This window comes from Pimephales promelas, chromosome 8 (genome assembly GCF_988280905.1).
Source record: "Pimephales promelas chromosome 8, fPimPro1.hap1.1, whole genome shotgun sequence".
NCBI lineage: Eukaryota > Metazoa > Chordata > Actinopteri > Cypriniformes > Leuciscidae > Pimephales > Pimephales promelas.
The window spans coordinates 30518905-30590214 of record NC_142776.1 but is presented as its reverse complement, the minus strand read 5'-3'; the positions used below and the strand labels follow the sequence as shown (position 1 = coordinate 30590214).

At 36.6% G+C, this 71310-nt stretch overlaps 7 protein-coding genes across 8 annotated transcripts; 5 read left to right on the top strand and 2 right to left on the bottom strand.

Annotated features, from left to right (window-relative positions):
• Positions 1–14264: 14264 nt before the first annotated feature.
• Positions 14265–20932, top strand: glyctk (glycerate kinase). The gene is given in 6 exon segments (XM_039689270.2): positions 14265–14771; positions 16045–16453; positions 16641–16792; positions 17500–17675; positions 18034–18908; positions 18910–20932. Coding segments are annotated over 5 exon segments (1587 nt in total). The 5' UTR covers positions 14265–14771; positions 16045–16088; the 3' UTR covers positions 18929–20932.
• tcta (T cell leukemia translocation altered) lies at positions 19179–20877 on the bottom strand. The gene is made up of 3 exons (XM_039689274.2): positions 20667–20877; positions 20099–20153; positions 19179–19719 (listed from the first exon to the last, which is right to left on the bottom strand). Exons 1-3 carry the CDS (start codon positions 20875–20877, stop codon positions 19677–19679), a joined length of 309 nt encoding a protein of 102 aa, XP_039545208.1. The 3' UTR covers positions 19179–19676.
• A 9-nt stretch (positions 20933–20941) lies between the features above and the next one.
• On the top strand, positions 20942–27522 carry LOC120491433 (uncharacterized). Of its 2 annotated transcripts, XM_039689273.2 has the most exons (9): positions 20942–21078; positions 24338–24403; positions 25527–25597; positions 25702–25812; positions 25960–26088; positions 26176–26248; positions 26791–26990; positions 27077–27184; positions 27277–27522. In XM_039689273.2, the coding sequence occupies exons 1-9, from the start codon at positions 21014–21016 to the stop codon at positions 27336–27338; spliced, it is 885 nt and encodes a 294-aa protein (XP_039545207.1). In that variant the 5' UTR covers positions 20942–21013; the 3' UTR covers positions 27339–27522. The 2 variants fall into 2 exon arrangements, with proteins under 2 accessions (XP_039545207.1, XP_088990486.1); XM_089134360.1 differs by lacking the exons at positions 20942–21078; positions 24338–24403 and having other exon boundaries at positions 24470–25597; positions 27277–27521.
• Positions 27523–38508: 10986 nt separating this feature from the next.
• tnfrsf18 (tumor necrosis factor receptor superfamily, member 18) lies at positions 38509–44278 on the top strand. Its single transcript, XM_039689051.2, has 6 exons — positions 38509–38694; positions 39332–39511; positions 41143–41233; positions 41331–41389; positions 41750–41878; positions 42293–44278. The coding sequence occupies exons 1-6, from the start codon at positions 38559–38561 to the stop codon at positions 42430–42432; spliced, it is 735 nt and encodes a 244-aa protein (XP_039544985.2). The 5' UTR covers positions 38509–38558; the 3' UTR covers positions 42433–44278.
• A 966-nt stretch (positions 44279–45244) lies between these two features.
• arl8ba (ARF like GTPase 8Ba) lies at positions 45245–53558 on the top strand. Its single transcript, XM_039689570.2, has 7 exons — positions 45245–45476; positions 51346–51426; positions 51547–51620; positions 51712–51805; positions 51898–51965; positions 53041–53111; positions 53208–53558. The coding sequence occupies exons 1-7, from the start codon at positions 45354–45356 to the stop codon at positions 53255–53257; spliced, it is 561 nt and encodes a 186-aa protein (XP_039545504.1). The 5' UTR covers positions 45245–45353; the 3' UTR covers positions 53258–53558.
• Positions 53559–54853: 1295 nt separating this feature from the next.
• On the top strand, positions 54854–64573 carry edem1 (ER degradation enhancing alpha-mannosidase like protein 1). The gene is made up of 12 exons (XM_039689566.2): positions 54854–55455; positions 55938–56010; positions 58102–58205; positions 58508–58679; positions 58760–58943; positions 59593–59767; positions 60185–60305; positions 61178–61348; positions 61444–61517; positions 61603–61699; positions 61832–61993; positions 62852–64573. The coding sequence occupies exons 1-12, from the start codon at positions 54992–54994 to the stop codon at positions 62939–62941; spliced, it is 1887 nt and encodes a 628-aa protein (XP_039545500.2). The 5' UTR covers positions 54854–54991; the 3' UTR covers positions 62942–64573.
• Positions 64574–64741: 168 nt separating this feature from the next.
• gnat1 (guanine nucleotide binding protein (G protein), alpha transducing activity polypeptide 1) lies at positions 64742–70300 on the bottom strand. Its single transcript, XM_039689569.2, has 9 exons — positions 70077–70300; positions 69076–69118; positions 68808–68949; positions 66905–67062; positions 66640–66768; positions 66329–66458; positions 66080–66233; positions 65666–65877; positions 64742–65541 (listed from the first exon to the last, which is right to left on the bottom strand). The coding sequence occupies exons 1-8, from the start codon at positions 70180–70182 to the stop codon at positions 65687–65689; spliced, it is 1053 nt and encodes a 350-aa protein (XP_039545503.1). The 5' UTR covers positions 70183–70300; the 3' UTR covers positions 64742–65541; positions 65666–65686.
• Positions 70301–71310: the final 1010 nt, after the last annotated feature.

Genomic DNA, 71310 nt, shown 5'->3' with positions numbered 1-71310 from the left:
GCCGCCTTGACGCTCTTACGTCGTCATATTATATTAGCGCACATTATCTGATTTCATTATGCGAAATGATTTCCAGAGTGGAGCTCAACTCTACACTCTAAAAAATGCTGGGTTGTTTTAACCCAATTTTGGGTCAAATATGGACAAACCCAAAATGTTGGGTTAAAAATGTAATGTAAAAATTTAACCCAACGGCTGGGTTAGTCCATATTTGACCCAAAGTTGGGTTAAAACAACCCAGCATTTTTTAGAGTGTAGTCTATATTGATGGGTGGAGTAGTGGGAGTGGCCTGTGAAGCTGAGCATTGCATTGCACTATGGGGATTTTTGTCTACAATCCACAAGCACTAAAAAGTCATTTTCTGCCTTTTATCGGCCAAGAATGACCCAAATTAGAAATTTATGATACTATTTTACTACATATATGACCCACTTTCAATATATTCATGTCTCCACCGGTGGAATTACCCTTTAATACATAAGTTAATTGTTTACTGCACGATTGCTTTTCATTTTCTCTATATACATTTTTTTATTTATTTTTAGAAGATTTTTTTATTTTTGAAATAGTTAATATTCATAATAAAATAATGAAGCATATTAAATAAAAAATAATAAATGTAATTGCTGCTATCACAGGCATCTGCTTGTAACCTGAGGTAGAGTATGAGGTATAATTTTATTTTTTTATTTTTCTTCTAATTTTAAATTCTGATGAATTACTGAATACATTTAATCGAAAAGTTTGAAGCATATTTTAATCAGATTATCAGATCAACATTAAAAGACCAATATCCTACAGTGATGGCTGCAGTTGCTCTTTACAGTCAATATTTATTCTGCAGACGTGCTGAAATCCAGTCTGCAGGAATCTGCTGTATGTCCCCTCCCGGCGGTCCTGTTTCTGCGGCAACCCGCCATTTCTCTACCTGCCAAAACTGGCAGTGGTGTCTGTGAGATGCCTCTAGGCACTCAGACAGAAATATCACTGACAAGGTCAACTCCCTGCAGGGAAAGAGCTGCAAAAAACACCTTGTAGCCTCTCAGAGGTGTAAAAAAAAAAGACTTCAGTGTGAAGCGACTGAATATTGATGGCAAATAAACCATGATAGCATCTGCCGTAATCCTTTCTGCATGCATCCCGAAGAAGAATCTGACAGGCACTGCGATGTGTTTTATGTGTGAATATTGTCAGTCTATGCAGAAGCATCATGCCTATTCAATTAGGTCTTTGAACCTTGTGGAATTTAAATGCAACTTCAAAAAGATGCATCCTGTCATGTTTTTAGACTACATTTAGTGTCTCAAAAATGCTGGACTTTCTGAAGGTGTTGCAGACAGTTCGCATACCACCATATCCCGCAATGTCAATTTGTCATTTCTTTTATCCCCTAAAAGTTTCTTATCAACACCCAATTATCACCTGAGAATATAGAGATAGGGGGGGGGGGGGGGGGGAGAAGAAAAAGAATGCCTTAAAGGTGCTTTATGTAACTTTTCTTCTAAAATGAATCCTTTTTTATTGGATGTGTGTGAAGTAGTTGTTACCACACATTACAATGATCCACTTGTCGGTTTTTGATATTACCTCTGAAGGCCAGTATTCCTATGTGAAGTCTCCTGGTCGGATTTTCTGCGAAATCCATTCGCAGAATTCACACAACACAGACTCAACACAAACTCCACATAAATATAAAAAACAAAACAAAAATGATTCTGCTGAAGCTCGTCAGGCCAAACGTGAATCGGATCGACTTGGGACGACAACACGAATCAACATTGTGAGTTTCCAGCATGTTGTGTGATGCTTTCTCCGGTGTGTTGAAAGTCTCAGTGTGGTCGTGTACCATAAGTGCCCGCTTTTGTGTTTGAGCACGCGCAAGAGCACGAGTGCTCTTGTAAGAATTGGTTGCAATCTGAAACATCACCAATAGAGGCCGCTAAAAAATGCATATAGCACCTTTAAAGGGGAACTCTGGCACAAAATGAACCTTTGGTCTAATAACACATAGTCGACCGTTCTCTGAGATTTGTCTTCATGATAATCGAATGTAAAAGAGTTTTATTTCTGAAAACTGTTTAGCGTATAACGCTAGTATATGGGGGCATTTAATAAATAAAAAGAAATCGATAGTTTATACCACTAACAAGGCTAAAAATTGCCCCACAATAACACAGTTACATAATGAGTGTCCCTACATGCAAAACGAAGCATTGAGAACTTTGTAAGTGTACAGACTGTTTAATAAGAAGATACTTTATAAAGACAGTTCACTTCATGTAGACATGAGCCATCTTTGGAAAACAGTCTCGACAAGTCGAACCACGAACGTCGTTCATACAGAACTTCATACAGTTCAATCTTACAGTTCAGCTGACTTGGCACGTCATCATTCGTGGTTTGACATATCAAGACTGTTTTCATAAAAATGTAGATTAAACCACTGGAGTCATGTGGATTACTTTAAAGATGTCTTTCCTAACTTTCACGACACAAAGGACAGAATTAATGACAGAATTTCTGGTTGAACTAGCCCTTTAAAGTCAGTTATTAATGGTACTGTTGAGTAAAACTCAAGAATCATGGGTTGACCCAGGTCAGACAGAGTCGAGTGAATCTTTAGTGACCTCCCTTGTGCCATGGATCACCAACACTGCTCATCAAACTAGCCCATAGCCTCCACCTCTAGCTGTGAGAAATTAATCAAAATTTAATCTCCCCTCACAGTGTGTGGGAAGCCAAGCCTGCGTTGCCTGACATCTTCAGTTTGGCTTACTGAAATAAAAATAAAGTACTCTTGAAAGCAGCCCTGAATCCACTTTAGACCTTGCTGACCTATGCTGGAGCATAATGAATGCAGTTGGAACACAACGATCTGTGGAAACATGTTTTATCTGATAATATACTTTTTGTTCAGCTTATTTGTTTAAATTATCTCAAGCTATGTCCTCGGAATTTGGTAGAGATGTTTAAATAGAATCTGTCTTTTTTCCAAATGATGACACTGTCCTACTTTGAGAAAAAACATGTTTACCAAGCCAATCACCCACACGGTCACAGCAGCCATTTTTAGACCTCGATTAATCTTTTCTGAGGGCTTCTGAGGGTTGGGAAAAATAGTGCACTTACAATTCCCTTTTAAGTTTACAGGTACAGCAGCTCCGGCATTGTAAACCCTTTAAATGGGTTATTAGCATTAAGTGCCATAAAGATAAACTGTAAGTGGTTTCAATTTTTTGTGGCCTATTAAACAGCTGTGAGCGAGTATGTCTCTTTACAGGACAGAAATATTGTCCATAATAAAGTACAAAAGCTTTGTGCACTTGTAAGGAACATTTGCATATGTAATATAGTGAGATGTCCTGCGAAATAAGAACATTTCTATAGATAACATATATATATATATATATATATATATATATATATATATATATATATATATATATATATATATATATATATATATATATATATCCTTGCAGCCAAACAATCTTTGATTCAAATATATTTAGTATTTTTTTTTTTAACTGAGAGCTTCACTTTCAGCATCTAAGTACTTTTAAGAATCTCGACCTTTCTATTTTTCTTGTTTAATTCATCTTTTTTTTTAAGAGAGACTGAGAAGAGACAGATGGAGACAGTAACAGAGAGATGAAGTGAGGGAGTTTTCTGACCCATCATGTGTCAACACAACCTCTGCTACGATGAAAGGGTGAGGATGAAAGGGTGGGTTTGGTATTACTCAACAGCGGACACTGACTGAGAGAGTTTCATCTTTACAGAGTGATGTTTATTCTGTTGCAGTGGGACTTCGCACTCACACTGTGGACTTCCTGCAGAGACTGCACCTGTCCCTCCCTCACTGTCTTTCTGTTTTATGACAGTCCATCTGTGCTTTGTCCCTAACAACGCCCTTTAGCTGTGAACAGCACGTCATGATTGCCTATCTAACTATGTTATTAATACGTATACAGGTATTTTATAATAATAGCCTTGTAGGTGTTGGAAACCCATTTTATTTACACAGTTTAATTCACATAATCAGATTCGTTCTCTGCCTGCTCTCCTGTGATCTCCTCTGTCTCTCTGAAACTTCATGTCCTCCCAAAATATCTCGATCAGCTCATCCGTCTCGTTTTCTCTTGGCTGGTGCTGCTGGTCCCTCATTCGCGGAAAGAAGGACAGTAGTTAGGGTTGCCACTGCCAGGTCTGTGATTTTCTCCATCGGGCTGCCGAATTCTCCACAGGATTAGTGAGTGTGGGGGATGTTTTGGGGGTGTTGGAGCACAGAAATGAAATCGTACGGGGGTGGAAATCAACCCGCGAAAGAAAGTTTACCCGTGGCAACGTTTTCACACCTGAACGTCAGAACCTTCACGTTTGATGCATTTTATACTTTCAGAAAGTTTTGGTTTGGTTTCACACTGCAATTATGCGAGCGTACTAAAGAACTTTACGCGACAGCTGCGTCCTGTCGTCGTCATCTATGTGGGATAATGACATTGATTGGTTTAGAAAATGGAGGTGTAACTTTGACAACATGAATGAACAGACGCATATCGTTGCAACTATATTGTTATTTTTATGGCATAATTACCTGCAGCACCAACTCTAAACAACGCTAGTTCAAATTCGCCAAATGAATGTCCTCATTGTGCGAAAATTTTCTCGGCACAGGTGTTCTGACGGAACACCACCCATCAGAATGGGATACCTTCGGTTAATGCGCATGCCCAGCCAGCAGTGAAATTTGTGTCACAGCGCATGCGTTAGATTTAAACCATCATTTCAGCATACCAGATTACAAGCGGTAAGTGTTGGTCTTTTATATCGCATAAATTATATACGCATTACCTTTGCATGCCTTGTATAATCACAAGAAATGTTAAGAGACGTTTTCAATATATCATTTTTTGGCAAGTGGAGTCGTTAAAGTCTCATAACATCGCGTTACGTTAAATCTGGTGTTAACGAGATAGCGTTTGGCGCCATTTCATTTGACCATAGCATCTGACCGAGATGAATAGGTGACATTTTTCCTGTCACCTTCTGTTTTTTCGGCTTTTGGGGAACCACCAGAACTTCCTGTAAAAGGTCTGAAAGTCCGAACCATGCTTTCACACTAAAGAACCAAACCTTTTTTTCAGTTTGATCCGGACCGAGACTACCTCTTTTCGTTGGACCAAATTTCATCTGTTTGGTCCGGACTGTGGTCTGCGTGAGGTTTCTCAAATGTAATTTTGATTCGGACCAAACTGAAAAGGATGAAAGTCCGGACCAAACAAGGTAGGTGCGAATCAGTCATATGTCATCATAACCAATCATATCCAATCATATTCAATTATAGCGAATCATAGAGAGATTGAGCAATTGCCTTCTCTAATTTGAGAAACCAAACCCACCGTATGCTCAACCTAGGGTCCTAGGCCTTTATTTACCATGGGTTACAAATAAATAGGAGAAACAAAGTTTCACAGATCTTAAAAATATTCCAGCATTGTTGATTAACTGATAAATGTATGAATTGTGTGCTGTGATTTTGCACTGGAGGAGATTTCTCTTGGGACCTAATTAACAGTTTCAATTGGCTTGAGGAGGGATTTTAGTTTCCCAGGCAGCCCATGCTCTGACTGAGATTAATCAGGCATTTGTCTGTACTCTACCCTGTTACATGTCAAGCCCATTTTTTTCGAATGAGAATTTATTTTATTTTTTTACCATGTTTATTTGATGTTTTTTTGTTGAATATGATCAAGTCACTAAATCCATATTTAAAGGAAAGGAAAAGTTCACCCAAAATGTAAAATTCTGGGTGAGTAGATGATGACAGAAGTTTCATTTTTGGGTGAACTATCCTTTTAAGCAAAATGTTTCATTTTTACCTCCAGATTTGCACATAATGAGCGTTAAGTGAGTTACTTAGCTTGAACAGATGCTTCATCACTTTCCCTCAGTGCTGACATTTGAAGACAGCTCTGATGAATAGATGCAGTAAAAGCAGAGATGATTTGACCATGGCATCACTTCCTACTCAAACGGGACAATGATGTGGTATCTGTGGTGGGACAGCTTGATTATGGGATGAGGGGAACCTCTAGCCCTTATCAGGTGTCCCTGGACTATAAATGTGTCATGGTACAGAGAAAAGCCATCAATCCTTACCTCTTGCTTTCCAGTCACCCCTCTCCACCTTGTATCTGTTCTCACCCTCAATGCAGAATTCATGGGTTAAAGGACAGCATCAAACACCATCATATTTCTGTTGACCTAATTTCGGTGACGGTTTAAAGTTTTCTATAATGTGATGGAGAAAGGGTTCTCTTAAGGGTTTGCTTCTTCTCCTTAAACATCTCTGGCTTCGTTTTATCTTTTGTGTGTCTGAGTATGAAAATTGTTTGTGTTGTACAGACAGAGAGTGAATGCAGCTGTCCATACCTGTGTTGTAGTGCATGCTTCAGGAAACATTTGCAGAATCAGCATTTCCTGACATCACTGTAAGCATTTATGTGTGACCTTATATTGACTTTGACTCTATGGGCATGTCCCAAATGGCACCCTAAACACTCGCGGTCTTCCTCTGAGTGTGCACTTTCGTGAAGTAACGCCGTTTTGACTGTCAGGAAGAAATCTGCTCCTGCTCAGTGCAGGATCGGCAAAAGTGTGAATCGAGGGCACATATAGGCGGAAAAAAAAATTGCGAAAAAAAATTCTGAAACCTAAAACGTTTGTTACCTTGACTATTATGTAAAATAAGTAGGCCTAGTGCTGTTAACACATGCAATAAATTTTTTATTATTTAATCAAGGCTGACTCAGATTCAAATATTTAAAGGCACAATATGTAGGTTTTTTTCGCCACAAGAGGGCGCAGTTTCCAACAATAACAAAGGCATAGGTTTATGACGCAGTGATGTGCTGATTGATGGGACTTGCTGTCAAGCTGATGGATTTAATAATGAGTGAAAACATTCATGTTTTTAACATTACAGTGGTATGAAGTAGGTCGCGATTGCTAAAGAGAAATATCACACGCAAGTTCCGCGGATATAAAGGAATAAGGACATTTAATCCTACCGAACTACCTGAAAGTGCTGTATTACTCACACAGGTCAGTTTATTAGACGAATTAAACGTGTGAGGTAACGCAGCGCTGCTTCACTTGCTCTAGCGTTACACTATCACACTAAACGGCATTTAAATGTGTGTTGAAAGTTATAATGTTTTATTACGTGTTAGTTCGTTTGCTATATGAAACTAGCAGTAAGCTAGATCAACATTAGAATAACATACAGTACTGACCATATCAACATTAGAATAACATACAGTACTGACCATAACATTTCATCATGTTGAGCTAACGTAATATAACATTGATATGTTTTATGTATGTACATTTGCTTACCTGTCTAATAAAGCTGTCAAGTCGTGACTTGTGTGGTGCTAAACGTTATGTGCTACGCAGTTGTCCACGTCTGTTGCCATGGTTACGTCATGGCTATGCATCATTGACGGGCGATATTTTTTTCAGGGACGGCCGCTTAATTAAAATTGGAATTTCTCTGAAATAAAAAAAAAAATCTTTGGATAATTTTGGGATATTGCAAGTACACAACATGCAGGAAGTGATTTTTGGATATTTTATTACAAAATTCATACATATTGTACCTTTAACGCAATTACTTTTTTTTTCTGCCATCCTTTGGGATAGTGTTATATTGTTTTTATTTTTTTAATCAATTGACAGCACTAAAAATATGCTTAAATTGAAGCAGATTACTTACTGGAAATAAATAAAAACTAAAACAAGATAATAAAAATCACCCAACATAGCATTATTTAAATACAAAACGACAAAAGCTAATAGCAAAGTTAGTAAAAGCTAATTTAAAATATTAATACAAACTATAATATAAATATGACTAAAATAACACTGATGAAAATGTATAATCTGATTAATTTGTAATTAGTGAAATAATTGAGTATAGGCTACTGTGTGATATGGGTAAATAAATACTTTAGGCAGATGATCTATACGAGCAAATTTATTCATAGTTACATTTGTGCTATTGTTATGCTATTGGCATCACATTAATCGAGGAACCACAGCTGATTAAATACACAACGGTGAGGGAAAAATAACTTTGCTGTCCTGTATTTTTACACTCATTTTGAAAAGACTGCTGGTATATATATATATATATATATATATATATATATATATATATATATATTTTTTTTTTTTCTTTTTTTTTTCTGAAATCTGGAAACTGTTGCTCATATGGCAATCCATTCTGTTTTCCATAACCATTTCTATTTTCTGTAATGTACCTCAGCTTAATGAAGAAATATTTAATGAAAATATTCTAATGCACAAGCACTAAAAAATACAAGCTATTTTGGGCTCTGCTAAATGTGTTATGTTGACAAAAAAAAAAAACTTTAGGATTCACTCGCTTCCTTCAGTGGATTAAGCCATCAGTCTTGTGAAAGAAGAAGAAGGGAAGAAATGTTCCAAGTTCTTTGTAGTTTTATCACGGTTAATCCTGCCGTGTTAATCAAAGATGGAGGGGGATAAAGCTGTGGAATCCTTGAGACATTCAGAATAAGGAACGAGATTTAAGAGGAACAGACAATCAGTGAATGTTTTAACCAATGATTTGCTATATATACCCTTAAGAGCAAACGGTGTGTGTGTGCGCTGCAGATTTAATATTTTTTTCTGATTGTGCACCCCTGGGTTTGTTTCGCACTCGACCCGGAGAGGGGTCCCTGATAACAGTAATTATGCTGCCACAGCATTGGACCCCTCTGGTGAAGATGATGTTGAATTATTACATGTGTCAGCAGGAAACATCCTTAAAAACCTCCATTGACCAATAGCAGTTCATATTTCAGAGAAAATACAATACTTTATGTCCTGCAAGAGATCAATGAAAACCATTTTATTTGTTTGACTGAAACAGAAAACAAAGTTTGATATTGCGATTTTATGTTTTACAGTGTTAAGATTTGCATTCACTTGATACTGCAGTCACATATATTCACACACAGATATAATTTACATTATTTGTAAATACAGATGGGCGCTCTGGGGATACTTCTAGAGTGAAGGGGATGCTCTTTAACGTCATTATGGCCTGAGTTATTTCAGTTTCTGTTTGCCTAGACATGATTTAGATCCCATTGAATTATTAAAAGACAGAAAAACTGTCAAAGAGGAGACAGTCTCTGAGTAAAGGGGTGCGTGTGATTGGTTTCAACCCATGAGGAGTGTACCGTATGTGGGCTGATTTTCTATCTGGTCAAAGGTCATAGGAAGCTTACGTTCATCTTCTCTTAGCTTAAAAAGGCTGGAATCCCTGAAACAGATGCCTTACAATGAGAGATTTTTATGCATTGTCAACTTCAAGCATATCAGTGACAGGTCAAAGCACTGTCCCGGGAGTCATTCTGATAATAAATAGCATTTTAGCATCCACTTTTCTTTTTTGTTTACCTTGAAACTGACAGTCAGTTTTGTACACTGTAAAAATGAATACAACATTTGAATACAAATGTGATTACAAGAAATATTATTAATTAAATTTAACAAATTAGAACTGAGTAATAATTAATACAATTAATTCCTTAAAAGTTAAACATTTAAAATGAGTAAAATAAAAATAAATAAATAAATAAACTAAAATATCTGAATAACAGATAGACGTCAACGATGACGTCAAAGAACTCTTTATTTTATTTTGCCAATATTGAAGACATTTGATGTTAACAAGCAGAATCACTGAAGGAGGAAACCATAATTTTAAGTCACCATTATGGTGATCAATGTTTGTTTTAGTTGGACTCTTGACACCTTAAGTCATTCACTTTAAGTTTTTTTTTGGCTGATATACCTGAGTTATAACAGTCAGATGAACAGACAGTGGTGTTGGTTAAGTTAACAATCATTTTTTTTTTACAATCATTTGGTTAACTTTTACTCATTACTGGTTAACTTTTAAGGAATTAATTTGATTATTTATTACTCAACTGTAATTAGTCAAATTTAATTAATAATATTGCTTGTAATCTGTTGCCACAATTTTATTGCTTAGATATAGCATATTCATGTTTACAGTGTAGCAGCAAACACCTTTGAACAAATTATGCATATAAATCAAATAAGCTTAAGCAGTTTGCTTATAAAGGTCCATAAATGGGCAACACTCTTCCTGCGCTGGTATAATCTCTACATATCTCTGTTTCTGTTACTCAAATGTGCAGAGTAATGGAATTGTCCATTCTTAGAAGATATCAAGAGTTCTGCTTAAGCAAACTAACTGAACAGGAAGCAGGATGTGGTTGGTGCTCAGAGGATTCATGCTATCGTCATGATTGAAAGGTCACTTCTCATTCAAAACCATGCAAAAAGTTCCTGCATTTACAGTAAAAATACAGCAGTGAACTAAATTATTAAAGTTTAAAAGAAAAGTACCTTCATTAGCTCCAATTCAGAATATTACAATAAAGGATTACGTGATGCTGAAAATTCATCTATCACAGGATTATTCACGTTACACAAAATTGGTCTTTTTGCTGGATTGAATAAATACAGCATTGGTGAGCGTAAGAACTAAAAAACTTTTGAATGGTAGTGTATTTTATTTATATCTTAATCGTCATAAATAATGATAATAATTGACAAAATGGCAGTCCAAAATGATTTTAAGCATTTCTTTCATGGTGTGATACAGAAAACTGCACTTGTGGAGATGTGGTATTCAAACCAATTTTGCTAATTTTGTTCACTGCTATTAACACAGATCAGTGCCTGTAATTTTTAATGTTGGCTATCAATGGATGTACGGAATTGCAGAACCAAGGCTGAAAGGAAATTAGCTCATTGGGATTCTTTTTGTCTGCATTAGCAGATTTAAGATAAAAAATAAAAATAAAAATAGGCTACTGGGCACTTAAAAAGCTGAATGTTCTGAATTCGTCCTAATTGCTTCAGAAGAAATGTTGTCGTGTGAAGAGTCGCACAGTGCCCAAGCAGTTGCCTAGCAGCAGAGCACTGGAAGCTGCCCAATGGAGATTTACCTGCATCCTGCCCAATATATTCATTATATTTCCTTCATAAAGATTCAGCTTTACTATTTAAAGAGTAACTAAAATTTCAATTAGATCACCATTGTGTTTGTTTTCGTTCCTTCTTCCTTCAGCTTCTCCTTTTTTCCAAATTATCCACATATTTCTCTTTTGTCTCTGTCCATCTGTCTCTTTCATTACGTGACACATGGATTCTTCTATTCAGTCTATTTATTGTAAAAACTCTAAGCTGTCAGAAGACCCGAGCCCTTTTGAGGAACTTTGGGAGAGTCACTGTAGGTGGCCTTTCTGAGAAGTTGGCAAAGGCATAGTCACAATAATAATCAGCCTTTTATGAAGGTAATGAAGAGAGACAGGAAGTCTGTGAAATCTCTTTTGTTCTGTGAGGCCCTGCAAAAACAGCTAACTGAAGGGGAACAGCATGATGTGGTTTGTGTTTTATTTCTTTTTTTATTTGCGGGTTCATGTGTAATATGTTGACATATCCTCTCGTCCAGACACCCCAGATATATGTTAACCCTGAGAATTTCTGAGCCATGTGGATATTGAGAGCAATTCAAAAAAGCAAAAAAAGAAATATAATGATAAAATGGGTTTATTTATTTTTATACAGTTTTAGGGTAACACATTACAAGTAATGCAAGTGATGTAATCAGATTACTTTTCAATTAACTAAAGTAATGCATTACTTTGACATGTAAAAATTATATCTGAGATACTTTTTTTTTAAAGTAAAATGTTTTTCCATGTATTGACTGATACCTCTCCAGTCCCATAGAGAGAAATCAAAAGTAGGCTATAGTGCAGAAGCGCTGTGCGAACATGATGGTTATTGTTGTAGACTAAATGTGATCATGGATTTATTCATCTTGCACAAACAAAGATTCAGTATTCCTCAAAATGAATAAAAACAGTGAAATGCAAACCTGCAATAATTAAATTACACAAATATACTTTATGTATTTAATCTCACTTGAGAGTTAAGAGAGTTAAGAGTTAAGTTACTGCTGACCTTAGATGATCCAAATCAATCATATTAATAGGCAAAAAAGTCTAGATAAACATCACATTTGTCAATTTTTTATTTTTTATTGCTGAGTGTTGAACCAGAGATGGTCTTATTATTGGGAGATAAGAGGGTCTGTGATTGGTTGAACTTTTTTCTCCTGCTCCTATTCTTCTGCGATCCAGAATATGAGGTTTGTTTGAGCTGCGCCCTCTAATGGTATGAATTTATATTTCCTTTAGACTGAAGCAAATTCATTTCACTTCAGGTGTAAAAAGGTCTTTAAATTAGCCAAAGCATTTTTAAAAGATCATTTTCTGCAGATCATATGCTTTAAATCGGAAGATTCTGTCATCATCAACACACTATAATGTTATATATATATAACACAACATTAGTTAAGGCTAATTTATTTAAATAATAAAGCTATAATATGTTATTAAAGCGAAAATATTAAAACTCTTTTTAATTAAAATAAAATAATTATTAAAATGGGTGCATGGTGCCCCTGCTCTCACCCCAAGGTTTATTTATTTTATCTTTGTCATGGTGAAATCTCTACATAATCCTCAGTGCATGCATGATGATTGTTTTGAGCATTTGACTTTATGAGCTGTTATTCAAATGAACATATTCCACAATCTGAACCCCAGATAAAGCATCACAGAACTTTGCTTCATGCATATTCTGCATTATAAATGAATCACAGCCAAGACTGCATGATATTTAAAGCACAAAAGCAATAAGATAGCCACTCACAAGGCAAATACAGTTATAAGAAAGAGTGATTTCTCTTTGTTTTTGCTGTAATTGAATAACAAGAGCGATGGTGCAATCGGGGAAAAGCCTTGGCGATGAATGTGCAATGGAATATGATAAAGTATTCGGGCCTGCTAATTCTGTTTCCATCTTCTCCATTTACCATTATTCCCTATATTGGCTTTAATGAAAAAGTGAGAAGAACTAATTGCACACAGTAAAGTGATTCATCTTAGTCACTTACTGGAAGTGAGAGTTCAGCCACCTCAGAGAGTTAAGCTTGTCCCCTGCACTGATGCCAGATACCCTCTGGTCATGCAGATTATGCTGCTTATTGCTGAGTATTCATAAATCGCAGCCTCTCTTAGTATCCACTGAAAGTCACCTGCCAACTCTTTGCCATCTGCACAGTTGTCGTTCCATCATTCTCTCACACCAGGCCTCAGGTGAATAAGTGATCACTTGTGGAAAACTTCCAATGGCTTGATACAATCTACCCAACACATTAGCCAAATCTGAGCCCTTTATAAAACAACGGAGAATATGATTGCCACAAGGACGGAAGGGACGAAGGGGATGCAAATAGAGTGTACGCATAGAGGATGACAAAGGGTCACTGGTGCTGCAGAATGGAAATATCAGCCAGCACAGTGACCTCTTCCCATCTGCTGTGGAGCCACCTGAGAATTACATAGCCTTCTGCACATCAATTATCCATGACAACACAATAGATAGTAGGCCTACAACAAACAAACATGACAGAACAGCAACACAAACAAACAAGAACAGCACTTTTAACTAGCTTTGCGTCTGCAAGGCTTTAAATATGTCCATTTAATTTAGTTGCAAATACTTAAAAAAATAAAACATTATAAAATGACAAAATTATGACATGATAAGTATGGCAAATTAGCTTAAACCATTAAAACTTATATTTATTTAATACTTTTATATTAATTCCTCAAATAATGTCTTTACATAAAGTCTGCATGAAACGGAAGTTGCCATAGCCTTTACCATATTGTGAGTGAAATGGCTTCTCAAACAAAACAAAAGTAGGGCGAGATTTGATTTTGTCCATTAGGAATTGATTGGATGTGGGTTTCAAGCCTCGTGTGAATGACAGGTTGAAAAAAAAAAAATTCCATTTTGATTTCATGTTGACTTTGGCTATTCTGATTCTGGCCCATAGAGATGGTTTTTGAGTCATGGTTTTAGTTTAGTTTGGCTGACTTATTGAATACTGCCACCCTCTGAAGAAAAGATGTCATTGCTTCTTCAAAACACTAGCATGATTTGTTTCATGATTCAACTTGAATTTGCAACTTTATTAGTTTGTAATAGAAGGTCACTTGACTTTAAACTCGGAAGCTCCGCTGTGTGACGCAATGCCATGTTATCATGTTTGTTAGAAAACGAATAATTTATGCAAACGATTCGTTTTCCTGACTTAAAAGATTGCCTCAAGATCCAGCCAATGGCATTCCAGTGTGGGTATGAACGGAGCATTTGGTTCTGTTTTACATTGGTCGGTGTCGGACCTACCAAACGAACTCTCCTCCTTCACAGAACGAGTCGACACTTAACGATTTGTTTACAAACGATTCGTTCAAAACCCCTGCCCTGAAAATGAAATTGTAGCGACACTGAACAAGACATTTCGTTCGTGAACGAGGATGTGTTGTCTGACCGATGGAGAGGGTATTTTATTGCGTTAATTAATTCGTCATGTGAGTCAATCTTATTCACAACAAGGAGAGAAAAAGTGGACGGAGGAATCATGAACGTGTAAACGTCTGACGAATACAGGAATTAAAATGACGTCAAGACGTAGTTTATTTACTCCAGATGTATTCTTTAATTTGCTGTTTTCTATTGCTGAAGTGACCAGAAGTTTGCGAATGGAAAAATAATTGAGGTAAAAACGATTCTTTGTTGTCATTTGTGTGGGGAAATGCTTATGTTTTCAATGCAGTCTGGGATGGTCCACAGACACTGACCCCTCAGCACTTTAACTGGACGGACTTAGCCTAAAACTTGAGTTGTAACTTAGTCAACTAGTGTCAAAGGCTATTATTGTCCTACCTCCCCCTCTACGTTTTTTAGGATTGAAAACTACTTTGAAACTACTCTCTGCCCTATGGTCTTCTGTAGTCAATCATTAGCCTACTCGTTCAGTACACAGGCCCGTCAGTGTAAAGCAGTTATCTCAAAAGTTTTGTCAGTTCATAAAAAAGCTTCAGAATTCCCAGGAACAGTGCAGGTACGTTTTCCTTAAATCACGATCTGACTGTCAGTATGATGGGACAGGAAATGTATTCTATGAATTCACTTCTGTTTCTAGTTGACTATACATGGTAATTTAGTTGTAGTTTAGATATTTTTTGTTATTGAGAGAATTATCTGCATTTGATAACTGTCCCTGCTTGGCAAAATTTTGTTAATGAGTAAAAATTGGGGGGAAAGTATGTATAGCCTACTGAAAATATGAAATATAATAGGGTTTCCAAATCTGACAAGGCACAATTAGAGGTTTCCACAATCTGTTACCTGTTATTTCAAACATAACGGCTTTGATGTAATGTTGTATGCAAATTTGCTCTGGTGATGTTTAAATGATCTATTTTTGCACACAGCAGGGCCACCAAATCCAACAATTTAGCATTAGATAGATTTGGTGACCCTATGTATACTGAAATGCAACTATTCACATCAGAGCAAAGCCTATTTGAATGTATGTTTATAGATGGGAATAGATTTCAGTAACCTCTAATGCCTGGTTGGTGACCCTGGCCTGCATATCTATGTCTGTTCACATAAGAGATGCTTTTTAGGATCAGAAATTATTGCTTAATGCTAAATGCTAACCTCTAATGCTACCTTGTCAGTTTTGATAACCGCAGCAGTTCACATCCATCCAACCAAAATGTTTTTGGTGTATGAAACGAGAGATTCGACCTCACCAGAGTGAATATGGGTAACATTAAAGAGATAGTATGTGAAATAAAAGAGGTTACAGATTTCGGTACCCTTTAATACTACCTGGACATCAACAGAGTGAATTTCGATAACAATAACTTAATTGTGAGTGAAATAGAGATAAATAAATAAGATACAAATCAATGCTAATTAAAATCTGTGTAATTGGTTATTAATAATCTGCCTGGTTTTAATCTCTTTGTCTTCCTCAGGTGTTAAGTGACTCTTTATCTGATGTGGATAGTTTGAGTGGTACATGGCTCAGATTCTTGCTCTCTCACGTTCTCTTCACCTGCAGCACCCACTGCGGGTGGGCTTAGCATCATTGTACTCTCGCAGTATGTCGTCATTAGACACGCGAGCCCGGGCTGTTTTTTCTGCTGCGGTTGAAGCTGTGCAGCCAGACATAGTGGTTCGCAAGGGTCTGGAGCGACATGGAGACAAACTACTTGTGGGTGGACAGAGTTTCACGCTTACCAATAACCTTTATTTGGTGGGGTTTGGTAAGGCGGTGCTGGGCATGGCCGCAGAAGCAGAGAGGATTGTAGGGGACCATCTAGTTAAAGGAGTGGTCAGTGTGCCTCACGGTATCCAGAATACACTGCGAAATCATGGAAAAGCGTAAGTATTTTAGTGTTCTGTTAAATTAGATTTATAGGAAGTTTATATAGCAATAAACTGGGATTTGTGACTTGCCATCAAAATGCTTAGTGGTTAGACAGAAATGCCCAGGTATTATATTTCATTTTAAAACTAAAGGATAAATGTAATCTTTCACTGAGAAACTCTTGTTTGTATGTCTGCTCAGGAATATGCTGCTTGAAAGTCACAGCAGAATTACAGTGATGGAAGGAGCAAAGCACAATTTACCAGATAGAGATGCCCTGAAGTCAGCAGAGTGTATACGAGAACTGGCCAGCGGTCTGACTGAGAAAGATGTGCTGCTTGTGCTCATCTCTGGTAAGGTGACTTATTTCCTGTATAATTAATATTTTTCCAAGGCTGCATTTATTTGATCCAACATACAGTACAAACAGTAATATTGTGAATTGTTTACTCCCATAGCTGCCAACTTTTGAGTTTAGCTTGGCTGGAGACTCATGCAAGGTCTCTCGCTTACCTCTCTGCTGTGCTCGCGCACGTGGTTTGGAGCACAATATCTGTTTGTAATCTAGCTCGCTTTAGATTACAGCAGTGGTTCCCAATCTTTTTTTGTCTGAGACCCCCTTTTTCCCAAGAAAATATTTTAGGGCCCCCTTCACATTTACTGATAGTATCGCTCTTGTAAGCTTGCAGCAAAGATGACAAAATATGTTGTTTTCAAACAAACAGAATGTTCACTATAACCAGATATGTTTATGCACAAATAAAAGCCTATAATATTGAACATACAATAACAAAAACATCAGTAGGCCATTTGTAATTTAAAAATGTAAGCCTTGGAGAAGCCTATATATTGGCCCTATTTGAAATGCAAAAACAAAAATATTCACACTGGTGTTTAGGCAAAAAACAAAACAAAACAAAAAACAAAGAATATAGGCTATTACTAAATGACTGCTATCTGGGGCCTCAATACTTGCAAGTTATTTGTGAGGCTTTATAAAGCTTTTATAACATTGTGTATTTGTTGAAAAGTTCATGTTTTTACATGCATCTATGCACAGGTGGTGGTTCTGCTCTTTTACCTGCTCCAGCCCCACCCATGTCCTTGCAGGAGAAACAGGATGTGACACGAAAACTTGCAGCAGCAGGTGCAACAATTCAGGAGTTAAATACAGTGAGACGAGCCCTGTCATTGTTAAAGGGTGGAGGTCTTGCCCAATGTGCCAACCCAGCCAAGGTAACACACATAATCAAAAAATAGGTGTACACTCCCAAATCCCAGAATTGGGCTTATGTGAGGCCAAAAGAAGAAAAAAAAAATTCACGAAAAAAGATAAATGTCCACACACTGACCTTCAGCTCTCGAAAATGTATTAATAAAACCGCTCTTTTTACATAAAAACACAACAACCCAATTACATAACAAAGAAAGGATATTTTTAAAGAATCCATTCAGCAGAATTGCACATTGCCTGTACTGTTGTATTGTTTTTTAATAGCTTTCCCCTTATTCGTCAAAGAAAAATGTTAAGCAATACCCCACAATGTCAGTGAAGCATAATATTTATTCTCTCTGACATCACACTGTCTTGAAGGTGGTGGCACTGATTCTGTCAGATGTTATTGGAGATCCTCTGGATTTGATAGCCAGCGGTCCAACAGTCAGGAGTGACTCCCGGCCTGAGGAGGTCTGGGCTATCTTGGATCGTTATAAGCTCTCCGACTCTATTCCTTCCTCTGTAAAAGAGGTGCTTAGCAAAGCTAGGCCTTGTGAATTGCAGGGGCAAGAACAGCCACATGAAGTCAAAGACCATGTTTCAAACGTTGTAATTGGCTCAAACACCATTGCTCTTGAATGTGCAAGCCGCAAGGCCATTGAATTTGGACTTCGACCTGTCATTCTAGCTCCAGGAGTGTGTGGTGACGTTCGTTCCGTTGCACGACTATACGGGCTGCTCTCAAGTTTTGCATCCTCCCCAGGAAAGGAACCTCCTCCAGAGCTTGCCGCAGAGATCCTTCAGCTAGGGCCAGATGTTGGGATAGAAAGCTGGGATTTGTGTCGCACCATGAACGTGCTTGTAGAGGAGAGGAAAGAAGGCTGGGGTGCGACCTGTCTGCTAGCTGGAGGAGAACCCACTGTGCAACTGACAGGAAAGGGCAGGGGAGGGAGGAACCAGGAGTTGGCTCTGCGGGTGGGCCTTGAGCTCAGTGGTAGTGAAGTGAAGAGTGGTGCAGTGTTTCTCAGCGGAGGAACCGATGGACAGGACGGCCCGACTGAGGCAGCTGGTGCCGTCACAGATGGGGAACTGATGGAAGAGGCCATGTCTCAAGGTCTGGACGTTGATGGCTTCCTCACCAATAATGATTCGTTCACATTTTTCTCACAGCTCTCTGAAGGACGACGGTTACTCATGCCTGGACTGACTGGAACCAATGTGATGGATGTGCATGTTATGTTGCTGCCACAATCACCCCAGAGACTTCCAATAATTTGACTTTAGGTTGATTTGTGTTTGGAAGCCACAAAATTAAGGTAAAAAAAATCCCTTCAAGGTAGTCTACCAGAAGTGATATCGCTTATTTTTTATGATATCGCTTATTTTAACCACTTTTAATGTCTTATTTTTTTCCCCATTAATGAGTCCTGAAACAAAGTAAGGTGCTTTTTAATGTGTACTGCAATACATTGAAATATAATTTTCTCATGAAATAAATAACAAAAAAAAAACAATACACAAAATTAGGTACAAATTGTATTTATTATTTTCACTGCAAAAAGACAGCTGTAACCTTTCGGACACAGAGGTACTAAATGTCTTATTTCTGTACAATCAAGTCCATTTTTTATGTAATCGAAATCAGTTTGATTTCTACAAACAGACCAAATAACTGTGCACATCTGGGACCTGCATTTTGACTAATATTCCTGTCAGTATTCAGTCCAATGATATGGTGTGAGAGTTAAGTCTTGCTATCTACTAGCTTCAAGAATTCAATCCAAACAAACCTCCTAAAAGAGACAGAGCTGCTATATATCACAGTATCCTCCTTTTTCAGTGCACAGCACCATTCAGTTATGTATTTTCGAGCACATATTCATCCATCACAGACATCTTCACAAGTTAAAATGATTTAATAGCACAAATTCTGATGTAGTTAATGTTCTTGAAGGAATGCAATTGCTTTTCTCCATCGTGTGTGTGTGTGTGTGTGCGCTCTTAGTCCAGTTGCAGGTACATCACTCACGGTGGGTCTTCTTAGCATCACCAGCTGGACTTTCCCTAGGAATAAATGGAAAACATTGGATTTAACAGGTGTTTTCATAAAAGGGCCATGCACAAATTAGCCTACATACTAAAACACAATACTGATGTTTGTAATATCAAGCTACTTTTAATGAGACTCTTCAGTGAATTAAGCTCTTAGAACGTTTCGATTTGTTTTGTCAGTGAATTGTTCAGTCCATTTGAGTTAAAATGTTATATTTTTCAATATTTTAAAATTTCAACATTCTAATTTTCCACACACAACATTGTTGATCAAATTCCAAATTAGAATTAGGAAATCATCATCATAATGCAGCCAAAGATCAATTAAATCCTTTAACTTAAGGTCAACAAATCTTTCATGAAGAGAACAACAGAAAGGGGGGTCAACTACCATCCGCTCAGGTGAGGCGCTGTGTCAGGGGTCCCACCATTCTGTCCTCCAGTCCCTGAGAAATTATCACATACATATTTAGTCCGAGTAACGTAGAAAAAGTACTACTTTTTTAAAATGCACAATATACACTGAAAGGCCCCCAAAAATCTGATTTAAATAGGCAAATGCTTAAGAGTCTATGATTGGATCATTATTGCAGTGATATGTATCTAGCATGTTATATGTCTGGCAACAGTTCTTCTAGTTCTAACCCTACCTGATGGAGTGTGTAGCTTTTCATTTCTAAACCATGTAGGAAGACACATCATGGCCATATTCCAGGATGATAATGTCAAGATTCAAGAACAAGTGATGAACCTTGATGGAAATATATGTTGTGAAGTTATTTCCATCAAGTGATGCATCAGTTTATGGTTGGTTGTTCAGACAAATGAAAAGCTACATACTCGATCAATTAGTGTTAGAAGAACTGTTTCCAAATACATAATGATAACATGCTAGAAACTAGGATATACATTAGGACTTATAATTATGGATTACGCGGAACACCTCAGAAAATACTCACCCTGTCGGTAGTACATATCGTTGACGGTGTTCCCGTACACTTTCCATGCAAAGTGGATAGAAACGAGACTGATGACAAGCCAGCTGAACAGGATTTTAAACACGGTAACTCTCATGTCGTTGGCCAGCCAATCGTCCACAAATTCGGACAGAAAGGAAACCAGACTATCAACCATACGGGACAAGAATTCAAAATCCCACGATTCTTCCATGCTGTGTTTTTTCTACCTTACATTCTAATGTCGGTTGTTAAATCAGATATCATTGCTTTCAGGAGAAAAATGTGATTTGAACATCCATCTGTAAAAGTAAACAAAGCGGAGCGACAGTCTTCTTCTTCGGATAGAGATGTCGTCATCATATGGAGGTTGGAAAATATTGGCTGTATCATCACCGCCATCTTTCGGCCTGGAGTGAGTATTTGATTGTCCAATTATTTTAATTAATTGTTTGTTCAACTTCAGTTACTTTTATGTCCAAGTGACACATTTTTGTAGAATCAAACATATCTTTTTTCCCCATTTTTATGACATTAAAAGTTATTATTCATAATTTATTCTGCTGCAAATATGTTTTATAGCCTACAGTTTGATATTGTTTTATCCATATCCAAGACCCAGACTTTATAGACTATGAATATCCATTATAACATTAATGTTGTTATTATATGTTTAAAACCATGATGACAAACTATTTAAATTTACATTGCGTGAAAGTTATTTCAACAATTTTTAAAAACATGATTGCCCCACAATTGTCATTCCCACCATAGAATAAAACACGTATTAAATATATGGAACCCAATACATTATTTGAGTTGTAGAGGTGTCATTTGAGATGTCAATACATTAGTTGGCATTCTGTGATGCATTTATAGGCCTAGACTCAGATATTGATAGAGGACAAATTAATTAAAATTACAGCATGTGAGAGTATTTAGTATGTTTCAAGAGAAATTGTAAGCCCATAGTTTCAAGAAACACCTATGCATGCAATGATTTACTTATACTTATCTGAATGGAGTTGATTATTTTTTTCAAATTTAGAAGAAAAGGTTTATTGAAATATTTTATGAATTTAGTCTTAATTAAATATTTTTAATTACATTATGAATTAAACAGCTTGCAATACTTTATCACTTGAAATAATTTAAATTGCCTATTGAAAAGTATTGAAAGTACAGTATATGGAATCATTTAAGACATTTCTCCTTAGAACCTTTTTTTTTTCCAAAAAGGCTTCTGTAAAATTGAGTCAAGAACCCATAGGGTCCATTGTTTGGACCGTGTTTTTTATTTTTTATTTTTTATAAGAGTATGACATTTGACTGAAAGCATTTGATGACATTTGACTGAAATAAGATAAGATCTCTTCATTCAAGAATCTGAAGTGGGGAAAGTCCTGATATGACATGCACCCATGATGAAATGAAACTTCACCATGGTAATAATCTTTAGCATTGTTTACATGTTTTGGAGTTGAGAACTCCATGTGAACATTTGGCTGGAGGTGTATCGGCATTAGAGAGCATTAACATGTGAGTTCAAACATGCCAAAGTTTGAGATATGGATGTTTGGTTGACCAATGCCGAAAAAAAAAAGTTACAGTTACAAACTACAGTAATTCAATATCAGTGCACGGACTCTAATGAATTTTTTGTCCCCTCATGAAGAAAAATGTAAAAGTGCTGGTAAACATTTTGGTTGAAAAATGAAACCATTTCAGTGAGCAGAGATGCAGAGTTCGTATCTATAGCACGAATGTCATTTCTCGTGGCATTTATACGGCGAAAACAGTTTTTGCGTGTATGGTACGCGTTTTCGCAGTAGGGGTTCAATCTTCAACTGGCTGGCAGGAGCTGCCACTGGCAGGTCACGTGACCTGTCAGTGGCTGACTGGCAGCTGCCAGTGGCTGGCTTGCAGTTGCCAGTGGTTGTCTGTCAGTCTGCCTTTGGCAAGTTTCAGAAACCATTGTTTTTTTGACAGTTTTTGTGTTTTGTGTTCCTCCCTTTATAGCTCATTTATTATGTATCTGTTGAAATTATTGTTATTAGTAGTAGGATCGCAATTTAATAGTCAAATGGCCGTGATCAGACTGGCAGTACAGACGCTGCTGGACGCTCATCCAGCCAGCCGCGGGTGATCAGCGAATATAACGCGTTGCCTGACACTCTCGCTAAAAGGAAATAAATTGTTTTCTTATTATGAATATAATGTCATGCCTTTATTCTTGTGTACGATTGGTATTTTGGGGCCGTTTATCCCGATTAAACCAGTCAAATGTCCGTGATCAGGCACATTTGACTGGTTTAATCGGGATAAACGGCCCCAAAAATACCTGACATTATGGCATGACATTATATTCATAATAAGAAAACAATTTATTTCCTTTTAGAGAGAGTGTCAGGCAACGCGTTAGACTCGCAGTCTCAGCCTCGGCTGACTGGATGAGCGTCTGTAAGCTGCCAGTCATATGACGGCCATTTGACTGGTTTAATCGGGACAACAGTACCCAAAACACCAATCATACACAAGAATAAAGGCATGACATTATATTCATAATAAGAATTTTTTTTTATTTCCTTTCAGCGAGAGTGTCAGGCAACGCATTATATTCGCTGATCACCCGCGGCTGACTGGATGAGCGTCCAGCAGCGCCTGTACTGCCAGTCTGATCACGGCCATTTGACTATTAAATTGGGATCATCCTACTACTAATAACAATAATTTCAACAGATACATAATAAATGAGCTATAAAGGGAGGAACACAAAACACAAAAACTGTCAAAAATCAATGGTTTCTGAAACTTGCCAAAGGCAGATAGACAGACAACCACTGGCAGCTGCCAGCCAGCCAGGCGATAACCTACATGCTCATCATCACAACATTTACAGATAATCCACTTCAACCACCATCATTCAGGAAGTCAACATCCTCTCACCATCGTCTGCATGGTTCCCGCTGTTTCTGCTTTAAAAAACACTCTGCTCTTACCGTATACTCATGAATCTGGTGGTTTGAGGTACGGTAGCCGAGAAGTGCAAAACAAACCTCAATTCCCTAAAGCAAAAAAGAAATTTGCACTTTAACACCTGTCCGTCTCCTGTGTTGCGACAACTGGGTTGTTGCAAGTAATCTCACTACGAGGGAGAAGGAAAAGTCACTTTAATATAATCCACAAACATGTAACTCCAACAAGGAAAAGGAACTGAAGAAAACTCACATGGGGAGTAATGATGATTCTGATTAATCAACGGGTGAACAAAATCATTAACTATCGGGACAAACTGAATGAGTAATCAAGGGAACTAATAAGAACAGGCAAACGGGAACGGAACAAATTAACAGAGAAAATTAAACTTAAACAGAACACGTTACAGGTAGGTCAGGAGATGTTTCAGTCAAGTATTTGACCCCTACACAGAGTAAATACTCCAAACACTGTGTCATTTCCCACCATCTCTTTTATTTCATTTTTTTTTGGAGCTGAGAAAGTTGTGTAATAAAGAGCCTATTAGCACAGTCATTTTGTTTTCAGTGATCAGTAAAATAGGGAAAACACCCAGTTTAGTCAAAGTATCTTTTCAGTTATGTTTTTTTTCTCTTTATGGTGTCTGGCATAACTCTTTCCATATTTATAAGGAGTTTTTAAATCCTCTTTTTTTATAGAGGATCACAGACTTCTCTGTTTGACGACCGGAAACAAGCCGAAGATAAAATCTACACCATGTCATGGTAAATGGAAGCTCTGCACTTTCTGCAAAAATAAAGGTGCAGTTCGTTGCAGTTTTTTTCTCTTTACACCGACTAATTTCCCAGTGTTTTCATTGTTGGTGTCGCCTTGTCAACTCCATTGTTTGTTAATATTATAATTATTTTGTACTAAATGACCCAATTTATATATTTTTTCTAAACTGATGATTAAAAGTAGAACAGAACACACTTATTCTCCACACACATGTTACATAACCTTTTTTTTCCTGTACAGCGAACCAGTAAAAGGAACCTACTCTGTGCTAAATGTGTCAGACCTCACCTGTTTTTTTCCTACGTAAAACATCTCTGAGTCATTAGAATAGAGAGCACCCTCACATATTGTACTTGAGAGTGTCATGTCATTTAAAACTAGAGATGCTAACATTTAGAAAGAAAAAAAAGAAATGACAAAAAAGTACTTTTTGAAAACTTGAAAACTGACTTAATGCCAAAGGTTATTACTCCGAATTTGGCATGTTAGAAATATTAAATGGCTGTCCAGAGAGATAATAATTCGATTTGACTAATTGTAATGTTCCTTTGGTTTCTCTCTATCTATTCTATCACGAAAACATTTATATGTTAGAACATTGAATATGAATATAATATTGAGATTAGCAACCTGAATTCTGAAAGTTATTACAGTAGATTTAATTTCCTATTCCATTTCAGAGAAAAATAAAGAAGAAAAAATAAACAATCCAGTTCCAGAGATTTCAGAGTGAAGTGTGTGTTTTTAAGCATGTATGTTGATAATTAAAATAATGGTAAATCTGTAATAAATGTATATGGCAATTCCTAAATTTTTTAATTTAAAGTATTTTTATGTGTCAGGGTTTATTCTATTTATTTTAATTCAACAGTTGAATAATGTCTGTTTTTAAATATTAATATAAATATTTTGAAATTATTAAGAAACAGGAAGCACATACTGTAATATAATAATCCTACAAGTTTCCACCGTTAGATAGTGGGGGAGTTGCCTGTTATATGTTAAATGTCATCTTGTTGGTTTCATTCTATTTCCTCTTGTTTGAGGGTTACACGCAGTTCTTCCAGCAATATACTACAGTGTCACTACTGCTGCTATGTTCTTCTACAGGAAAATCCTCTCAACTCTCCTGTGTTTGCTTTTACTTCACCAAAATGCAAGCGCTAAAGATTGCTCTGCAGGTATGTATGATTATGGTTAAGAACTGGGATTTGGGATCCACTGTTGTGTCTAAATGGATATTTGCCACACGAATCACCTCATAAATGATGTCTGTTAATTGTAGGTGAGAAGCTAGATTACATAACACGGGTTTGTGTGGCCTGTCAAGATAAATATTACAACCCCAAAAGTGGATCAAATGTTCACTGTAAACCATGCGGTGAATGTGGAAACGGTAAGTGCCAGGCACATATTCAATAACTGAGAATGTAATGCTATAAGATACCTGTATTGAATGTATGGAAACTAAAGTAAAGCAATGGGAAAAAGCCATTCCAGTCCAATATTTTGATTTTCAACATGTATTGTTTTTTCCCCTCAGGTAGTAAGGAAGTTGAAAAATGTACAGCTACAAAAGATGTTCGCTGCCAATGTAAGGAAGGTTTTACACCCAAAAATCCGAAACAAGAAGATTGCATATGTAAAAAAGGTTCTGAACTGGATAAAAGAGGTAAACATAAAATCCTACCTTATTGAATCACATCAACTATATAACTAAGGTGAATCTTATGAAACTTAGACTTTGTTTCTCTTCTAGGAGAGACTTGCACTGAATGTCGCAAAGGCTACTTCTCAGACAAAGATGACTCAACTTGTCAAAAATGGAGAGAGTAAGTTTTTATGATAAAATAGCCTACTGGAAATGAATGTCAAAAGTTATACGGTTTGATATCCTCGTACAAAAATCCCAGGCAACAGAACAATGTTCCGGAGACCCTACTCTATGGGATGAGGGGAAGCTAACACTTAACAATTCCCCAGTAAAAAGACTCAAATGAATTTAATTGATGACGCTGAACCACATTAATCATCTCAGCAGCTTAATTTAAATATACGATCAGCGCCCTCTTGTGCAATTTTGATGATTCAGCAGTAAAACTTCAAAAGGGAAAGCTCACTTTACTCACACACTCACGTCATTCCAAACCTGTATGACTCTTTCTTTGTATGGAACATAAAATATCATTTCTTTCCACAAAATTAAACTTTCATTTTATGGACAAGAAAAATATTATTCATCAAAATGACATCGTTGTGTTCTAAAGAAGAAAGGAAGTTACAGGTTTGTTATGACATCAGCAGGAGTAAATGATGACAGAATTTCATCAGAATGTTTTTGTTCTTTGAATTGCAAAAAATGTTTCATCTGTAGATGCAAAAGTGGGATTAAGATCCAAGGCACCAGCACTTCTGATACCGTATGCAAAAATGCATCAGAAGAGGTGACAGAAGCTCCCAAAGTGTATACAACCTCACTGAAGACAACCTCACTGAAGACATCAACCATCTCGTCTGCAGCCCCTTTAAGAACTACGGCTACCTCTCCAACCAAAGACCGCTTCTACAGCTTATGTACTCTTTCTTCATTGCTTCCAGGTTTATTAATCAATTACAATTTGAATTTTTCTTGCTAAGCATGAATTCATATTTTATTCCAGGGCTGGTCATCCTATGCGCTGGCATTCTTCTTCTGTCTGGACTCCTGTACTACAAGTGTAAAGTGACTTACTGCATTCATAACCACAAGAAAGTGGATTCTCGAAAAGGTGAAGTACCCTTAGATGACGTTATGGCCATGTTTGTGTATGTGTGTGTGGCTATACTCTATTCATCCTTTCATTACATTTATTCTCTTTAGAAAGCGTATGCAGAAAGCCTGTTGAAGAATCTGGGGAGAAGTGCCTGTCTTTACTTGTCTAACGCAAATTTCAGTGGTTTCCATGTTTCTTTTTGTGAAATATTTTATATGCAAGTAATAGTAGTTGTTATATAACTAGTTTATTGTCAATTGTTGTCAACTGTTATCGACTATGTTGAACTTCTACTTAAAGGGATACTCTACTTTTTTGGGAAATAGGCTCATTTTACAACTCCTCCAGAGTTAAACTGGTGAGTTTTACCGTTTTCAAATGTATTCAGCCGATGTATTCTGCTATTTAGAAGAATATCAGTAACCAGACAGTTTCTGGTCTCATTGACTTCCATAGTATATTTGTTTTCCTATATGGAAGTCAATGAGACCAGAAACTGTCTGGTTACTGATATTCTTCAAATTATCAAAAAATCAGCTGAATGCATTCGAAAACGGTAAAACTCAAATGTTTAACTTTGGGGGAGTTGTAAAATGAGCCTATTTCCAAAAAAGTGGAGTATCCCTTTATGGTAATATGCTACTTTATTTGGTAACACTTTATTTTAAGGTGACATAGTTACTGTACATGTTACTAGCCTACTTACTATAGTCATAACAGTAAATAACCCTAACCATAACTCTATGGTAAGTACATGTAGTTCATAAATATTACTATAGCAAATAGTACTTATTTGAGAGAGTATGTGAACTTAAAATAAAGTGCAACCCTTTATTTTAAGGCTTGTTTCCACCAAGTAGTACTTACCGTAAGCTTCGGGACGGGATCTTGATCCGGCTTGCGTTTCCACCTTCACAAGTCGTAATGTTCTGTACTGCTCGATGGAAACGAGACTTTAACGTATACAGTACTGGACTATGGTCCAAGGTGCCCCAACAGATGGGTCCCAAAAAAGTGGTACGGTTCAGTACTTTGGTACTATTCACAACCTCTGACAATCGAAAAGGAAATAATTGTGTACCATATACTATACTGTGCTTTTACACATATTACATATAGTAAAAACAGTCAATTATGCATTATTACTAATTCAAAGAATTAACCTGAAACCAAACCCAGACCCTAATTATATAGTAAGTACATGTTGTCAGTATTACTCAAGTGTACATAATAACACCACTTAAAACATAAAAATAATCTGTGCATAGTTGTAATTAAAAAAAAAAAAAACTTTTTTTTATATTATTATTGTTTATATTTTTAATCGCTTCAGTAGATAGTTGTGAGACTGAACAGTCAATCAGAAAACTTCTTATGTTAGAGGTTGTTTAGGACCGTTTACGCCTGTTTTGAGCAACTGGTTTGAAATGGGACAGTGTTAAATACGAATGTATTTGGGGTCCAAAACAAAAGTGAGATTCACCAATGTGTGAAAGTGGTAGTTCACTTTAAAAGAAAAAACTTTTACTGATAATTTACTCACCCCTATGTCATCCAAGATGTCCATGTATTTCTTTCTTCAGTCAAAAAGAAATTAAGGTTTTTGATGAAAACATTCCAGCATTTTTCTCCATATAATGGACTTCAATGGGAACCAAACAGTTCAAGGTCCAAATGAGAGTATCAGTGCAGCTTCAAAGGGCTTTAAACGACACCAGACAATGAATTATCAAGCGAAACGATTGGTCATTTGTAAAATAAATAAAAAAGTTTAGGTTTTATAAGCACAAATGCTCGCCTTGCTCTATTCTGCGATGCGCGTTCGTGACTCTCCTGTTCAAACTCGTTCATCAAAATGAACGAATCTTTTTTAGAGTCATGACTCGAAGGGTCCTAGATAAGAACCTTATTCATCGTCTGGTGTCGTTTAAAGCCCTTTGAAGCTGCACTGAAACTCTCTTTTGGACCTTAAACCGTTTGGTTCCCAATGAAGTCCATTATATGGAGAGAATCCTGGAATATTTTCATCAAAAACCTTAATTTCTTTTCAACTGAAGAAAGAAAGTCGTGGACATCTTGGATGACGGGGGTGAGTAAATTATCAGGAAAAGTTTTTTTTTTTTTTTTTTTTTTAAGTGAACTACTCCTTTAAAAATCACTTTTGTTCTTATTACACTTGAGTGTAAATGCTCATCCATTTGAATTCAGATGGCTAATTTAATTTAAGCCGCGAATTGATTTCAATTCATACCTTTGAGATCTACTTTGAAATCTGCTGATTGGTGAATTTGAATAGCAAATTTCACATCGCCTGAACTTGAATTGCAGTTGTTGTAGATCGTTGGATGCTGTAACCTTATAGAGTCATTTCCATGTCGCCGCAGTTGTTTACCACAAACATGTCCTGTAGCCTACTGACTCATGCATTCCTGAGAAAAATGCGATGAATTAGTTTATTAATTTACCATAGCCTATTTAAGTGGGCAAAGGACAACTTCTGAGAATCTTACCTTTATTTATTCAATTTTGTTTCAGTGAAATGGAAATAAATGGGCTGCATAAACAAATGGCAGTAATATTTTTATTGTATCGTATTTTATGTAGTGTTTCTCTATTTCTTGTTGTTTTCAGTCAGTGGAATGTGTCTGCAATTTTAAATAAAGGACTGAATCTGTTTATGATATTCTCCAATATAAATATCAGAAAAACCGTATTGTTCCTATATATTGTTCACATGTAATAATAATAATAATAAAATAATCATTGGGTCTCAAATGTCTCCGCAAAGTTAATATTTGGTTGATTTCATAAAAACTAGGACTAACATTTAGAATAGATCATGCATTTTCATGCGCACTTAGCAACGTCAGAGATGGTATTGTCCCCTCCTACATGTATGTTTTTTTCCGATATGTTCCCTTCCCTGTGTCTACAGAAACGCAGAACACTCTGAGGTTTTGGGGAGGCGACAGCTTTCGATTGAAAATTTCCATCCACGCACAAGCACTCACGTTCCTGCCCGTAAAGCTAAATGGCGCCCTGCACCTTCCACTTATGAAACCACAAGCAGGTGCTTTACACTGAGGGCTGTGTACGGTTTAATTCTTAACCTTTTATCTGGTTATTTGGTTTTAAGTTAAAATAAAAGCAAAGTTTGACTGCTTAGAAAGGAGTCTTTACCAATTTCTTCAGCAATTATAGATTGTACAAGTTAGTACAATCCCCCTACAGTTTATCAATAATGTTACGATTAGAATAAAAAATGAAAAAGTTGAAGTCTTTAGAGTTTCATTTATTTCAAACAAGTTTTTTTTTTATATATAATTCTTCAAATTTAAGCATGCCACTGATTTTAAGGATGAATTTTGTCAATTTTCTGGTTCTGACAAAAATGGACAACATTAATTTGATTCTAAGCATAATGTAGCCTAACTATTGAAAAACATTGTTTTAAATACAAAAAAATGCTATTCTTATAAATGTGATTTCGGTAACACTTTACAGTAAGGTTCTTTAGTTAACTAGCATGAACCTAATGAACTGCACTTAGCCTATACAGCATTTATTAACATTTTTGAACCTTTGGTCTCATAAAACATCGATACTTAGTCAATCGTTGTCTGAGATTTGTTTTCATGATAATCGAATGTAAAGACTTTTAAAGTCAAACCACGAACGTCGTGCTGAGTGATCTGAACTGTATGAAGTTCAGCGAACTACTGAACTGTATGAACCATAGATATATACACTACCTAACCTTGGGGTTCTAAGCATGCGTCAAAACCGCCGCCATCTTGGAACAGGGGTCTTGTCATAGGAAATAGCTAGGTAACGCTGCTATCTCTGCTTTTACTTTGAATTCATTGATGGTGGCGGACTTTTGTGCAGCGTATGATGTTCACGGATGAAATCTGAACTAGGAAGAATGTTTAAAAAAAAAAAAATCTTTCTGGAATCAATGAAAAATACATGTCTGACATTTGGAACAAACCAAAAAAACAAGAAAAATCTCATTCATGATGATTTATGGTGATTTTATTTCCGTTTGACCTGTGTCTACTACTTTGACGCTGATGCATTAAAGTGGAGGGGCTCCCCTGTTTCAAGATGGCGGCTCTATTGACGCATTCGTTTCAATGAACTGCCGTAGCCAAGGTGAGGTCTAGTGTACATGTCTATGTGTATGAACGGCGTTCGGGGATCGACTTATCGAGACTATTTTCTAAGATGGCTTCTGTCTGTATACGCGAAGTGAACTGTCTTCATAAAGTGTCTTCTTATTAAACGGTCTGTACACTTACAAAGTTCTCAATGCTTCGTTTTGCATGTATGGACCCTCATTATATTACTGTGTTAGTGTGGGGCTATTTTGAGCCTTGTTAGTGGTATAAACTAGCAATTTCTTTTTACTTAGTCAATGCCTCCATTGCTAGCATTATATGCTAAACAGTTTTTAGAGATAAAACTCTTTACATTCGATTATCATGAAAACAAATTTTAGAGAATGATTGACTAGGTACTGATGTTTTATTAGACCAAAGGTTTATTGTTCGCCGGAGTTCTCCTTTAACGTTAATTTCAACATGTACTAATGCTTTAACAAAATCTTGTTAACATTAGTTATTTCACCGTGAACTAATATGAGCAAACAATGAACAGCTTTATTTTGATTAACTAATGCTATCAAAGATTGATAAATACTGTAGGAAATGTATGGAAAGTTCATGTTAGTTAATAGGCAAGGCAAGGCAAGGCAAGTATTACCATGATTTCATTAGATATAAATCCAAATAGATAAACTTGTGTAAAGATGTCTCTCAGTTAGTCAAATAGCAAATAGTGGAGCTCTGTGAGTTAAAGTGAGATTGTTTTACTGGCATTTTACAAAAATTTGTCATGTCAAATTATCCATGTTATCCCCATGAAAGGGGGAAATGTGGGTCCTTTATAAAGTTAATTTTACATAAAAAGCTGTTTTTGTATTTCAAAAACCACTAAAATTACTTATTAAAAAGAAATTATTAATTCGTTACAAAATTACATTTTGTTGCCTGGGGTCTTTTTGACGCCAAACAGTGCAAATGTGACTTTTTTCCACACTAAAAAAAACCCCACATTATTCCAATTATTATTAAATTCCAATTAATAGAAAGTGTTGACAACTTTACAAAGTCTCATGTCAAAAAGTACCCGGACAGCGCACAGGAGGTTATAAAATGTGACGCTTTACAGCGCTTTTTTTTTCCGGATTGCTCATAGCATCTCATTTTACATCAGAGAGTGACCACCTCTGCGCAGAAACGTTTTGCAAAAGGATTTGAAACGAGAAGTCAGATTTGGTAACAACCACAAAAGTCACAGACAGACCGTGCAGCTCCAAAGAATTGAGCCCTTTTGTGAGAGTAGAAAGCATGTGAATGCTTGAAAATATATTTTCATATGTTGTTCATAGCAGAATGTTCATATAGCTAAAATAGTCTGATATTAATTTCCTCTCTGTTTGAAGTAGGAGCCCCATCTGTGGGTTGCAGACGTCAAGAAAAAGCTGAGCAGACCAAAGTCATGATACTTCCTGATCTAAAGGCCTGTTTGTTTTTATTTGTATTTGATCTAATCTGCCCAATGTGCCCAGATAACTGCTCTGCCATGCTTTTGTGAAGAACAGCACATTTTTGATGCAATCTTGTAGCATAGTGGTCTGAGAGCTTGGTAATCTTGGTACTTGTTCATTTCCTTACTTCATCTGTTGTTCAAGAAAATGAACCACATCCCTTTCTTGTCATAGAGCCTTGTCAATGTCACGACTCACGAGATCAGCGCTTTCCTTACATTCTTCAGTTGAATTCTTGTTACAGAAAGTATAGGCCGTTGCAAACTAATGACAAAATTAGCTGAAATAATGTGTTTAGAGAGTCATTTTGAATTTTTCACAGTCCCTCTAAATCTAAATCTTAAAGTTGCAAACGAGAACTTACACTCAAGGCCTTTGTCATTTTGGAAGGACACTTTTGCATGATTTTAAACTTTTTATCAGAATGATTTTTAAATGTTGACATGGAAGGAACATTTAAAACAATACAGCATTCAGGCTAACCATATTGTAAACATTTAAAGGGATACTCCACTTTTTTTTGGAAATAGGCTCATTTTACAACTCCCCTAGAGTTAAATTGTTGAGTTTTACCATTTTCGAATCCACTTAGCAGATTTTCTGATATTTAGAAGAATATCAGTAACCAGACAGTTTCTGGTCTCATTGACTTCCATAGTCGGAAAACAAATATACTATGGAAGTCAATGAGACCAGAAACTGTCTGGTTACTGATATTCTTCTAAATTTCGACTTTGCATTCCAGGTCATTCACGCCAAACTGTAGATGTAAACAAACCAGCATGGCGGACCTTACGGGGCTCACGCGCGTTTGTAATATTTTCTAACGCCAAAGGTGCTTACTCCTTGTTTATGTGTGGGAAACTGAGGAGGAAAAATAGCGCATGAGGCAAGATAAGCTGTTATACTCTTTATTTTACTTTATTTGTATATTTGGAAATGTATTTGGTATATATTTATCGTTGCACTCAATGGACTGAAAACTAGTTGACGTTATATTGTCCTAAAGTGTATTCTCACCGTGTACCGCATGCAGAAACGCTGCATAAGTAGGGGCTGTCATTGGTTCGCGGGCTATGTGACGTCAGAACTCGTAACTGGGAGTACATCACTCTAGAGTTCACGGGTGGGAAGTCACGAGTTTGACTGCCGTTCCAGTGCACTTTCACGGGTATAAGGTTGGAAAAACACGAGTTACAGGTTGCCTGGAACGTGGCATTATATCTGCATATTTATACTCTAGAATGCTTTGACGCGCTACCAATCTGTCAATTTCACAATATGGTAGATATACAATATACAGTGGTTACACTGCTAAAACGAATGTATTTAGACTCCCGACTATAGCATAATGGCAAGGAAAACTAACTTTACAGCGCTCATGGCAAGGAAAACTAACTTTACAGCGCCACAGTTATACGTCCCTGTAAATTGCATACTTCAAAAAATTTATTAAAATACATTTTTATAAATAATAGTTTTAGTATAATCATTTTGATTCTGCATATTAAAGGTTGCATATTTTTGTAGAATTTTAAACAAACAGCTTAACATAAAAAATAACTACATTCAGTACATGTTTCATGCTTTAATGAACTGCTTGCATTATTTTTTTTTGTACAGTGTTGAGCAGCTTGTATAATTCATAAGTATTGCAATATATGGTAACATATATATTAACTCTGTGATGTGCAGTGTGATCACAATTATTGTGACGTACATGTTCTCATCAATTGTAATAGCACGCACACTCTAAACCGAAAGAAAAAAAAAAACACTGTACAAAATGTGTCATTGCTAGACATGCTTTCGTAACATTAACCTCATGCACGTGACATTTCACTTAGACCACTACAGTCACCTGCATTGAAACGGCAGCTTTGGTGAACCCTTTGCACAGAGAGAAGGGGGAACTCTAAATAAAACCACAAGACGTGAAAATGACACTGCAAGACGTACACGCAGACCACCTCTTCTTTATGACATCATCATCTGTTTTTTTTTCTTCAATAACTTTTATGATAATTTGCGTTCAATACAGAAGAAAATATCACTTAAAGATCAATTCGATCATTTCATTTCAGCCTCATTTGCTATCAGCTAGTAAATGCATGTGGAATACTTTGTTTTGATGGGCCCTTTTAGACATCCTGTTAATCAAAAAAAAAAAAAAAAAAAAAATGCTGCATAATACAAGTGTCATTATTTTACATCCCTTGATACACAACAGTGCACAATTTTTTTTGTCGCTCCCGTCAATCTACTTGAAGGTCTTGAAATCTCAGGATTTTCCTCTTGAAATCTTATTAAAACAATTATCACATAAGCTCAGATACAGATGCAAACGTTATTTCAATGTTCATGACGCTGTCAGATAGAGGTGTGAATATTTTGTGCTGTGTGTATGATTGTGCGGGTTCATGTGCGTCTTTTAGTAAAGGTCATAGCTGACATGCAAACTTGCATGATTCATCTTATTCTCTCTCATACACAGAGAGATATTTAAGCATCCATTAGCTTTCCATGAGAAAAGATTTTGTTCTAATTGTCTTTGTAAAAAATAAATGTAAAATTTACGTTTAATTACAGGTCAAACAAAGAATATAAAAGTAAAGAAACTTGTCTACAAACCATGTTTTACCACGAAAAAACACGCAATAAAACGAACCAGAAATGACACGAAGCTGCACGTGCGCCAATACCCAGCGAAGAAGAGAACACAACACGCAAATATGGATGTCAGACAGAAACTAGTGCTGCAAACTGTTTGCGCGATGATTTGCTCTAAGAAAAAAATGCAAAAAAGAAAAAAGAAAAAATAAGATTTACCCGGTGACCTCAACCTATTCCTTGCTATGATTGGCTGTAGCTCATGACATCACTGAGGTTGAGTCGTGCGACGGCTCTGGATATCTAGCGTGCTACATATTTTTCTGGGCTTGGCGACGCGTCTGTGGGCCGTCTGCGAGCGTCTTCGCTGTGTTGTTGGCTCTTACATACTAACAGATTGGCAAGCGTTCATCACATGCTAATCCCCCGCGATTTGCACGCGATAACACCCTGACCTGTCGGAGAGCTCAACGATTTGCAAATCGGGCTTAAATTGGGCTTAAAATTCTGTAGTGTGAACTTGGCTTTAGTTGCACCCATAGGCCTTATTCAGAGCAGCGCCATGACAGGTATGAAAGTGAGGCTGTGAGGGATAGACTTACCGTGTTTCCAATGGCATCCGCTGTAAAAAGCTGAATAAAGATCTAGATTACTTACATTTTCCACAGCTTACATTGTCGGGAGTTTTTAGTCAACTGACATTTCTTGAAAAGATATTTTTCCAGTGTTTCATGAGCAGAACAATTCGAAAACACATTGAATAACAGTACAGCCCATTGAAGAGATGCATGTCTATCCCTCACAGCCTCGCTTTCATTCTCATTAAAAATCAAAGATGGCACTCCCGTGAATAAGGCGTATGGCTTCCCAATCTGTGTGTGGCTTTCTCTTATTACGACATCTTGGTCCTCCATTCCTCGAAGGGGGAACTCAAGCAGCCTTCTGCTTTTCTCTCCAGGAACTCATTCCTGGACAGGGCATAGACGATTTAGGAGGGGCCTGAGACCTCCAATGGATACTTCTCAAAACTTACAGTACTTCTCCAATACTTCTCAAAAGTGCCGACTGCGTTCTTGCCTGTCTAAACCTGTCCACCACCATCAGGGAGTGAATCCCTGTCAAATTAAGTCACGGATACTTCTCTGTTGCTACCATCATGGATTGGTCCTATAGAGCTGGCCACCTGCTTTGTGGCACGTAGAGCTAGATCTGTGGCTATATGCAGTTCAAAGACCGCCTCAGGGGATGCGCCCTCCCCTTGATCCAGGACTTTGAGCAGATCTGCCTGGTAAACCTGCAATACTGCCATAGTATGTCCCGAAGGAAAGGTAATTCACTAATTTCCTTTCCACTTGAGGCATCCACCCATAACCCTGCTCGACCAACCTCAGCAAACGCAAGGCTAGAACTGCGGGGCTCAGCAGCCAGCAGAAAAGTTTCCTCAATGGGCTGCTTACTGTATTTTGCTTACCTTTATATTCTTCACACAGCACACAAATAAGCAACTTCCTGAAGACAAAAGTTGATGACATGTTCTTAGGCACCCCCTTCTTATACACTGTGATGCACCTTGCCGCATCATTGCACTGCGTCAGCCGTTGAATGGCGTTTTTGTACTCGTGCCTGAGACCCCAGTTTCTCAAAGGGCGTGTCCTCATAGCATCAGCAGCTAACGCAATGTGGTAGTTCCTTAAAAGGGAACCCATTTTTCGAGATCACATTGAATCCAAATGACACTAAAATAACAGTTTATGACTCTCAGGCTGGTGCGGCGGTTGTCATATCAATGAAAGGTTAAGAGATCCTTTCTGAAGAAGTGGTCCTTCCTGTTACTCTAGGCAGATTACCTCGATAACACTGGTGACAGGTGTTTTTATTGCCCATAGCAGAGCATTTCTGTGGGTGGTGGAGAAGTTTTTATCAGACAGTGATTAGTCTCTGAGTCATGCTTATCAAAACTGGTGATAGTGGTTTGCTTAAGTTTCCTAGATTCGTTGAAATATACACCAACCAATAGGGAACATAACCAAAAGGCCACTGCTTCAACAGCAATAAGGACGTGATGCTCAGTATTGATACCACTCTTCTTCTCTTTCTCCATCTCTTCATCTATGTCTAGGTCTCTGAATTAAAAAGTGGCAAAAGTCCTCAATTATTTTTTATTTCTTTATGAATTTTTGGTGGGGCCCAATTAATATTTTGCCAAACCCATCACAGAGGTACACAAATGTCTTTATCATCATGACATTGTCCACTAGCTAGAGTGCATTTTGCACAACCAAACCATCTGGTTGGTCTTGACCCAACTGAACCTTAATATAGAGGGTCATCAGCCATTTACTGCTATACTGCAGTGTGTACTTGTGACTTTTGCTGACATTTAAGAGAAGTTGAACGATGGTTCACCAGAATAATAGTTAACTCTTCCCTATTGACTGCGTCATGATAAAACCGGAATGATTTCATTTTTTTAAAGAACATAACAAAAGATATTCTGAATTTAATATTTTAGGGGTTTTTTTGTTGCATAGAATAATCAGTGAACAGATCTTTAAAGAACTTTTTTTTTCAGTACGAAGAACATTAATGTAAAGGTTCTTCATGGAACAACAGATGCCAATAAATAGCCTTTATGTGTAAGTGTGTAATAAAAGTTGAATAAAAATAAATTACTTTAACATACATTATTCCATTGTATTCCTCAGAAGAAAGAAAACTCCAAACTTTGGAAACAACATGAGTAAATGTTGACATCATGACATTTCATTTTGGGATTGACTATGATGACCCACAACATCATGCCCTATGAAACTGTTAATTAAATATTTGATATCCACATCCAGCCATATTCTCCATGTCAACCAATAACAGCATCAAATACATTGTCCTTAAAAGGACTTTCAGGAGCATTTATTTCTTCCACCCCATAAGATCTCATGTTTTCTAAAGAAATTCTTTGGAAAGATTTCCAGTGAGTTGAGTACAAGAACTGAAATTCAAATCTTGCTACATGTCTTTGCTTGCTCTCACTCTCAGGGCACTTTGTTTTTTTTTTTTAGCTCGCTCTTCCTCGTCATGCTCACGCCTCTGCTTTGTGGGTGTAACGTCAGACTATATAACTTGAGAAATGAAAACAGAGAGCAATTCTCAATCTACCGCTGTGATACAATGGACACTGCTAAGCTCTGGTTTTGTTTTACACTGTTCTGTATTTGTGGCAGCTGGATATCGTGTCTGGATATAAACTGTGACTGGGCCACCGAGTATGAACTTGGAAACACATGTATAAAAGCCTGCCCTTTGGGTAAGTATGATATTCTGGTAACACTTTACAATAAGGTTCATTAGTTAACTACATTAGTTAACTTTAACAAAGATTAACAAATGCTGAAGAAGTATTGTTCATTCTTAGTTAATGTTAATTTCAACATTTACTAATACTTCATTAAAATCTTGTTAACAGTTAATGCATTATGAACTAACAATGAACAGCTGTATTTATATTAACTAACGTTAACAAAGATGAACAAAAACAGTAACAAATGTATTGCTCATGGTTAGTTCATGTTAGTTAATACATTAACTAATGTTTAATAAATGAACCTTATTGTAAAGTGTTACCGATATTCTGAAGACTATGATAAACGTTGTAATTTATTCTTTATTCATGATTATTGCATTTAGATTGTTCAAGTTGGTGATGTTTTGAACTTATATATCTATATTTTGAGTTACAGCTTTATTAGCATTATATTTAATAGCATTATTATTAAATTATATTTATTTAAACACTTTTACAGATAATTGATACCTGAGACATCATATGGAGTTCCCTGGTTGAACCCTATGGAGAAACTCATAATATCATCATAACATTCATCATAACAATCATAATATTAAAGTAAGAAATGCTCAAACTTACTTTAAACTTGTTTTGACAGGTGAGCATCCCAAAGAACCATGGCAAGGGAACAGTGGCATAGTGTGTGAGAAATGTCCACCAAACCATGCTTCGGAAAAGGTCAAATGTCTCTGTAATAATGGTTGGTGCTTAAATGAAGACTGCAGCAGTTGTGAGAAAAGAAGAAGCTGTACACCTGGACATAAAATGAAGAGATTTGGTAAGGCATTCTTAATTTATTTAATCAAACAAAAATGACACGTCTCCTCTCTGTGTGTCTTTCCTGGGGGCTTTTCTAATGGCCATAGTGTGTAGAGGGCATGAGGACAGAGAGACATTAAAGTGATTCATGATCAGTGTTTTGTGTAACTTATTACTAAGTAATTGAATTACTTTTCCCTCAGAAAAGTAAAGTAAGGGATTACTCTTTAAATTTCTGTAATTTAATAACAGTTACTATTCCGAAGAAATTGAGCTAAATACTGTGGATCGACCAAAAAAAAAAAAAAAGGTCTAAGTTAAGACCAAGGAGCAGAAACGGAGTGCAGAACCTTTTAAATTATTTTATTAATAAAATGAATGTTTCGACGCCCATGCGTCTTCTTCAGGGTCAAACTGTGCATTGACCAATGTGATCTCACGGTAATTCGTATGCATTTTATGAGGTGGATAAATCGCACAAGCTCACTTGTACAAATTCATAAAAATTAACCACCCTCTAAAATACGTATGTAACGCCATGAGATTGGACTGGTATAAACCAGTGGGTTTCAACTCCAGTCCTCGGGACTTGTTGTTTGTGTCTCTTATCTGACACTATGGGTGCTTCTCAATATCCCTCCTCGCCTCCTCGCTCCTCCGTCCTCCCTCCTATGACCCGGAAACCAATCGAGCTCAGCCATCTTGAAGGACATTTCAATTCTCTAATTGCACCGTGAGGAGTCGAGGATCGAGGAGTGAGGAGGCTTCCTGAGGAGTCATAAGCGAGGATACACAGGTGCATCCTACACGGAACTGTTATACTGACTAAACGTGACGCATGTGTCAATTCTCCTCCCCCTTCACATCGGTCACAATCATTTTAATTTTTACTTTACCTTTGCAGTTTATATAAACCACACATCTCAGATATTTCAACAGTATAGCCTATCTTTATTTTTATTTATTATGAATTTATTAACCAAACTTCAACAACATAAGCGCAGATCCTTTTAGCGCTGCTGATGACACTGTGGAGTGACGCTCGAGTGATCAATATTCCAATGTATATAAAAAAGCTTTTATTCGATTCCTCTGTCCTCCTTTCTTTTCCTCGCTTCCTTCCCTCGCGTCCTACAGGGGGTGGAGCTGAGACGCAAGGAAAGGAAGCAAGGAAAGGAAACGAGGATGCACAAATAAGAAATGAGAAGCACCCACTGAGTTCAGTTCATGGAGTCTCTCCTAACGAGCTGATGATTGAATCAGATGTGAAATAAATAAGGGAGACATTCAAAATGTTTGGAGTACCGATGACCACTGGTATAAACTAGAAAAAGTCCAAATCAAACAATAGTGGGTTTAACATCCAAATGTATCGTCTGGTGTAAAAAAGTATGTAACCTTCTCCATTTAAATTGTTTGGTAAGTTTAAGCATAAGCATAAGTTTAAGGTTTTATGGATTTAGAAAGTAATTAGTAATAAGTAATTAAATACTTTTTAGAGAAAGTAATTAGGACAGTAATCTAATTGCATTGTTGAAGAGGTAATTAGTAACTAGAAATGAATTCCTTTTTTAGAGTAACTTACCCAACACTGTCCATGAAACTGTTTTAAATCCTTCAATTGCATTTTTTTTTCTGGTGTTTTGACAGGTGAATTTGATTACAATTACAAATGTATGGCAGCATGTCAAAACTACTCTTACTATGATGCTGAGGACAGCACGTGTAAACCCAATACACAGTAAATTTTTGTATTTGCTACATTTCATTGAAGTTCTTAAAATAATAGTAATGCCTTGAGATTGTTTATCAGGTGTTAACTTGAGTTTCACAATCAGGTGTGTTGGTGTTGTGATCCCTGGAAACAAGACCAACAATGCAAGATGTGTATCTTCTGGTTTGTACATTTTACTACTAAAACACATACTGTCATTATGGGGTTCCATTTCCATTCATATTACATATTTGTAATTAAAAATATAGGCCTATGATACACTACTGTTTAAATGTTTGGGGTCAGTATTTGTAATGGTTTTGAAAGAAATCTCTTATCCTCATCTGCTTTCTATTTTAATATAATTTAAAATGTTATTTATTAATTTGATGGCAAAGTTAATTTTCAATATATTATCAATGCATTTATTGATGACTTTGAGGAGGATTCTTAAATTATTCATGCTCATATGCGAAATAGTTATCTTACAAGGTATTTCTCACACAACCCTGGTACTTCTTCTAAATTTTCCAAACTCGGCAGGCAAACAAGAAAATCCAGTCCAGTCTCATCCGTTCATGGTGGCCTCTTTAATAGTCACTGCGTTGACTTGCTTCATTATTATCATGTATATTGCTTTCCAAATTTACAAATACAAGATGCTCCTAAAATGTAAGTAACAATTTCATGCTTGTCAGATTTCTAGTTGTCTATATATGTAGTAAGTTTCTGCTGCTACTTAGTCAACCCTTTAGTTGCCATGTAGGAACCATAGACTGTACTATTACTATAACTTTTGCCTCATTGAACTCCTAATTGCTGCTTATTAATAATTAGTATAATAGTTGCTAAGTTTTGGTATAATTGGATACTAATGGATGTAAAAATATGGTCATGCACAATACGCCATTAATATTTACTCTATAGTACTAATAAACAGCCAATAGTATATGCATGTTAATAAGCAACTAATGAGAATTGGATAAGCTAACAGTTACCATTTCCAAAATGTGTTGTTGTATATAATATGCAATTATTTGATGTAAATTAAATTCCTATGTCTGATATAGTCGCATCTTTCCACAGTAAGAAAACCGTGCACACATGTATTGCCCTCAGATACATGCAGTTGCAAACTTTCCAAGGAGGAAATGGGTGATGGATCTGACTCTAAGACGGAGGGATCAGAAGAATATAGCAAGTGTGACGTCAACAGTTTTCCTTGAATGTTCTTTGTGATGTGAAGAACACCCAATGAACAGACTATCTACATACAACAACAGAATGGATTCCATTTGCAGTATAACATCTATGGTTTGTTACTCTGAATGGATCTACATGGTCTTCAGTTTCAAAACAGATTGACTTGAGCTGAAGTAGTAGGAAAAGACGACTTGTTTGTTTTTGCCTCGATGGATCATTTGCTCTCAGGAGTCAGGATATACTGTTAACTTTATCTTATAAGTGTTAAACCTTTCAAGGGCAGCTTTTCAGATTTTAGGAAAGAGCAGATGACAGTTAGTGAATTATATATTTAAAGGGGTGGTTTTCTGCTTCTTTTCTTTGCATGATTGTGTTTATGGGGTGCAATATAACAAGTATTTGTGGTTTTTCTTTTTTTTTAAGTCTTATTTTTCATAAATTTCACCTTTATTGTAAGCCGCTTTCTCCTCTGTCATTTGAACGACCGGTTTACATCCTGATTCTATGAAACCACTCCCTCAGAAACAGGCAAACGGCTCAGATTGGTTATTTTGGGCCGGTGTGTTGTGATTGGCCAAACCGTTTAGTGCACGTGGTCCAGATATTTCACACCCATTACCTTTATGGGCGAGAGTTGTATATGTTCCTGTCAAAGGTACATAATGTTGTTGAAACTGCAGTATCAGTATGAGCCAGAATCAGACCCAGAAAGCGGTGATGAAGAGAGTCAAGCAGAACCTCCCTAAACACAGCTCTTACAAAACGTTTCGGAATGGTAATTTGCCTATATATATATATATATATATATATATATATATATATATATATTACACTTTATACACGTTTGTACACTTTATACACGTTTTAACTTTATACACGTTTATCTTCCACAATAGCATCGAACTGACTGGCTACTACAAACAGCGTTGGCATTGGTTTACGTTCTTGATCAAATCGAAAAATAACGTCATGAAGTGTATATATATATATATATATATATATATGTGTGTGTGTGTGTGTGTACATGAAAAATACATTTACAAAATTATACATTAACAAATTCAGGTCCAAAATGTTTGTACACGTTTGTCGTAGACACAAAATAGCATAACTAAGTGGCTATAAAGCCAGCGCTGCATTTGATAAAACTAAAACATTACATCTGAAATTATACATGCAAATACATTTAAAATGATGAAGTCTTAGCCTACTTACAGGTTGTGGCCCAACAACTGCTGCCTCTGGTTTTAAAGTTGGAACTGCTTCATGTTTTAGTAACAGTTTCTTGTTGAATCCGGCATTGAACTTGTGGAGATAATGGAAGCTGTCTCCCGTAAAATGTGCAGCACAAAGAGCTATTACGATTGTAATTTTCAGGAACATAATCAAACATAAATTGTATCCATTGTTGACGAACTACAACGTCCGTGGGAAGCCCGAACACAGAAGACCTGACAGCTGGATGAACATAACACACTTTCGACGAGCCGCAGAAGTATGGCCATGCCCTTTTTTGCATATTCCGGAGGGCGGGTTGATGCTAATGTATGGGTTAGTTACATAAAACCCATTGTAGTCTCATTCGAGTCGTTTTTGTAGGCATTAAACTTCCTGATTTTTAAAAGATTTGTAATATCTCTGCTTACACTGAACTTTCAGTGCTGCAACTTTGCAGATAATGTTCATGGGCCAACAGCAACATAACACACTGTGAAATCGCAATCAACCACCCCTTTAAGCAAGTAATAATTAAACATTACAAATGTATTTTTTTTTTAACAGGTAAAATCTTTGGTATGTGGTAATGAACAGAGAAATATGTCTTATTAGTACAGTAGCACCAAAGAATAAATGGCACAACGACCAGCATTTAATGCTTCATGTTTGTCTTATTAATGTTCTTCTGATCACATGTGTGAATATGACATACCTGTATAGTTTGCTTTGTCTGCTTGCAGCTATTTCTGCTTTAAGGAAGGTTGTCTCACTTTCACATCTGTTTTTATTTGACTGTCAAACACATCTATTATTCATTATATTTATTGTATCAATATGCACTATGTTCTCTGATATAAAATCCATCACTTGGATACTTTTAATTGCTAAACAACACGTCATCTTGTTGCCATTTGTTTGGTTTATTTGCAGTTATTAATTTATGGTCATTAGCAGCATTAGAGTTACAATGTGCAAAGACTTTTTTTTCTTTTCTTTTTTTTTTTTTTTAGAAAGGAACTGTAACTGTTTTTTTGTTTTATGTTCTAAGTTTTATGAGCTGTAGCCTATAATGGGAACAATACATTGAACTGACATGTGAAATTAAAATAAAGTGGCAACACTTTACAATAAGGTTCCGTTTTAATTATGTTATACATTAACTAACAATTAAAAATGCTTCTATTTAATTAATCTTTGTTATTTTTAATATTTTTTATTTAAAAGTTATTATATTTAGCTAACAAACTTGTCCTGAACTAACAGTTGTTTTAGTTGTTTTTACGTTAACTAACATTAACCAATATTAATATAACACATTGATCATTCTTAGATTCAAACTTATAAGACAAATTAAAACAATAAAAGACAAGTATGTGCCTAGTAGCCTACACATGGTTTTGTTTTAACGTTGTTGAGATTGTAAAATGCCACACTGTGCTTATGACACAAACGAATCACTGTTTTGGCTCTTTTGTAACGAATTTTTCGAAGGAACCGATTCGCTAAAATGTGTCTTACTGCACATAAGTGGCGCAGCTGACTGCACATGCCTGCGCATAAGTGGCGCAGCTTCAACGCGTATGAACACACATTCAGTTCGCAAACGTTTCACAGTCAGTCATATGACAGCGGTCAGTTCCTCCCAAACACTACATTACGTTTCTAGTGGTGAAAAACATTGCAAACTGCCCAAACCAACACAGACCTGAAAAAATCTTACATCAAAATGTTGGCACTCATTAACCGCCTCTTGGACTGGTTTAAGGCTCTCTTTTGGAAGGAAGAAATGGAATTAACCCTCGTCGGGCTGCAATATTCGGGCAAAACGACGTTTGTTAACGTAATCGCGGTGAGTATTTCTGCGGTTAGCATGAGCTAAGTTTAACAAATTTAAGAGTCTGAATGTCAGTCTAGTACAACAGACAATTAACATACTTGCTTTACTAACAGACAATGAAGCTAATTTTGCTGAAATTCACAGTAAACGACTTGAAAAGACCAACTCAATTTGTAAATCAACGTTTTTGGGAAAGCTAACCGGCTAACGTTAGCTCCCAGATGAGCATCAATAATTTGATTGCGTAGGTAGGCGATGGTTTGTGTTGACAGCAGTTGACAGTTTACCGTATAACGTTACATTCTGTGAAATTTGCTTCACGTACACATATATTAGACCCTATAATCTTGTTATAATGTCAGCTCAGTTTAACCCTGGAACAGTTTTGTTTTTGCAACATTTTTGAACAGTTTTAGAGAGAAAACTACATTTCTAAAACTATTTCTTTCTGTGAAACAAACCGGGTGTGTTATGTATTCCTATTCCAAGCATGTGAATGTACAACCCAATGTGGTGTTCTCAGCTTTCAGGGTGCACTCAGTCGTTTTTATAATAAAAAATATGTTATACAAGAAATCAACAACACTTTTTGTAAATATGATGACGTGAAGGCTCTAGATGTATCAGTCTTATATATATATATATATATATATATATATATATACACACACACACACACACACACACACACATATATGGATCAGTTGACGTGAAATGATCATCCATGCAATTTACCCACTTGCTACTATTTATAATAACAATTAAATATAACACAATCATCATAAACACATGTATACTACTGCTTACCTGCAAACAGCAAGTGACAGTACATGGTAACACTAACAATGTACCAACAATGTGAAAAAAAATTCATCAGGATTTCATCTTTGTACATATACAGGAAAGGCAGTGTAACTTTATACTTGTAGTATTAAAAGGATAGTTCACCCAAAAATGAAAATTCTGTCATAATTTACTCACTCTGGTAGTTCCTAACCTATGTGAGTTTTTTTTGTTCTGTTGAACACAAAAGAAGATATTTTGAAAATATTTAAAATAAACAAATGTTGGTAACCAGACAGTTGACATTAGCCATTGACATCCATAGTATTTTTTTTCTATGGAAGTCAATGGCTACTGTCAACTGTCTAGTTACAACATTCTTCAAAATATCATCTTTTGTGTTCAACAGAACAAAGAAACTCATGCAGGACTTTCGAACAATCTGGGGTTGATTAAATGATGACAACATTTTAATTTTGGGGTGAACTGTCTCTTTAATTGCATAATCCTATATGTGACTAATAATTCATTCCAAATAATCCTTCTTTTATCTGCATTGCATTGTGTTATGTTGTTGATTAGACACATCCCCTGTGTCTAACTGGACCTCCTTTGTCTTGAGGCAAAAATATATATATATATATATATATATAACCTCATACTCTGAATCAAGCATGTACTGTAGTACTTGTTCTGCAAGATAATTCTTAATCCCAATTTAACAAGTACTTTCATTATCTGTTCTTGCAAGCACTGTACGTTATGTTTCTACTTTCTGGCATTAGTCACAAGATTCACAAACATTTTAATGCAGTTCTTCCTTCCTAGTCAAGTGACGTCCTCCATCATGTGATTTGGTGCACGAGTAAGCTAAATGTGCTTAAGTTGTCACAGTTGTTCATTGTTTTTTTTTTATTTTTTTTTTATTTACCATGTTAGAAGACTAGACACTGTAAGGTTAAAATGTTTGAATGCAATGTGGTATACCAACTTTCAAAATGCTATTTGTGTTGCTAAAAATGCTTAGGGCGCATTAGTTGTTGGCTGAAGTGTTCAGTGTAAGCATTGGCCTCATGTGTTGCCTATATTTGCAGTTCTCTCTTCTGAAACCACTTCCCTCAAATTGTCAAATCGTGTGGATTTTTTTGATATTGTTTCCAAAATGATCTTCTTCTGAAAAGGTCCAATTGACCTTTTGAGGGAGAGTTCTTTTAAATCAAAAGCATGCTAGGCATGCAGAAGATCTTGAGCTTCAGAGTATGCTGAAGGAAGGGAATTCATAAAACGAGACTAGTCAGATTCATCACCTTAACTTCACATGAATTGGTCACATTGGTCAATTTTTGTGTTTTGCATCATGTAATATATTCATTGGTTGGACATATTTCTGGTGTTTATTTGTTTTCATTCTTTTCAACTGAAGAGGACTTTGATATGTAGAGATATAGATTTGACATTAGATGTGAGTTGGGTCAATGCAGCATAATAGAGTTCAAGGAGTTCCTTTCGGAATATAGGATGGAATAAAAACAAGCTGTGTTTTCTGATAATAACTGCTAGAAATGTTATTACTAGACTTGGAAAAGCAGACATATAGGACTTTCTCTCATCAAGGCAGTCCACCTTAACTCTGAATCATTGCAGGAGTTGGTCATGTGGCTTTAAACAAGCATCTTGATCATTTAGTAAATAGGAATTCCTCTATGTAAAGAGACATAATGATCATCATGATGCTATTTATTAGTGTAATGAAGTATAGCCTATATTTAAACCAGTATGGTACACAAAACCACTTTAGACTGCATAATACAAAGACTGCACACACACACATGTCGATTTTTATTTATTTATTTATTTAGTGTTTTCTGTGGAGACATACTGCAGCTAAATTTGTATTATGCATCATTTAGTGAATTGCTGGCTCATAGCATTCAGGGGAATAGTTTTTTCTGTCTTCACCCCATCGTCTCTATAAAAACTCTTGCTGTGTAATCATTTTAGCGCTTCAGGTGGGAATCACATCTCCTGAGGTGACCATAGTGTGTATCTCATTAATTGTTCAAATGGAGTAACAAGTGCAATTAAGTTTTCATCAAGGCACAGAGATGCGAGAGATTGTGCACTCAATGTCCCATTTGCACCTGCCTGCTTGTTCCCAACCAATGTGCCGCAGCACACAATGTGACAGGTTGTCAGGTGTGCCGTGGAAAAGTATCAGATGCCAAATAAATAAATGCTACGATATAAGAAAATATAGTCACTGTCACCTTGTTTCTATATTTCATATTTTTTGTTTTATTTTATTTTTAAAAATCAATGCTATAGGTCAAATAATGTTGATTTTAAAAATATTTGACCAATGAAAGTCTTACGAGCTTGTGACTAAACCTCGCAAGTAGGGCTACACGAGTAATCGATATGACAAAGGCTGCGATTTTTTCCCCCCTCCAGTTCTTGAAGCCTTCTCGGATATTTTCATGATGATTTTTTATCATTTATTTATAATGCAGTGCTAATTGACATAGACTATCACTGTATAGAAAACTGTAAAATAATAAATCGTCATTCTTTATTGATAAACCACATTAGCTCAGTTATTTCAAACACTCGATTGATGTGATACAATGTAAATGCTTCTCATTTTTGGAAAGATGTTTGACGCTTGTTACTTTTTCAAATGCAGGTTATAAGCAACTCAAACAAGCAGTGCTTTTAGATGGAGCAGCCTTTACTACTGATCACAGAGCCGTGCTTCACTGACAAGCTAAATAATCGCACTGATCGGTTTAGGCGCAATTTAGTATTAATTCCAATTAATCGTGCAGGCCTACTCGTAACTCCATTGAATCCTCAACTGTCGGTCAAACTTTATAACTCCACCTGCCTCTATTGTCAGTGTTGTGCCTGAAAGCGTTCATTGAGCGATAGTTCATACTCGTTCATAATTTGAGTAAACGTGAACTGAAAGGACTGTATTACTGCCTGATGAACGTTACTGTGAAATCATTCATTCTGGTGTTTGTGAACGCACGCTCTCTCAGTTTAGCTACGTTCAGATTTCAACAGAGCCTTCCAGGCGAAAACCCAGCTAAAACACACTAAACAGGCCTGTATATATGTAGCGATATATATATATATGTGTGTGAAAATGTAGCGAAAAAACGGCCAATCTGGCAACACCAGCCACCAGTCATCAAAACAAAAAGCAGCAAAAGGTCGACAAAGCAGTGAGGAGGCGTCGTATTATCAGTTTTAAGACAGGGTCGGTGAGGATGGGAAATATCTTGCATTTCTGTGCAAACTTTGCCCGCCGATAAAATAAGCTGTCCGTGGTTGTATAGAATATAAAGATAGATAAAAATACAATATACAATACATAAAAAAAATAGCTTGCAGCAACATACGGAAAATAAAGAACTACCGGTATGAACTAGTTCATTTTAAAATTTGTGAACTGAACTTTGAACTAGTTCATGTAGAACGTGAACTTTCAAGTGAACTTTCCCAACACTGTCTTTTGTGAATGAATTGCCACACACGTTTTGGAGAGTCTATTCTTGTTTGCAATGCAAGCGTAAATAAAGAACTGATGTTTGATTAAGTACAGCATTTTCTTTACTCAAGAAACACTGTCTATAAAGCACTGTCTGTTTAATATATTCAAAGAGCAGAGAAGAGTGTTGTGTTTGCCGACTAGTACTGTTTTAAGTAGCCTTTGCACATGTAATGAACAACACGAAAAACTAAGCGCCCACTACAGCTGTATGATTCTGGCTATTTTTGTTTTGTTTTAAACAGAGATACTGCCTCAGACAAATCTCTGTCATTCGCTGGTTAAAAGCCATGCAACTCCATCTGAGCTTGATTTTCATAAAATGTTCATTTTATAATGACTCGTGCATGTGTCGGACCATGTATAAAGCCACAAAACCAGTATTTATTTATTTAAAAAATAATTAAACAGCGACAATATGTAAATTTGTTGTTTTATCGTCACAAACAACATCATATAACTACTTGTATGACTGTATTGTGTTCTCTTACTGACTTAAGTTTAACATTAAATGTGAGTCTGACTTTAAATACAATATCCAGATTAATATGCCATTTATAGCAATGCATGTTTGTGCATTAGTGTGCCGTGGGATTTGTTTTTTTTTACTTTCCAAAATCTGTCTGGATCTTTCTGAGTAATGATGGCTGATAGTGTGAAGGGACTGGTTATCTTTTCCCCTGTTCAGAGTCAGACAGAGATAGTGTGCTGACTCAGTAACCCTTTGTTTACTATTAGCTGCAAGAGCCGAGCAGCCAGAGATGTTGATAACGTAATCTTGAGCAGGTCTACATGTATATTCTCTTCAGTTATTATGCAGTCAAGAACTGAATAAGTGTGTTAGAGTACTTTGTGGTGGTCCCAATGTTTAGAAAGAAAGTTTTGCAGGCCAAAAGCTAATAAGGGAAAGTGTTTTTACAGGGGAATTTTCCATTAAAGGCAGACCACGTTAAAACTTAATCCTAACTGGAGAGGTAGTCTTGTGGTTTAGACCTGCCTCAAAATTCAGGCAGGTCTAAACCAGGTCAGTAATATTAATAAGTGTTTATTATGTGACTAAAATACTGTGATTGCTGACTACTAAAGATTGATTCCTAAATGGTTGGTCAAATTTCTTATTTAGATTGAGTGTATTGTTTGAATTAACATTAGGAATGCAAGAAGTTTTATTAGAATCGCAAAATATTGTAATTGTATAATAATCACTATATTGCCACAGAATTTTCAGAGTTGACTGTGGCAATGGCCTGAATTTGAGACTCTCCATAGATTAGTACAGTAAATGGCAATATACCACGGAAATTTCTCAGAGCGGTCTTGAGGTTTCTTTCAATATGAATCATAGATCAAATAAATGTTTCTGATGGGAAGCCCTTAACTACAGTACCAATCACTGCAGGCCTACACTAACAGAAATAGGAAAATACATTGGGCGTCAAAAAACAAAACAAAAGTAAAGTTATTTTAGGTAGATTAATGGAAACATTTCACCACAAACAAGTCTAAGTCCATGAGTTGTTAATATGTGCTGTATTATCCCCCCAGTCAGGCCAGTTCAGCGAAGACATGATTCCAACGGTTGGGTTCAACATGAGGAAGGTCACAAAAGGCAACGTCACCATCAAGGTTTGGTCCATTTTAATTAAGAGTCTTGGTTTTTTTTTTGCATTCAGGAGAAAAATAAGATGCAAGTTTAGTTGTAAATAATAAACACTGAAACTAACGTGGGTCTTGATTATTGTGCAGATCTGGGATATAGGAGGTCAGCCGAGGTTCAGAAGCATGTGGGAGCGATACTGTCGTGGGGTCAATGCAATAGTGTAAGTATCTCTACATCCATATTCTGCAAGGGAAAGAGGAAAGTATTAACACTACCAAAAAAATTAAAAAATGTGCATTTTTTTCTCAAAGGTACATGGTGGATGCAGCAGACCGGGAGAAGGTTGAAGCTTCCAGAAATGAGCTGCACAATCTTTTAGACAAGCCACAGTTGCAAGGAATCCCTGTAAGACATTTCCTTGTTTCTTTCCCAAATCATTGCTCAAACATATCTTCATCTTCACTCCATAAGTTCCTATGGATGTCTTCATCTTTTAGGTGTTGGTGCTTGGCAATAAGAGAGATCTACCCAATGCGCTGGATGAGAAACAGCTAATTGAAAAAATGTAAGGAGCTGTACACCACACATGCAGATGCTTCCCTGTTTCTTTTTTAAAATTAAAGTTTACATTAAATCAGAATGACAATACCTAAATTGATTTATCAGTGCAAATAATAAAAAAAAATGTTTATTGAAAATTTACTTACTACATCTCAAATTTAATTGTTAACCAGTATAGCTTTGTATATTACTGTTTCTCTATCAGGACAATGCATTTTTTCTTAGGCACGCTTTACTTAAACTGGGTCTGACAGAAGTGTCGTCAGTATTAACACATGTCTTTCAAAATAAAAGTCTTGCGTCAGAAAAACACTTACAATTAGGTTTTTGTTATTGTTGTTGTTTCTTTGACCACACTCTCCGCAACCTACTTTTTCTTGTGTGACCCACTTTTGGGTTGTTACCCACCAGTTGAGAAATACTGATACATACAATTTTGTGAACATTGTTTCAATATTGAACATTATGATGCCACATTGAATGTTATGATTTCTTCCATTCATGTACGATTGGACTATCTCTGCCTCATATAGCCTCTGATTATATTCTACCAAATCATATGATGCTAATAAGATTGACTTAGCATAATAGAAAACTTAATATAATTATAATAATTAGGAAATTGCATTACTGGCTCTGCTCTTCCCAGTTTATTTATTTTTTATCTTCATTATAAAGGAATGCTCTATTTAGAAAAAACAACACCACACAGTTTAATTTCTATCTCTATCTTCTATCTCTAATTTGTATCTCATGCATTTTATTTAAGAAAATAAAAACATTGGATCAGATTGAGCATTTTTGTGTTTTCTAAGAATTGTGTGAAAGTGAGATGAGTCACAATATCTAGACTAGAGTTTAACCATCTGTCTGCATGATATGGAAAGGTCATGTGGTTTGGGGGTCTCATGTTGTTGCAAGAATTACTGCCATCTATTGGCTAAGAGTTGTATCTGCTTCTATATTTTCCTGTTTCTGGAATACACTCTTTTTTTTTACATCTATTCCTGAAATAACTAGTCAGCCTGAAATGAAATGCCATACCATATAAAATCCTTTTTCATGTTCTACTTCTTTAGGAACTTGGCAGCTATTCAAGACCGGGAGATCTGCTGCTACTCGATTTCCTGCAAAGAAAAAGATAACATTGGTAAGTAACATTCCATGAGGATGAGTTGAGATTGCTGTTTGAAGTTTCTAGTCTGTTATACTTACATGACACTGTTATGTCCCCTGATTCTCACAGACATTACACTTCAATGGCTAATCCAGCACTCAAAGTCAAGAAGAAGCTGAAAGTGTCTTCTGAGGGCCCGCTGTATATCCGCTGCCATGTTCCTCTCACACCACCTCACACCGCTCGCTTTGTTGAAACTGTACAGTTCTCTGTACCGCTCCCCTTACACTACCCTGCTCGTCTGATCCCATAATTCTTCACCAGCTCCTCTTCCCTACTGGATCAGTCATGTCAATGATGCATCAGTCGCTAAAAGACGCTAGCCTGCAGAATGAGTTCTTACAGCCTGCTGTCGGATGAACATTATGGATTCATGGTTTTGCAAATCCCCGCAGCTCCAGTGGTCTCCACTTGGACAAATCTACTGAAAAACTGAGAAGAATCTATACTATAATATAGTGTTAAGCCTTTTGTTCTCTCCAGTCTGTCAGATTATGCTAATAAGAAAGTATAATATAATTTGGACTGTTGCTTTTGTTTCTTTCCATCCCCCAACCCCATCGTCTCTTGCAAAATCTGTCAAATCTAAATGAGGAGCAATCTAGTAAATAAACAGCTCATGCAGAAATGTACAAATGATGATCAGAAATAAGAACGATTTTTACAAACGTGAGTGTACGTATATTAGAGAGGATGAATGTTTTGCTGGTTAAGGTTTTCATTTAGGTTAATGATGACTTGAATCCTGTTCATGAACTGAGAGAAAGAGTAGGTGAAGTTAAAGTGCCTTGTGCAGTGTCTCTGTCCCTCAAGCTATACAGTATACCAGGTGTGCCTGCCTGGAACTAGATTGGATCAAGACCGCTTACTTTGAACTGCAACAACCGAAGAAGGCATGCTTTTTAAGGTAGATTATTGTACTGCTGTCATTATCAACTAAATATTTGTGAGAAGAGGTAAATGTTGGAAACCCCACTATTATAAATGCACTTTTGTAAATACGATGAACCAATAAATAGATTGTCAACATGTAGGAGGAATCTTGCATTGTTGTGGTTGATTTCTTTTTCTTTCTTTTTTTTAATGGTGTGGTCAGTCAAATAGTCTTCTAATCTAAAGTTAAGCATGTTATAAATCCTAAATATGCGATCTCAAGTTTTCAAATAATATAATAAAAGTATATATATATATATATATATATATATATATATCATTAATTGTATTTGTTATAATTATTTATCAATAATATTTAATATTTATAATAAATATATGGTATTAGTGATGAACACTGCTAAAACCAAACCACTTTCATAGTGCCTAAAACCCAGGGTTGGCGCAAACAAAACTAAAACATATGGCTAGCCACCTAAACCAGCTTCATGGTAGGTCCCTGCATGATGTTAATGTTAACCATATATATATATATTAACAGTTAAATTAAAAATCTAAAATTATTTTCTTTTTTACTTGTAACATTTAGTATTATTATTATGTTATAGTGGTAGTGGAGGGGGTAATGGTAAATTTTAGCAGTAGTTACAAGTGAACATACAGATAAGACTTTTATGTACTCCGTAACTTCACACATGTGATTTTCTCATTGGCTTAGAGGACTGCCACGACATCTCCGCCGCTTCCTGCGTGTGTGAGTATACGCCCACATCAACTATTCGCCCTCTTCCTCATGACGTTCCCGGTGGCTGACCAATCAGCGTTGAGGATCAGGGATGGGCTGGTTTGTTGACAGGAAGTGTGTGAGAACTGAATGCGGGAGGAAAACTGTTGACTTTTGCGCCTTGGTAAGTCGCAACGTCGAAGTAAATTATGACTTTTAAGGACGACAGCAGGCAAAGATGCAATGGAGGTCAATAGTCGTGGGTCTTCTTGTTTTGAGAGTGCTGCTAAATTGCGCGGTGTGGCTAGTGTTTGGACTGGGACCCAGCTGGGGCTTTGACTTCCCCATTAAATTCTCGTTCAACTTGCATAAAATTGAACTTCTCAATGATGGCGAGAGAGTCACCGTCAAAACTAACCAGTGGCCACAGCAAGTGTACGACCACAGAAACCTTCAAGCAAAGACCTGCTCCAAGATTAATGGGGATTCACCCAAGAAGTCCTATCTCAGCTTCTTTCAGGAGGGCAGAGATGAATATGACAGAAAGTACAGCTCTTTCCCTGACGCGCTGAAAGTGAAAATGAGGGGAATGGCGCGAGACATGTTTTATTTCGGATATGATAACTACATGAAGTTTGCCTTTCCAGAGGATGAACTTAACCCTATAGCTTGTGAAGGTCGAGGGCCTGACGTCCTCAACCCGTAAGTTAGGCTACTGACTAATCCATATCAACTTTCAAAACAACCATCTGTAATTTTGTATTTCATGTTAACTATGTGCTTTAGTGAATTCCCAAGAAGAACTGACTGAGAAGATCTTGGCATGATCCATGTGTATGAAAAATCATCTAACCACTCTACAGTCTTTCTTTATTCCCTTTTCTTCTGTACATTTTTCTGGAAAAGTAGTGTCGTGTGAATCAAATGCCTGTGTTACAAAAATGTTAAATCAAGCTTTTTCCTTTAGTCAGTAGATAACAGATGAAATGTTTCTACTTGTTACTCAAGTCGGCCCAAAGGTCTGTGCATAGGAAACCTTTAAGTCATGGAGAAGGAAAAATATCTCTTTCATATCCACCAACACATTGCTTTGGCTTTACTTTATCCCTGTGTATTTGAAATTGAATAATGGCAGCATATCAAAAATGAATAGACCTAAGCATTTGCTTGTGTATTTCTACTAGGTCAAATATCAACATCAACGATGTCCTTGGAAACTACTCCTTGACCCTCATCGATGCTCTTGATACGCTGTTGGTAAGTTGGCCTCTTAAATATCATAGTAATGTGCTACAGTGCATTCTATCTGGTGCATTTCTGGTGCCTCCATCTCAACATACTGTACACGCAACGTACTTTCACACGATCACATATTAAAGCAGAGGTTGACTTACACTCACGGGATACTGCAATTCACAAAAGTTCATTATTTGCATGTGCTTTAAAGCCTTGTGTGGTGGAAAATTTTAGACTGAATATTAAGCTAACCATGTTTTAACATTTGACCTCATTTCACCTGCTAAATCTCTGAGACAATGTGTACTAAGACATTCTGTAATTTAGGTGAATGTATGTGTGTCAAATGCCTGACTGACTGTGTGTATAAATAACAGATATAGGAAATGGAACTAGACAGATGACTAAGTTAGAATTTGTCATTAATGAAGTAATCATTAAAACAAAGTCTCCTCTACCCAGTAACAGAAGAGACTGTAAGTGAAGAACCAATCATATTAATGTCATTTGACAAACCTCCCTATTGTATAAAAACTGTTGTATCAGTGTTTTCAGACTCTCAATGGAAATTGTCTGAGATCCAACGGCCTTGTTTTAACTTGGGAGATTCTCTGAGTATTTCTCGAGAACTCTCCTGGCTGTAATTAAAAGCATTGAAAGGACATTTGCTGGGGTCTGTCTGTTATTTAAGCTGTGCAGCATTAGCACCCTGCCGACGTCGACTGTAGACGTGCTAGGGTTATAGGATTAGCACCCGACCGACATCGACTGTAGACACGCTAGGGTATAGGGTAGGTTTAGTGCTCAGTCGACTGTAGGTAAAAGTATAAGACTTGGCCGACTAGAGTGAGTATTATTGTAGGGTAGTCAGGTTCAGGGAAAAAAAATCCATTACACTTGCCAGTTAAACATTTCATTCACGCATTGTTCAACTGTTCTAACATGTGCTTTTCTGAGGGCATACATGAATCTCACAGGCACTAAAAGCCTGTCAAACAGTGCCTGTATCCTGGACTAAGTTATCTTTTGAGTCATATTGAGCTAATACTGTCAAATACACATAAGGATTACATAAACACAGTTGATTATGTCTAAAGTGAAAGAAAACATTTGAGAGAAGATTGAGTGTGTTTCATACTGTATGCATGTTTATTAGATGCGTGCCGTGCCGGTCCTAAAGTGGCAGTTGCCAAATAGTAAACATGCTATATGTTTGTTAATGTATATGAAATGTGTAACTTTGTTCTTATTTTTTAATAATAACAAAGAAAATAATGACCGATTTTTATCTTCGCCACTTGTTATTTGCCACATGTCTGCCATTCTTTTTTATTTCAAATTTTGTTTCCTTGTAAGGCTCTGTTTTTAAAATGAGGACATTGGTTTGGCTGTAATGCTCAGTTCTTTATTAGTTAGTTAATTAGTTCTCTGATAATTGTAGAAAATGAAAGTGTATGTAGTTGTGTATCTTCTAGTGCAAGTATTTTTTTTTGTCTTTCATACTATTAGTAAATTATGTTTTGTGATTTGGACTAGTTTTGCAACAAAAATCAGCTGAACTGCTCAATAGTATATTCTTCTAAAAATAAAATAATGTGAGCCGTTCTGTTTATAGTCCTAAAATCCAGCACAGATTTAGCATTTTTGAGCCATGAGTTCCCTCCCATAGATGCTGGTTTATGATTTATAAGTAAAAAAAAAAAGAAAAGTAATATTTGTATTACTTAGAGACTTTCACATTTTATTCTACAACATAAATTACACAGAAACTGTTGCTAAAATTAGTTCTGCTCATGTTTCATGAAAATGCCCATTATTTATCCACTACATGAGAAGAGAAAGAGGGAATAGCTGTTTTATGTGTCCCAGTAAACAGCCTTGAATTTATCTGCACTTACGATTAACTTTCAGTTATCTAGAAAACAAACAAACAAAAAAAATCTATATCAACAGATGTATGGCCTCACCTGAACAAACTGTGTGTCTTATTCTAGGACTATTCTAATCTCAAGAATTCCTCACTTCAGTGTCACCTCAGCTTAATTCAGTAATCATAAGTATGTACATTGATGCATAATGTACTCCCATGTTTTTTTTTTTCCATTTCTGCAGGTGCTTGGAAATGTGACAGAGTTCCATCGAGCTGTTAAACTGGTGATTGAGACGGTGTCTTTTGATAAGGACTCCACTGTTCAAGTCTTTGAGGCTAACATTAGGTGCAGTATTTCACTCTTTTATTCAGTTTGTCAACACCCTCACTAGTCATTTAGTTTATAAAGAAATCCTATCCGTTCCCATTCCATTGGCATTCAATCATTGTATGGTAATAAGAAGTGTGAACATTCTCCTTTTGTGTTCAGTGAATGATTTTTTTTTATAGAGCACTGTCGTTTGACAATAATAATTAGACTAATCTGCTAAGGTTCCATTCACACTTTAAAATAAAGTGAAAATTGTGTTCAAAACAGCATCTTTTTTGTTAACCAGGAAGTAAATAAAATAAATGTTCCCTTTGCAGAATCCTTGGCAGTCTGATCTCATCCCATATTCTGCTGACTGACCCACTGCATCCTTTTGGGGACATAGAGCTAAAGGACTATGACAATGAGCTGCTGCACCTGGCACATGACCTGGCTGTTCGACTGCTACCTGCCTTTGAGAACACTGGCACAGGCATCCCCTATCCCAGGGTCAGCGCCACGTACATACTGTAGACATGGCCTAGTTTTTGCTGCATTTGGCATTTGTATCTTACCATGGTTTTGTGCAGGTGAATTTAAAGAAAGGTGTCCCTCCTGACAGCATTAATGAGACGTGTACGGCAGGGGCGGGTTCTCTGCTCGTGGAGTTTGGCATTCTTAGCCGTTTGATTGGCGACTCCACATTTGAATGGGTCGCCCGGCGGGCTGTTAAAGCTCTGTGGAACTTGAGAAGCAATGAAACTGGGCTGTTGGGTAAGTGGTTGCATTTTTTTTATGTGTTTTAAGGTACATTCAGACTGCAAAAGTGGCCCAAATTCGATTTTTTTTGTTTGTTTTTTACTTATGTGAGACAGATCTTTTTTTTTTTTACAACTGTGAACAGCACAAACCACATGGAGTCGAACCTTTTTGATTGTGATTTGGGTCACTTCCATATTGGGTCCTAATCAGATACGGGTATGATGTTTTGCAATGCGACATCAGTCTGAAAAGTCAGTCATGCAACATTTGTCACTCTAGATCAACATTCGTCACTCCTATGATTCTACATACCGCTATTTGTTTGGTCACAGGTCACAGTGGTCACAGTGAATATGGAAGATTATAACTATATGAGAAAAACTTTGCTCTCTTCCTCACCTGTGTTCTCCTTTTCACCTGCGCACAAATTCACTGGCTTTCTTAGCACAAAACGCATTATAAAAGAATGTGTAAATCCTGACTTCAGTAACCTCTGTTTACTTCCTAAATTTAACATTAAGGCTTGCAGTGTGAACGTAGCCATAGTCCTTCCTTAAACAATAACTACAGACCTTTTTTTTGTTTTTGGATCCAGTATCTTTAATTTGTGATCACATGTCTTTCTAACCAGTGATGATCCTTTTTTTTCCCCCCTTTCCAGGGAATGTGGTGAACATTCAGACTGGTCAGTGGGTGGGGAAGCAGAGCGGTCTTGGTGCCGGCATGGACTCATTCTACGAGTACCTCCTTAAGTCTTACATCTTATTTGGAGAGAAGGAAGATTACATGATGTTCTCTGCAGCTTACGAGAGCATTCAGAGTCACCTGAGAAGAGGGTGATTATAAACATGTGCATGTGCTTGTGTGAGTGTGACCACAGCTGCCTGTGGCTGCAGTTTGAGCTTCCAAAGACCAAATGAGTGCATTTGGGTGTCTAACCACCTGCAAATAAAGTGTGTCACTTGGAATCTTTGGTTGTTTGGCATGGTTTGCAGCCAAAGAGTGTATTGTTTGCAAGTTAGTTTATTATAACCATTCTTGGATTTGAATGTGTTATTCAGATTGGTTTAGGTCTAGACTGACATTTCATGGTTTTTCATTTTCTATTACTACACAGATATGCAGAAGTTTTAGCATGATACTTTCACCTCACACCTCAGGGTGTGCATTAATGGTTTCTTATTAAACTACTGTAATGCTTTTGCTGACACATCCTGGTTCTAATTGTGCACTTTTTTTTTTTTTTTTTACAGAAGAGAGGCGTGTAATGAAGGGGAGGGTGATCCACCACTGTATGTGAATGTGAACATGTTTAATGGGCAGATCATGAACACATGGATTGACTCCCTGCAGGCATTCTTCCCTGGACTACAGGTCTAAAACATTTTCTAATTGTCTCCCGCTTCTCTCATTCAATCTCTCTATTATCTTTATATAATCTAATTCCAGTACATTCTAAATGCAGTCTAGCCTTAGTTCTTAAAGGATTAGTTCACCTCAAAATGAAAATTTCCTGTTAATTTACTCACCCAAATGCCATCCAAGATGTTTGTCTTTCTTTAGTGAAAAAGAAATTAATTTTTTGGGGAAAACATTTCAGGATTTTTCTCCACACAATGGATTTCAATTGCAGTTTCACTGGGTTATGAAGAGCTTCAAAGGGCTCTGCACGTTCCTAGCTGAGGAATATGGTCTTACGTAGCAAAACGATTGGCCATTTCCAAAAAAAAAAAAAAGAAAAAAAAAGTTGTACTGTAGCCAGAGTTGGACTGTTGAGTTTTAACGTTTTTGAATCCATTCAGCTGATCTCCGCAGTACCACTGGCAGTACCACTTTTAGCATAGCTTAGCATACATCATTTAAGTGGACAAGACCATTAGCATTTCTCAAAAAAAAAAAAAAATGACCAAAGAGTTTTGATATTTATTTCTATTTAAAACTTGACTCTTCTGTAGTTACACTGTGCATTTAGACCGACAGAAAATGTAAAGTTGCGATTTTTCTAGGCTAATATGGCTAGGAACTATACTCTCATTCCTGCGTAATAATCAAGAAACTTTACTGCCGTACCATGAGTGCAGCAGGCGTAATGATATAATGCAGCGCCTAAAAATAGGCTACCTTCCGTCAACAAAACCAACGTGACAACCTTCTTGTTCCTTTAGCCTATTTTCATGAACATCATGACCTGCTGATTGCCTTTTTTCATTGTTCATTAACCAGGTGCACACATTTCTGTTGCTCAGGTTTTGAATGGAGATGTTGAAAACGCCATTTGCCTTCATGCCTTCTACTATGCAATCTGGAAGCGTTTCGGGGCTCTTCCTGAGAGATACAACTGGCAGCTTCAGGCCCCAGATGTCCTCTTCTACCCTTTAAGACCTGAACTAGTGGAATCCACATACCTGCTCTATCAGGTACAAACCTTTTCTAACTGCTCTTTTTGGATTATAACCAGGTTTTTAGACTGCAGCATTACAGTACAATTAACGATGAACTTGACTTTCTACAGGCAACCAAGAATCCTTTTTATCTTCATGTTGGGATGGACATCCTTGAAAGCCTTGAAAAAAATACCAAAGTTAGGTAAGTGGATTAAAATGTCAGGAAGTGATTTGATTGGGATGCTGGTGTGTTCTCAAGACAGATGTTTTGTTTGACTGCTTCTCAGGTGTGGTTATGCCACTCTCCATCATGTGGTGGATAAGTCCAAAGAAGATCGCATGGAGAGTTTCTTCCTCAGTGAAACCTGCAAATACCTTTTTTTGGTTAGTTTTCTGTTTCTATATGCTCTCTCTTTTTAAAATGTTATATTCTCACTTATCTAGGATTTTAAAAACAGTCAAATTTTATGCTGCTGCCATGTCAATCACTAAATTATATTTGACAATTCTTTACAGCTCTTTGATGAAGACAACCCACTGCACAAGTCTGAGAATAAGTACATCTTCACTACAGAAGGCCATGTAGTGCCGATAGATCAACGCTTCAGGGAGAAAAGTTGGGAAGAGCAATTCCCATGTGAAGAGCCTACCAAAGAGTCCCCAGCCAACACGAGCAACGTAAGTAATTGGTTTAATAAACATCAGCTGTCATCCCATTTATGAATATATATTATAGTGGCAATCTCAGTGATTCTTTGATCTCAATGAATCTTTTGAGTCATTACGTCTTTAATCAGTCTTTTTTAAAATGAAGTTAATATTGTGCTATAATTAAAACAAACAAATACAGCATTTTGCAAACAAACTAGATCTGCTTTGTAAAGGGAAAACTCGACTCGTACAAGGGTCAATTTGAGTGAAAATGCAGTGGAGTAACAAATATGCTAAATGAGCAAATAAATAAATGAGCCTAGATAATATTTCACGAATAAATACAAACCATTCTACAAAATGCATGTAACCTTTGAACAAATACCAAATCTAGTGCAGACAAATGCATATATGTCTGTTATGATTGTGAGACACTTGGCTTTTTATGAGATCTCTCAAGATTTTCTCACAAATGCAGTTGAGCAGCTTCCTATTCTAAAACAGTAGATGGCGCTAAGACATGTGATTAGTTTAGCGCACTGAATGTCAATGTGCGGGCCTATATTTGTATATGTATATTTGTTTATGTCTTGCTCTGGAGGCAGTCATATACAAATGTATGTGGGATGTCACAGATCTTGCAATATCAAAACAAGTTGTTTTTGGAGCTTGATAAATGCTTTGTTTGTACTGAGGACATTTTAAGCTCCAAAAATGGCAGGATGTTTTTAATGGTACGAAGATCTCGTATATGTCAAAAGATCATTTGACCCCTTAAATTTATATTTCTTTTTAATTATTAAAATTACAATTAGCCCCTACCAGCTTTGTTGTTTTTTTTTTCTGGTCACAGAAATAAGAATGTCCTTTTCATTTGTCCAACAGTGTGAAAGAATTTCCGAAGAGAGACGTTATGGGCTTCCTCTAAAGAGCATGTACATGAGGCAAATCGACCACATGGTGGGGCTGTCCTGACATCCGTTCTGCTCCCTGGAGGTCTCAACACTTACAAACCCCCTGGAGGGGTACAATAACTCTCCCATCAGAGAACTTTGCAGTCTCTTTTTTTTTCACATGGAGTGGCAAGGTATTTGGTCAACAAATCAACCAGAATGTTTTGTTGTGTTGTGAGTGTATATATATTTGGCATGAAAAGTGTCATTCTTAAGTTGGACCAGGTGTTTGGGTTTGGTTACATACTCCAGCCAGCAAAGTCCACAGCATTAAAAAAAAAGCTCATTCAGGGAAGTTTGGCTACAGAATCGTAAAATCAATCACAAAACTGTTTTAGATTCCTAAGGCTGATCGCCTTCTGCATTGTGCAACAGTGTGTTACACGTTTTCTTCAGTGCCATGTTTAATGAAACTTGACCTAGTATTATTAAGGGCTCTAATGGGTTGACAGATGGTATGCATGTTTCAATTTCCTTCTCAAGGAACAAACATTCAAATAAGCTTTATACTAGAAAACAGTTGTTTATCCAGTATATGTCCTTCAGGAACACGAACAGATTGGCTTCATTTATATAAATCAAACTGCTATCTGATGACTTTGCAATTTGACACATTCTTCATTGTTAATTTTGTGCCTTGGTTTGCAAGGTATAGAACACTGTGGCCTATTCTTTTTTTGTTTGTTTATTTGCATGATTCCATATTTCCAACTGTACCCATTCAGATGTTTCGGTCAGTGTATTGTGATAAAATTGGAAAGGTTTTGTTATGTAGCATACATGTTTGGTAAGTTTAAAATCTTCACTCATTCGTGTATTTTGACAGAACAAACCTCATAATTTGTTACATTTTGCACAGCTGGTCGAGGAAGTTGTGTAGATTCTTGCTCAATTAGGTCTAGTAATTAGTCTCCACTCTTCTATTTTGTGTTTAAACAAACAAGAAAATAATTACATGCATTAAAAATCTAAAAATGTTTTTGGACCAAATATTACAACATTTTACAAAAACTTGTGCCTTTAACAAAGTTCATTTTTCTTCAGTCCTCAGGATCAGTAATTTGCCATGATGCAGTCACTCAAGAGGTGATATGCATGTAATGTGTCAGTAACATTGTTAACATTTTCTCTTTTAATGCTTCGATGTCGGTGCATATGTTTTCTGAACAAAAGTCGAAAATAAGGGATTCTGAGAATGATCATTGTGCTGTTGAGACTGAGAGAAGGATTAATTTCTTCGGTAATATAGATTATTTCCTTGGGGTACGTATGGAGGATACTCTCAGTAATTAGGGGTTGATATTTATTCTGATTTGTTTTATCAAAAACAAGTATTCGAATTAAAGTTGACTAGAATAATATTGATCGGCTTGTTGATTTTATGGTGATTTAAAGAGACAAAGGTGGATGTCTACACGGTGTATTTTATTAAATCGAAATTAAAACCATGACTTGGCAAAACCGTTTAAGAGTCTTAACTTGATTGAGTTGAAATTGCAAAAGGCACGAGATAGAATCAGTGTGTGCTACTGTAAAATCATTCTATTAAACGTAATTGAAACTGTAAAAATGCTTTGAATATTTATAACACTGTAATGCAAAGCCATTGGAACAGATTCATTAATAAACCTTATTAATAAAAGCTTTACTTTTGCAGGTTGTGCTCGTAAATTATCTGTGGGGTATTTTCAGTTAAAACTTCACATACACATCCTTGGGAGCGTTAGAGACTTATTTTACATCTTGTAAAAAGGTGTAGGCTATACTAAATATCGTGTCTGCCAGATCCTTGAAAAACAAATACATCAGGTTCAGTCTTTTCTACTGAAGCTTTATTCGTTCACTTTACATTTACATGGTTGTTTCTGGGTTTTCAGACAATTGTGCCCTTTTAATCAATTTTCGCTGTTGTAATTTAATCAATGCACTCAAAAACCGTTCTTTGTCTCACAGCTAACTAACTGTGCTCCTGAGCTAAGCATCTTATTGCAATATTATTACAAGCTATCTTTTCATCAAAGTTATCCATCTTACATAAAGATTTGGAAAATGGGACATAACATGGATATAGCTCCTCTGTAAATAACACAGAACATTGCATCCCAGTAAAGTTTTCTCAATCTGCTTAAAAGTATGAACTTCACACAGTTAGTAACTGCTATAACGTATAACTGAAATACTCTCTGGACTTCATAATGTGCTCTTGCAAAACATCATGCTGAAGTGCATATGCAGGTGTTTCAAAAGTTTAGTTATTTTGTTTGCAGCTGCATGTAGTTTCAAATCTACTGGGTAAATCACTGCGAAAAACTAATAGGACCAAACACCCTCATAAGAGCCGGGTCTTCAAGAAGGAGGATGCTGCATGTGTTGTTATATATGACTTGCTCCTATGAATATGTTTTAGGCTCTGATATTTATTTAAATGCAGTGTTTAATCAAATGTATAACAATATAATTTCTTATTCCAGATGCTATCAATTCAACTCCTGTGTGTGTGTGTGTGTGTGTGTGTGTGTTTTCTCGTATGGTTATGTGTGCGAGCATTGGGTAAATCCACATTACCCAGGGAGGAAAACGAGGGGCAATGGGTCTGTATTGGATTTTGTTGATTAATCCACTCTGCAAAAGAAGAGATATTTAAATCCACACTTATAGAAATTGTGCTCATATTTGATGTGCTATAAAACAATAATACATTACTTATTTACTATGCTGTTAATATATTATATTGTATTATATTCACCTCTTCTCACAAATGGCTTGTTTAGAAGAGACCGCAGTCTTTGAGATTTTCTTTGATGATAATGTCTGTTACGGCATCGAACACAAACTTGACGTTCTCTGTGTCTGTGGCACAGGTCATGTGGGAGTAGATTTCTTTGATATCTCGTCGCAAGTTCAGATCTAAGAACTGCAGCTTGATGTAGTTACCAGCATCCTCAAAGGTGTTGGGACCTGACAGAGGCATGCATTATATTTTTAGCGTAGTTTTGCATATCATATCACCGAAAAAGAAGACTCATTTTGACATTTGGTTTTGTTCCATGATGAATCCTCACAGAAGATGTATTGATATTCAGAGTTAAATTGTCTGTTTTAATGGCAATTTTAAGAACATTTATGTTAAAGATTCAAGTTTTTGATTTTGAGGTCTCACCATCATAATCAGGGAAGCACATGCTCAGATGAGCTTTCTTGATCTTCTCCAGAAAGACATCCTTTTTGTTGAGGAAGAGTACAATGGATGTGGTGGCAAAGTAACGGTGGTTACAGATGCTGTTGAACAGGTGGAGACTCTCATGCATTCGGTTCTTCGATTGAAAGGACAAGATAAACAGTTTGCTAAAATGCACCAAAGTAATACTGTAGTTCATGTTTCATTCTTGGATCACAAATGGCAACCTACCACTTCATCGTCCTCCACCAGCACCATGTCGTATGCGCTCAGTGCAGCGATGAAGATGATACAGGTCACACCCTCAAAGCAATGGATCCACTTCTTCCTCTCAGAGCGCTGACCGCCCACATCAAACATCCTGCAGACCAACACCAGTTAACATGGCTTTGGTGTCCATTCAAGCTTATCTTGCTCAATTGTTCTTGAAACTTTTACATTGTTAAACTTATTTGTTCTTGCTTTAATTCCCTAGATGATGATGGTCATTGGGCCATTGTTATGAAGGCTCTTTGTATTTTAGGTGACTTTGTTTAGAGTACCTGAAGTTGAGATCCTTTAATCCGAACATGGTCTCGATGATACCAGTGGTCTTCACTCTTGATCGCAGGACGTCCTGCTCAGTAGGGATATAGCCAGGCTGGATCAACCTCTCCAGGTCACTCAGATAGCTTGGAGATAGAGTAAGAGAATCAATACAATATTTCCCTATGTTTATTAATTCAAAGATCATTTGACCATGGACATTAAAGCCTTGCTAACTTAAAGGTATTTAATGCTTTAAAAAGACTAATTCGAGGTCCATACTATCCAGCAGAGTCGTTGAGCTGGTATTCGGAGGCTCTGTCAAAGCACGCCTGGATGCCCGAGTCCTTCCACAACCTCAGGATGATGTCTGACAGCTCCTTGGGCATGGTGCCTTCCTCAATGGTGTCCGCTAAGTGCATCAGCTTCCTTCCGTCATCCTGCAACAAACAGATAAAAAACAGTTGAATCTAAAAATATAACCCTTCATGATTTCATAGTCTCTTTCTTTTAATAGTCTCAGATGTATAATCTCCTAATAGTCTAATTTTATAAATCCTTCAGTTATTATGTACAATTCTCTTTTGTTGTATAATCTTACAAATATGCTTTCATTATTGTCACGGTGTGGGTTCATGTCTTGTTCATGTCTGTCTTGTGATCCCCTCATTATTATGTATTTGGTTCAGTCCAGAGAACCGAAATCATAACCTAAAACACAAAACGGTCTAACTAGTATAACTTCACACTCAAAGTAAGGTTAGAAGTAAAAAAAAAAAAAAGATGTGCTTGTTGATCTTTGCGGGGTTTAGCTGACTGAGGACGTCCATACAGTCACAGTGTAATCCAAACACGACACTGGTCACTGTCAGGATTTTACTTCGGTTTTGGGAAGGGAAAAAACAGACACCCCCCTCCAACCTCTCTGGGAAACGCGTATCTGTGTTACAAATGCCTGTGGCACAACGTTTAACCATATTTAGGATAAAACTTCGACGGTAATAGCCTGCCGAGACCAAAAATATGAGACGCCTGTGTTGAAAGTCAATATAGCGCAGTAAAAAAGTGTCGGACCTCTGTGGGAGCTGGTTCTTGGCTGGGCTGTGATTGGTCAATCTACATTCTAGGGCGTGGCTTAGCCAAAGGTGAATGGCTTTATTGATTAGCTTGTTCAGGTGTGTTTGATTAGGGTTGGAACTAAATTCTACAGGACAGCGTCTCACTCTCTCTCAGGACAACGACCGAACTTACCCAGTATTACACAGTACTTTCGTGGGTAAGTACACTGTGAGTGCATTGAAAGTGCACGCACTGTAAAATAACATATACCAAAGTCTTTTGCAGTACAGCATAGGTCAAAGAGATATGTCTTTAGTCTAGATTTGAACTGACAGACTGGGTCTGCTTCTCGGAAAATGTTAGGAAGATTGTTCCAGAGTTTTGGTGATAAATAGGAAAAGGATCTCCCGCCAGCAGTTGATTTTGATATTCTAGGTATTATCAACTGGCCGGAATTTTGAGATCGCAATAGACGTGAAGGACTATAATGCGATAAGAGCTCGCTCAAGTACTGGGGAGCTAAACCATTTAGTGCTTTGTAAGTAATCCGCAATATTTTACAATTGATACAATGTTAAATAGGGAGGCAATGCAGTGTTGACAGAACAGGGCTAATATGGTCATGCTTCCTGGTTCTGGTAAAAACTCTAGCAGCTGCATTTTGGACTAGCTGTAGTTGTTTATTAAGCGTGCAGGGCCACCCCTTGATGTCATGAACGCATGAACTAATTGGACTGCATTTTTAATTGAGGACAAAATAACGTAATTTATATTTTAAGATGAAAAATACGTTTCACTAGACACGTAGGCTACTTTCAAATGAAAGTTTGGTATCCTATGGTGTAACGTTACAAACATCTTGTTTAGATGTAAAGTACACAGTAGTTAAACTCAACTGATATATTTTTGCACAAGGAGGATGAACAATACCATGGTGTTTTAGACATGTACTGTACAGTGTTAATATGATACCTGAAATAACCAAGGTCTACCATGGGATATCATTCAGTAGCCTATTGATGGTCTTACCATCTGATATCAACATTGTGTCATGGTATCACCAACGGTATATTTCATACTTTAACCCATTTATTTATATAAATGACTAATAAATGCTGTAGAGCACCTGTGAAGAAGCGTCTCCATAGGAAATGTTTAATGTGGTCATGGCCTTCACAACGGCCAGGATAGACTGCAGAGTGTTGCTGTAGATGATGACAACGAACTCCATAGACTCTTCAAGGGAGTAACCATCTTGGTGAATAATTCTGTAATGGAAAATAATTGCCAATTAATTGATGAAGTTATTTGTTGGTTATGACATTAAAGAGGACTGAACGAGAATCATTAATGAGGATAGTCTCATGTAATACTTTTGTTTTCTTAGTACTTACTTCATCTGTTTGACAATTGTGCTTTTACCCGACTCACCAGCACCTGAACGGAAAATCATCATGGATTAAGATTTGTCAATGTTATTTCATTCGTGTACATGTATACTGTTCAAACGTTTGGGGTTGTTAAGATTTTAAAACGTTTTTAAAATATCTCTTATGCTCACCAAGGCTGCATTTATTTGACCAAAAAACACAAAATATGTAGTCTTGTTAAATATTTACAGTTTAAACAAAATGTAAAATAACTGTTGTGTGTGTGTGTGTGTATATATATATATATATATATATATATATATATATATATACACACACACACACACACACACACACACATATATATATATATATATATATATATATATATACATACACACACACACAGTAATATTTGATTTATTTTGGGATGCATAAGAGAATTAATGCTGGAATACATCCTCCTCCTCTCCTCTGTCTTTGTTTATCTTATGGTGGATTACAATAAGAGGCTTGAGGCTTATTATTATTGTATTAAGCCCCTTCAATCTTGATGTCCCATAACCCTGACCCACATCACTTCACGGACAAAGACACATGCAGTTATGAATGTACATGCATACTTGAAAAATGTTTTGAAATATAAAATTTAGATATTGAGATCTAGAGACTTTGATAAACCGTGCGGTCAATTGTGTGTCTTTAGTTTATTTAGCTCCACTTTGGTTTGAATTTCAGTAAGACGTCCATGTTGATTATCTTTTTTTTCTTGTATTTAAGCTTAAGATATCTAATAGTGCTTTCATATTGCAAAAAAATAATATATATATATATATAGCAATAAAACATAAAATGTCATTCATAGTCTTTATGATCAAAACATGAACTCATTGTCTGTTTATTATGAGGTTTAAAAAGGGAGGGCAAACACAACAAAGCTGCAATACACAATTTTCCAAATCTAGCAAGTAAGCTGTTCGTCATGTTTTGACTTGAAAAAGTATTTGAGTCCCCTCATGCGTTACCTAGCAGCAGAAGTTTGACGGTCCTGGCATCTTTGTCGGCATCATCTTTCAGCTTCTTCTCTAGCTCCCTGGAGTGCTTCTCCTCGGCGCTCGCCCCGGCCCCCATACTGACTCTTGATCAGGGAAAAGAAGTCCTTCTGGATGACCACTCGCTTGCCCAGAGGCCCCCAGGTGCTGTCCAGGTACAGCTCACACCTCAACTGATGTGATCTGATGAATTGTTTTGAGTCTAAGAGGGATTTTGGGGATGTCTCTGACCACCTGGGTTGGTGGGGCCAATGAAGAACAAGGACAGAAGGCGTTCAAAGCGTGGAGAGGTCATCTAACCTCAGATTTAAGGAGAAGGTGCTGTGCTCAGCAAAAGGTGATAAGCTGTCGGTGTCTTCACGAGCACATTAAAAAGGACTGCGAGAGTAGTAAAATGTGACGCTACGAATGTTTCAATTGTTGTTATGCTATTCAAGAAAAGTTAAAGAAGACTGAAAAGTAAAAAAATGGTTCTCATAAATGATTTGATATGTTGTCTGCCATCTCAGTTTTCTATCTTTATTTTCTGTTGAAAATAATGCTTGACATCATGAAAGCAAATTGCGTCTGTTTAGCTTTTTTTCAAAATAGCCAGAAAATGTAGTTTTATTTGATAAAACGATTAAAGGTGTTCTGCACTCTCCATGAGTAATTCTAATCTCACTTTCCCACTGTAGTCATCAGAATCAGTTTCCACATAGTGTACACAGTGTGCAGCGCAGCGTTTAAAGAGCTTTAGTCTTTTACCTGACAGCTCATTGACCCCAATCTGAAGATTGATGCAATTTAATCTACAGGCGACAGAGACTAAATAACAGGAACACCTTTTTTATGTACTTCATTATTTGCAAATCATTTGACTAGTGCAACGCCTGTGCAAAATCTGTTTCTAATAATTGTTGGTTTGGTATGTTTGAGTTGCTGACTAGCCTAGGCTATTATTACACAGGAGCCTAAACTTTGAGAAAACGATAACATTAAGAGCACCAGAATAAAATATAATATTCAGAATTAAACAGTGTAGCTGACATACAGATTCAGTTAACATCCCCAAATGAATAAGTGTGACGAGGTTCAGACCTTGCTGAAGCAGCTACACTGTGAACTCTTGAGAAAATGTTACGCTATGAGCAAACAGTTTCAACTCAGTGATCACAATTGTTAATGTGATCACAACTCTTAAAGTGTCCTTGTTACACTGCAATTT

Bases quoted from the DNA above. Each gene is read 5' to 3' on its own strand.
- tcta (XM_039689274.2), bottom strand. From the start codon at position 20,877: ATGGAAGAATCGTGGGATTTTGAATTCTTGTCCCGTATGGTTGATAGT. The intron at 20,154-20,666 runs GTGAGTATTTTC...ATAATTTCTCAG, and splicing joins CGATATGTACTACCGACAGG to GGACTGGAGGACAGAATGGT. The intron at 19,720-20,098 runs GTAGTTGACCCC...ATTTATTCCTAG, and splicing joins GCGCCTCACCTGAGCGGATG to GGAAAGTCCAGCTGGTGATG.
- LOC120491433 (XM_039689273.2), top strand. From the start codon at position 21,014: ATGTCGTCATCATATGGAGGTTGGAAAATATTGGCTGTATCATCACCG. The intron at 24,404-25,526 runs GTAAATGGAAGC...GTTCTTCTACAG, and splicing joins AAAATCTACACCATGTCATG to GAAAATCCTCTCAACTCTCC. The intron at 26,249-26,790 runs GTAAGTTTTTAT...TTTCATCTGTAG, and splicing joins ACTTGTCAAAAATGGAGAGA to ATGCAAAAGTGGGATTAAGA.
- tnfrsf18 (XM_039689051.2), top strand. From the start codon at position 38,559: ATGGACACTGCTAAGCTCTGGTTTTGTTTTACACTGTTCTGTATTTGT. The intron at 38,695-39,331 runs GTAAGTATGATA...TTGTTTTGACAG, and splicing joins TATAAAAGCCTGCCCTTTGG to GTGAGCATCCCAAAGAACCA. The intron at 41,879-42,292 runs GTAAGTAACAAT...ATCTTTCCACAG, and splicing joins ATACAAGATGCTCCTAAAAT to TAAGAAAACCGTGCACACAT.
- arl8ba (XM_039689570.2), top strand. From the start codon at position 45,354: ATGTTGGCACTCATTAACCGCCTCTTGGACTGGTTTAAGGCTCTCTTT. The intron at 51,806-51,897 runs GTAAGACATTTC...TTCATCTTTTAG, and splicing joins CACAGTTGCAAGGAATCCCT to GTGTTGGTGCTTGGCAATAA. The intron at 53,112-53,207 runs GTAAGTAACATT...TGATTCTCACAG, and splicing joins CAAAGAAAAAGATAACATTG to ACATTACACTTCAATGGCTA.
- edem1 (XM_039689566.2), top strand. From the start codon at position 54,992: ATGCAATGGAGGTCAATAGTCGTGGGTCTTCTTGTTTTGAGAGTGCTG. The intron at 58,944-59,592 runs GTAAGTGGTTGC...CCCCCTTTCCAG, and splicing joins CAATGAAACTGGGCTGTTGG to GGAATGTGGTGAACATTCAG. The intron at 59,768-60,184 runs GTGATTATAAAC...TTTTTTTTACAG, and splicing joins CAGAGTCACCTGAGAAGAGG to AAGAGAGGCGTGTAATGAAG.
- gnat1 (XM_039689569.2), bottom strand. From the start codon at position 70,182: ATGGGGGCCGGGGCGAGCGCCGAGGAGAAGCACTCCAGGGAGCTAGAG. The intron at 66,459-66,639 runs GTACTCTAAACA...GTTGGTCTGCAG, and splicing joins TTAAAGGATCTCAACTTCAG to GATGTTTGATGTGGGCGGTC. The intron at 66,234-66,328 runs GTAGGTTGCCAT...TTTCAATCGAAG, and splicing joins TGGTGGAGGACGATGAAGTG to AACCGAATGCATGAGAGTCT.